The sequence below is a fragment of the Ostrea edulis genome, chromosome 8 (assembly GCF_947568905.1).
Source record: "Ostrea edulis chromosome 8, xbOstEdul1.1, whole genome shotgun sequence".
NCBI classification, from domain to species: domain Eukaryota; kingdom Metazoa; phylum Mollusca; class Bivalvia; order Ostreida; family Ostreidae; genus Ostrea; species Ostrea edulis.
The window spans coordinates 8845648-8908407 of record NC_079171.1 but is presented as its reverse complement, the minus strand read 5'-3'; the positions used below and the strand labels follow the sequence as shown (position 1 = coordinate 8908407).

Genomic DNA, 62760 nt, shown 5'->3' with positions numbered 1-62760 from the left:
AAGGAACAAGAAAGGTTCGTTACAGAAATGGATGATAAAGCAGACCAGATTACAGAGAATACCACGAGAGAATTTCGGGTTGCTATCGATCACTTGCAGCATCTGAAAAATGAGTATCTAACAAAAATGGCTACCGCTGTAAAGAGAAATAAAGAAAAATACGAAAAATGCATAGACACGCTATCAGATGGAATTCAATGCACAGATTACTGTTACAGAAATATTGAGGATTGTAGAAAAAGTCAGGATGACATCGATATGGTTGTGAAGTACTATAAAAGCAGAAAAATATTTGAACAACTCAAAAATTACGAATTTACACAAATACGCATAGGGCTTAAGGAAGGAAAGGATCCTATTTTGGAAGATATCATGGATCTTGAAAGTTTTCCTGATGCAGTATTTTCAGAGTCCCTATTTGATGTCAAGTCTGATCTGAGAAGAGTTGAGTTATCTTTATTAAATGATTTTAGCATTGATGCAGGCTGCGTACGTGATGGTACGTTTTTATCAAATGGAGAGTTCGTTCTATCATGGCTGTCGACAAAAAGGCGGGGTTGTAAAAGGAGCAACAATGGTAAATGCTTCTTTTATAACAAAGTGTTTGCGTGCACAAGATCCATTGACTTGTCTTCAGAACCTTTCGGTCTGTGTGAAAAGGCACGAGAATTATTAGTGGCATGCCACGGTTCAAGATCCATTGAAAGGGTATCACTTTACTCTTATTCCAAATCATCAAATATGAAATTCACCAGTCTTCACAAAAACTTTGGAATAGCAAAGAAGGATGCTTACTTATACTGTGCATGCAATGACAAAATCGTGAAGATAAACGAGTATGAAAGATTAATGAAAGAGTACAGTGTAGAGACTGGCGTGAAGCACATCGTCGCCACGAAAAACCACATTATATACAGTAACAGAAAAAAACACGTCGTAACAGCGATTACAGATGGAGGTCAAACCGCGTGGACATACGACAGTCCACATCTTAAATCTCCGTGTGGCCTTGACACGGACTCTGATGGTAATATCTATGTCGCTGGTAAATCCAGTGACAATGTCCATGTGTTGTCCGGTGAAGGCAAATTAATTCGACTTTTTGAGGACATTCCGAGACCAGACTTTATGAAAATAAACAAAGCGAGAAATACATGTTGCGTGTGTAGCAATCGAAAACACATCAAAGTGTACCAATTCAAATAATCCCATCGCTCCTCTCTCAGTGTTGTGATGACAGTGAAGTTTATGCAGAACATTAGAATAGTATTTTTTTTCTATATCTTCAAATGTTGGATATAAAGAACAAATATGAAACTTTGATTCTCTGTAGTATTGTAGTTGTTAATTAATTGTAGTTGTTAATTAATTGTAGTTGTTAATTAATTGCAGTTGTTAATTAAAAAGAATGAACAAATGGAGATAACGAACATCTGATTTACACTTGTATGGCGTGCGTTTTGTTCTGATGTGATATTTCAACTCTAACACGGTATGAACGGACAAGAGTCATGGGCTTGATGGTATTTTTCACAGCAAGCAGTATCACTTTTCGTCTATATGATTGTTCTATCGTATATTTCCGACTGAGCAAAACTAAGTATATACACGAGTGATAAAACTTGCATTCTTAGTCCGGGCTTAAACATAATGCAGGGACAAATTTCGTAAATGGCTAACTACGAATTGTTAATATTTCGGCGAAAAATAGATACCAAGAAATAGTGACGACTAATTTCATAAAATTACCTTTGAATGTTAAATGACATACAGTCAAGATATACTTTATTCACTTTAATTACATATTTTACAGGTTAGGGAAGGGCCTGATAATCATTCTGAAAAGGTTAAATCGGGAAAAAAGATTAATATCAAATTCACATGTTTTTATTTCTATCAATATCAACTTTGATTCGCTATGTCCTGAGTGTTTTTGATGAGCAACGAATGTTTTAAATAGATTGTTTGACATTTTATATGCTGCAATAATCTAATCCTCTCCTTTTTTATTCAGACGTTTTCAGGATAGGGCTAGAAGTCCACGAGATCTTCGTAATGATGCCAATATTTTTTTAATGAATAACCTTTAATAAAATCCTTGTATTTGTATCCAATGCTGTTGTTTACACACTAAATACTACCGACTTTGTGCTTGGGCATGTTTGAATGATTGATTGATTATTGTTTGAGAAAGGTGTTTTTAATGAAATATATTTACAACATTCAAGATTCTTGGTTTGCTATGCCATTCTTATTATCGCGAGATCTCGTCAGTAAATCTACTGAAAAACCTCAACATTGACAATCAGCGCGAAAATGTAGTTACTTGAGTCATTCCGACAAAAAAGAACAAATCATGTGGTGGCCGAAAAACGTACACTCTGCTGTTGATTTTTAACTTGATATTTTAATACCGACGAAATCGCTTTCACCTCCGTGCTCGTCCATTGATGTAAACACTACCTTATATGGCATATGCAAATAATTTGACAACTCGAAGTTGAAACTTCAGTACATCAAAGATGGCACACAAATATGAATCAATAAATTGGAATACATCGAAAAGTTGCAGGTTGTAAATTCATATATTGACTAAGAAATAGAGAATATAATTTCAATTACGTAAAGGAAGTCAGCAAATGTTTAAAATGATCAAAAATGTTGCGGGAGTGAATCACTCTCGCATTTGCACCATTACGGAAATCCTAAGGAGTTGTAGCCCCCTCAAAAAGAAAGAAAGAAAGAATCGGAGAGGGCTGCATTAGCGCAGCTAACATTTTATAGGAAAGGTGAAGATAACAAACACGATCAATCTCGTAACTCCTATAAGGAATACAATATACAATAGGACTGTTGTTGTTCAGAATCAATGTAATGTCATGTTCCTGGGAAACTTAAACTTTAAACACTCTTATGCGTTTTGATATATCAAAAGCACATATAATGGCCCTCTCTTCAATTAATTTAAAGAAGGTCGGGCTCGGGATGTCTTCGAACACCCTAATAAGTTCCCCGGTTCCAGACAACACGTGGACGTTGTTGCTATCTCTTCCTGTAACGTATATGTTACCGACAGAGTCTTGATCGATTCCAGATGGACATTTCAGGTTACGATTTTTATACTTCCAGACAATGTCTCCCTGATCGGTTATCGCTGTCACTTTTTCTATTTTCCAATCACTGTACACAATAAGTCCAGTGTTTGTTGCAAGTATATTTACATTATTTGCCCCTTCTACATCGTATATTTTCAATATCCTACCCACGCTATCGATTTTAATGATTTTCTTTCCACACGCAACATATATGTCACCCCTCCGGTTTGTTATTCCAAAAACTGATTCAGTCATGGGAATACTTCGAAGTTTCTGTAAATCTGATGAAGAAAATACTTCAATACTTTTTGAGCCGCTGCAAGTCACAAGAACTTCTTCATCGTTTTCTATCAAACCAAATGGTTTCTTAAGACTTTCACCAAATATACTGGGGACCCAATGTTTGTCAAAAAACATGCATTTCCCATCATCTCTGTAATCCGCTATCACAAAAGTGCCATTAGACAGAAATATACCATCGCACACGACATCCCCATCAATGCTAAATTCCTTTATCAAAGACATTTCTACAGTTCGAACATCAAAATAAAGTTGACGAGAGGATTCAGTATGGTGAACGTCAGAAAGAGCTGTCATATCCACGATTTCCGTCAAAATAGGATCTTTTTTTGCGGAAATCATGATGCGCTTTCGTGAAAAATTCACGTGTTTTAAATGTTCGTACGTTATTTTTGACGTATGAAACTTCATCATGAAGTCCGTTTCATTTTCACTGATTCTGGCTTGCTCAAACATTTTGCTGCAATACTCTGCACATTGTATTCCGTCCGTTAAGGTGCCTATGCATGTTTACAATTTTTCCTTGCTTTTCTTCAGAGAACTGGATATTTCTTCTATATGTTCCTGTTGCAATTTCTGCAAGTGGTCAAGGAGAGTTTTAAAATCCTCTTCCGATCTTGCTATCATTTCATCAACCGAATTTTCGTTATATTCTTCTCTTCTTCGTTTTTGGCATTTTCTAATTTACTTTTACACTTGTTTACATCATCCATAATGGAGTCAACCTTGCCGCTTTCCTTAAAAACACGTACAACATTTTCAATAGTATCAAACTGCTCACATTTCCTATGTTCCATGCCACCACACATTGCGCAACAGGGCTGTTCGTTATCAAAGCAATATAACCTAACCTTTTCATCCTTATGCGTGGCACAGCTGTTTGAGATATCAACAATGGATCTTCTGTTCGCCGATTTCAGTTCATTCAATGGAGATACTTTGTGGTCTCGTGACGACAAATTCTTCCTGTGGTACTTCGTACACATTTTGCATAAATGTTCTAAACATGAAAAGCAGTAGTCCGAGGCCTCCTCTTCTTCTTTTTCTCTCAAGCATGGCTCACAAAGCAATTGGTCTGATTTGTCTACAATTTTCCTCAACATTGCATTCACAGGAAAAAGCCCCGCCCACTCGTCTGGCTCATCGAAGGCGCCAGGACTGGGCGTATACTCACGGCATAATGGACAATTAAATCCTAAACGAGTCTCCGTAGATTTACACAAGCTCACGATGTAGGACGATAAACACCCGTGACAGAAAGAATGTGTACACGGTAAAAACCTCGGCGACTTGAACTTTTCGAAACATATAGAACACAATGTAACATCCTCCATCGAAGAGCTGTCTAGTGATGTTGCCATCTTTATATTACAAATCAACTTTCGGTTTCATTTCAAATTCGACGAATTTGTCGTAACCTCGGCGTTCAACTTCTTTTTCGAAACAAATGGAACACATTATGTTTACATCTGTAAATGAAGAGTCGATGGTCGACGTTGTCATGCCAAAAAGCACATAAATCATAAATTTCACTGTCCGTGTAGATATAGAGAATACAATGTCCGCAACATCGACGTGCAGAAAACACACACTGAAAATGTCTTCAGAAACGGGACAAAACTGTGACGTAGGCAGAATATTCAGAGACATGGAAAGCTATGTGGGACATAAATATGCCTAATCCTTTTTTGGGGCGGGGTGCTGGTTAAGGTTTGGTTTCTATTTATATAAAGAATGATTTAACACGGTGATACGTGGGTGACAGTTGATTAATGTATTGATATTCCAAAATTAGAAACACTAGATTTATTCGCAAACTATTCAATTTCAATTATGATTTTTTTTTTAGATGGAGGAGTTCGCTTCCTGAAATTGATTTTTACTAGATCCGTGCCTAAATGCTTTAAGTTTATAAAATTATCTGACTGTGACCCTGTGGTTAAGGAGAAACATACATGTACATAACAGGCACACATAGATTAGATAAGTGTTCGGCTGAATAAGAACTCATCTCGAACCGGAGAACGAAATGACAAATTCCTTCATTTTAAAGACAGAATGTGGGTGTACAAAATTGCATTGAGGTGGAGCTTCCCTATTGCACAAAAACAAATACTTCCACTTCTAACATTAACCCAGGAGCAAATATTCATATTGATTTAAATAGCAAGATCAGTTAGACTGATTGATTGATTAAATATTGTTTAACGTCCTCTCGAGAATATTTCACTCATATGGAGACGTCACCACTGCCGGTGAAGTGTTGCAAAATTTAGGTTTATGCTCGGCGATTACAGTTTTTGCGCAGGGAGGGATCTTTATTGTGCCATACCTGCTGTGACACGGCGCCTCGGTTTTTGCGGTCTCATCCGAAGGACCGCCCCATTTAGTCGCCTCTTACGACAAGCAAGGGATACTGGGGATCTATTCTACAGTTAGAAAGAGCACAATCAAAATTGTTTATTTTTAAAGTATAAATTGAAATTTCAAATCTTTTTCCCCTACATAGGAAATAAAGATGTATTGGGACTGCTACCTCTAGTCTCCAAATTCCATATTTTGATGGCAGTAGTGAATGATAATATGTGCTGGAAAGTTATGAATTTAACCCATGTAGCGAAGTCTGAGTACCCCCAACCCCTTCGCCACTGATTTGAGGATTTGAAGTTTATATAATAGCGTTTATTCTCTTGTTATGATATTTATGAATTTTCTGTATTCTGGGTATTCTTTATAATTAGAGGGTCTTAGGTCAATGGAATTAATACAAGTTCAGTCTCCCTTTATGGATTATAAACTAAATAAATTCCTTTAGCGATGACCACTGAACCAATCTCAATTCGAATGCGAAAAGTCTAACCCGTTAACTTTGATGTATAGCGTCCTCAGCACCTAAAAACAGCAAGACTTCGTCAGAATTTAGCCAAGGAATTCTGACGACTGTTCGCCTTGCGCGCGTTTTTATTCCACCTATTATTATTCTTAAATAACGCTTATCCTAATATGGGAATTCAGCATCCTCATCTCCCTGACTCTATGTGAGAAGCTACTTATTTCTGAACTGACCCCGGTGGTCAGTTAGTGCATCCTTACCCACTGACCACGTACACAAGTTATTTCTAACATCTGTGCATTATCTATCGAGCAACCTGCAAGTGTCCGTAATTACTGTCGACTTGTCGTGTTTACTCAATAATGCTTATCGCTCCATTATTTTTGTTTATCAGCAAAATGCAAAGATAATTAAGCTATATCATTTTCTTTTAGAAAATGTATAATTTCATTTACACTGAAATAGTATGATATTCAGGTAAAATTTTAGCTGTTTTAGTTCATGAAGTCTTCAAATCCCCTTTATTTCCCCATCCCATGCGCCCACAATTTAAGATTTCGAAACTCGGCCATTTTTAATTGTTTATAAGGAATTTTAAGCAGGCAAAGTTTCCGACTTCCCCATTCCCCACTCTCCTTTGAAACACGATTTTATGTGTCTCCAGTTTAAAACAGAAGGTATTATGACTCTTATAATGAATATAATTATATTCTACATGTAGTTGTAAACTTCCAGAGTTTTTCAAAGAGATTGATGTAATTATTAATGGCCTTGAGCTGACCACTCTTATCATTTTTGAAAGAAGAATTTTGGAAAATGGAGATAATTTTATTTGATTCAGCCATATGAAAAAATGATAATGCGAAAGATTGACAAGTTATACAGCACATATTTCATATTTTGAGTCGCGAGTAGGACGAACAATTTTGGTGCAGGACCGGTAACTCTACCTGGTGACCGGTCCTGTTGACCAGGGTCCGAGTTAAAATGCAAAACTGAGAACACTGTAGCCATGTTATAAACAGTATTTCTTATGAAATGTACTGTTTGTGTATATTACAAAAAAGAAATGAATAAATAAATACAACCCACTAATAGCTTTATTACCTGTCCAGGCATCATCAGACATCCACACGTTCATTTAATTGTTTGTGTCAAGTCCTGCTGAAAATATTTAACGTATAATAAGCATAAAGCATAATCAATTAAATTAAATAGGGCCGTGCCATTCTAAATAATGGAGCTGTGGAATTTGAATATAACAGTGACATTTAGATAGAGATGCGGGATTTAGATTGTGAAAATTAAATAGAACTGTGGGATTCAAATAGAAATCCAGAATTTGAATAGAGAAAATTAAATAGAGCTGTGGAGTTTAGATAGAGACACGGAATTTAAATAATGAAAATTAAATAGAGCTGTGGATTTTCCGAAGGTGAAGCAGTTAATTTCTGTTACATTATTAATTCACAGTTATCAGAGGTAAAAAAAAAAAGATTATCACAATACATGAATGACAATACAAACATCCAATAAACTCAGGAGTGAAACAGTTATCTAATGGCAAACCTGATTAACAATAACGCACCTCGGAAAATGGCTGATGCCATGCGATTTAAGAAGGAATTATTATTGTTAAAGTTTTTAAATGAAAAGGTGTAGATAACGAACATTGATCAATCTCATCACTCTTATAAGGAATATAAAATATAGAGTTGGGCAAACACGGACCCCTGGACACGCCAGGGTAGGATCGGGTGTATGGTCAAACACAACAACAGCTTGTTTATTGAATCAATCAATACAAAGTCAACTCTTTAAATTCATTAATCAATGAAATAAAATAATCTCATCACAACAACAAACCATATGTATGTTTCTATATTTCTATACATCCAATATTATGAGTTTTCGCCAACTTAATGTAACTGGTAACTGCCACTTAATTGATCTGGCGGTTGGCACATGGTTTAATTTGCGACCGTCATTTATCTAACCAGTGACCACTTAAATTGTATGGCAGCCGTCCCTTAATTTATACATGCCGGCTGTCTATTAAAAAAACACCTTCGTACTACTGAGTTATTAGTTTTGTAAGAGTTGAAAATAGTCCACAGACTCGTAGCATCAGTTGTTAAAGCTTTGGGACAGCCGGAGGAGAATTTGTCTTCTAGAATTGCTAACAAAGCATAACTAAAATCTCAAAATCTCTCTTTTGTCCAAGCTTTATACTCCTAAATTGATTGGAGGTCAGCTCCCTTCGTCTTTCAATTCATCAGTTCAGTCAAGGTTGAATATTTAATTTTCATTAGTACCATCAAATGAGTGGAGTGGTGGCTAACTCCACCATTTATCTTATTTTGCCTGTAAAAATAACACAATTTGCATGTAAAATAACGAAAAATAAACCTTGTCAAAAGGTTGAGGACAGCCATTTAGTTCCATGTACACAATACGTTAGTCTATAAAGTACTCCGTAAGATTTTTTCGTGCGCGAAAATATTTGTCGACATTTGATATGGGTATTCATATAACGTTGTGAACTAACAACACAATCGGTTTCGGTTACAGTAATTGATCCCCTTTTATTTTTGGAGAGAGAGAGAGAGAGAGAGAGAGAGAAAGAGAGAGAGAGAGAGAGAGAGAGAGAGAGAGAGAGAGAGGAGAGGGGAGGGGAGAGAGAGAGAGAGAGAGAGAGAGAGAGAGAGAGAGAGAGGGAGAGAGGTCATATTATGATTATCAGTATCATAATAACTAAAGAATATTAATTTAATCACCGACACTCGTCTGGTAGATTAAGTAGCGGTCGCTATATGAATTAAGTATTGACCGCAAGATCAATGCATATTAATTATATACCCTGGCACCCACCGGCTTTCACGCATATAAAGACACTGCTAACTTCGGTACATCTTCACAAGTCAAGGGTTATTGATTCAATACCTCGCACTAACCCTTTAACATCAGTGCTTATCAAAAAGTTGGGGTTGTTCTGATTGTTTCCACACAAGAGTGGGAACCAATGAGAATGCGGTTCTATTTATAGCAACGCGAAGCGAGAGATTCAAATAAAAACCTGTGTATTGTGCGTTTTAAGCAATATTGTCTTATGCGAAAAGATTTTAAAACTTGATGTACAATCAATAAACATAATTAGTGGTGTAAATATTACAATCAATACAGCAGTATGAGATTGCGTCATTTGTATCCATGTACACGATAACAAGATGCAATGATTTCATGGGATGTTTTTCTATAGTGGGTTGTGTAATGATCTAAATGAGCCCACCTTTTATATAGCGACTGATGTCAAGGGTTAGTGCGAAGCATAGAAGCTAAGCCCGATTTGGGCCCAAACTCTTCTTTTGGGCCCAAAAAACGCGCAAAGCCCCTGTGGTGCGAGGTAACGAATCGATAACCGTTGACTTGTGAAGATGACTTCGGTAATATAGTTTGACGTGTTTACAATGCCATACAAGGTATCCATGACAGTAGGGGCGAGTCGCCTTCATCTTACTAATGTCTACTGTGACACCTTTGAGGAGGTCATTATCTCTTAAACACTGTCAATAACTTTAGGATGAACAAAAAGTGGTGGTAGAATTCGTTCTTAAACACAGGTGGAAAGGTCCGTAATATACTTCAATATTTACATTGATGTTGATGCAGTAAATTAGTTCAATCCCTTCTCAAAATCGATTCGGACACCTGTAACGGACACACATTTGGCATTGTCTCCCCTATTATTGTTAGCCCCCATCCCCTCATCTTGATTTGGTGTTCAAGTGTGTGTATTATACTTATATTTGTAATACGTTCCCATTGTTGGGATTAGATACGATTACTTGTACAACACCTAGACTTCATATGGCTTCATATCCGATTCTGAATTCTCATTTCGTAGAACCCTCTAAATACACATTGGCAATAAAACATACAATAATTCTGAAAAAATCCTATTGCAAACGTTATCGTACATTCATCGTGATCAATCACATTTGTCACCGAATTTCAGAAACCGGTACCTGTGCACTTCACGTGTCATGGGTGGGTCTACAGTGTTCAAGTCACTGATTCAAACTCATCTTTCTCTGTCATTTCATGTCTTTGCCTACTTCATTTGTTTGGTAGATAGTAACTATTTCCCGAAAGCATGCTTTTTGATAAATACACCTAGTCCTTTATATCACCTTTCACATGTAATTCGTACATAATTTTATCAATTTCAACACTCTAGACCCACTTGTGAAACGCGAAAGAAGTATGAGACGCAAGCACGGGTTTTCTGAATTTCCCGACGAATTTGATTGATCAATATATATCTAAGACATTCTATGTAATATAGTTTTTAAAGCAATATTGTGTATCTTATGAGAAAATCGATTTGATACCGGTCGTAGTAGCTCAGTGGTAGAGCTTTCACTTCGTAACCGGGAAGTCAAGCCCAAGACGTAAACATAGATGATGCCTGCTCTTTCCCAAAACGTTCTGCATTAAGAAGGACCACGGATCTCTCCGACATGACCTTAAAACGGAGGTCCGTATCACGGTAGGCGTTGCACGTTACACATATAAATTTATATATCCGTACGATAGATTCAATACTCTGTGCTACGTTTTACAAATCAACTTACGGCAAAGTCGCAAGTCTTAAATTGTATTACACATTTATTACTTTAAGTGAATGAAGTAAAACTTTTCTGAGGCTTAATTTTCAACATTTAGAAAAAATATTTTGCAGTTGGAGTGAATGACCTGACAATAAACCTGAAAATTCCAGTATGTAAAGTTTTGTCGTAAGTCGTAAGTTCTTTTGTAAAACGCGCCCCTGGTCTTTAAAGCGCGTAGATTGTTTTCTATGAATTCATACATCAAGGCATGTAAAATGTACCAATGTCGTAAATACTGTGTAGCCACAAGATGAGCCAATCAACATGGACACAAGAATGAATATTTCAGACCATGCATGTGAATTATTATAGGACTGCAGTGTATTTCGGCACAACATCCCCTCATTTGTTCTTCATTACATCACCCAAACTGATAGTCCGTGGTCCAAAAATGGATTATTTGATTACCAAATAAAGACATACAAGGACTCCTTTAAAAGTTATATGTTATTAGTTCAATCCGCCGCCTCGTTCCTCGTTCCTGGACGCTTTATAAATAGTTTTCGTCGTATCAACTTGTACACCTACGTATATTCTGATAGCTCTTGATTCAAAGATGTTAAAATTTTGAAAACGAATATTGTATATCACTGCAGATATGGACTCTTTAACATTTTAGTACTGCAAAACGGCACCATGGCGGCGTTTAGTGCTGCCCATAATATTTAGAGACAAGAAAAATGTTCCTGGCGCCTTTTTACAGCTTTGTGATATTGAGAAGTTTGTGAACAGAAAAATGGTATTTTAACACCGCATCGTCAACGTGTAAGCAACGCAATTCAGTGAGATGATAACCAGTTTTTGTATTTCCATTCTTCTTGAATGCTGATTTACTTGCTTGTTTTTGTATCAATCAAAACCCGGCGATTTAACGTAGGCCGCGGATTTAGACCTTTTTTACTCACTCGAAAACCCCACCTGAAAATTTGACCGATGTATCTTGACAATGTATATGCAATTCTGTGAAAATTGTTTTTCATTCAACAGCACAGCTTTTTTTTTTTTTAGTAATTCCGGTTTCAACATACCATTGTTTTAACGGCAGTGACACTGTTTTCCATTGAATTATATAGAACATAAGTGATTGACTTTATTCATTGCATGATTCAACTTAAAATAGACAGAATGTGGGTGCTGTTAATTTTGTTAATATTAGTATCAAAGCGAATTTTTTTTTACCTTGGGGGGGGGGGGGTGTCGAGTTCGTTTTATAAAGAAAGAGATACCAAAGTTTGATTTTAAAAAGAGAAGAAATCCATCAAAACAGCAGTTTTTAACAAACAATGTTACAATTAAATAATCGCAACGTCATTCAACGATGTCATTCATTTACTTTTCATGCATACTTAAAAAAGAACCCCAAAACAACGTTATTGACTCCTGGTTTTTAAGGGGAAATTCTTAACTTATATGAATGTGTACATTTATTGACCTATACATCTTATTCGTTTTGCACGGCTAATGATTGAAATTCTTTTCTTCTTTTGCCATCGCATGATCGTAGTAGCAATGAATTAACCAATGTTATAGTATAATTTAATTTATGAATCCCATTAAGGTTGAATGTTTAGTTTCATATAGTTTAATCAGGTTTTGATATTCTAAGCAGAAATGCAACCAAAGTTGTACCTATCTTACACTATATTTATGTTTATTTGCCCCCCCCCCTCCCCTTACAAACACATGGAAATGCTCACTTTCCCAACCAAACAACGGGTACCTGTAAAGTGCGAAACGAAATCGAAACGAAAGGAAATATACCGAAACTAAACGAAATCCACCGAAACGAAACAAAACAGGTTGCATAACCGAGCTCTTTTAATTGTAATAATAAAAATGGTATCTTAAGCCCCTGTGAAAGTTACCACATATAAATAAAATTAGCATCCCCTTTGATGTAGGCTTTCGGTTTGACTGATACAAAGTTTGAAAAGTTGGAAAGGGGGTGAGTGAGCACAAAGTACATATCCGAAGTTTATTAAATTCATTGTGCAATTAGTTTCAAATCCATAAATTTCAGAACGGAGGGTTATCATCTCAGAGGTCCGGTGAAACACACTTACTGCGGCGTTGGATCCGCCTTTGGGCATAAATACATGTTTCAGTATTTTTTGCTCTAAAGTCAAATACTTGGTATTTACTCCCCCCTTCCAACTTTTAAAACTTTGTATCAGTCAAGCCGAAAGCCTACACCAAAGTGGAGGCGAATTTCACTTATACGTGGCAACTTTCACAGGAGCCCAATATACCATTTTTAATTATTATAATTAAAAGAGTTCGGTTATACTATCTATTCCGTTTCGTTTCGGTGGGTTTCGTTTCGGTAGATTTCGTTTCGTTTCGTTTCGATTTCGTTTCGCACTTTACAGGTAACCACCAAAAAACTCCTCGAAAACATTACCGCATTTTAAAGCTATGCTTATTTTTAACTTGTATTACAGATTCACTTTAAACGTCTGTTACTTTTTCTAATTTTCGAACCAACTTCACTCTCTTGTTCTTATAGAATTTAGAGTTTTCAGCCCGTTGTAGTGTTCGACATAACCATACACACGACCGCCCGAGATGCATGGATTTTACCATGGGCGAATAAATTTATTGGTATAGACAGTCGATCGGACGTGATAAAATTTCCGCTAAATGAAATTATTGTACCTGTAACAAAATGGACAGATCTCATCAATTTAGTATATTTTACTGCATATTCAACTGTATATCAATTTTCAATAAAAATAATGAACTAGAAACGAATTAGGTCCGTCGTACTTCATTAGAAGATATTTACTTGTAGTAATACATGTAAAAGTAAGTTTTAAATATCTAGTTATTTTCTCAGGGTTAGTAGGTCTTTGGCTGGGCTAACAACTTTACAAGCAATCAGCCCTGCATGTCTAGCTAATTTTACAGCGAATTTCAAATACTCCTTGATGTGGGCAGTTGTTAGTTCAGCTTTGCGAGAATACCTGTATTGTATACTTGCTGTTCCCCAATGATACCGGCATTCATTGTGTAAATATGATCGATTCTCTCTCTCTCTCTCTCTCTCTCTCTCTCTCTCTCTCTCTCTCTCTCTCTCTCTCTCACATCACCAACACACCACTCAAATGTTTATTTATTAAATGAATATTTAAAACAATAGGTAGATCTTGCTAAAGGTAAGGTATTTGAACAGATAACGTTGCATCTTCCCCAACTCAATCGAGTCATTTGCATTATGTTTTTTGATATTATGACTTATAAGTATATCATAAACTCATAGTACATGTGATGAATTACAATAGCTACCGTTATGGCCACATAAACAATTAGAATAACCAATAACAACGAGACTATGATGACCAAACAATTTTCAATCGACAAGCATTGCCCGGTTTTAACCAGTATTAACCAACGGCGCGGTCAATACTCATATTGACCACATTTCTGCCAACACTGATTATAATAAAATTCAGCCCGTATGTATTACAATATAAATAATGTGTACATGTAATAAATAGGCATTCATACTTGATATAAGAAATCTTATCGAAGGTAGAGTTAGCAACCGTGAATTCGTTAGTTAGAGCTCCTCTGGTGTCATGGCTAGCACTCAAATACATGTAGGGATTGCTCTTTTGCAAATTGCTCCATGGTTACAAGTGAGAGTCCCGAATCTTTTGGATATGGAGACGACGCGATAGGCATTGCCCGGCGTTAAAGAACCCTCACTGCTACGGTCGTAACCGATAAACATTGATCGAGATGTGTGTTACTTCCCCTACAACTGATGACGTCACAATATACGGGACGTAAAACAAGAATATGAAATGTAGGCAAGTTATAAACTTACACCTATTTCAATGGAAATAAATGTACAATGTACAATACTGGTTAAGACCGGTCAATGCTTGTCGATTGAGAATTGTTTGGTCATTATAGCCAAATACAATTGTACAATGATTTTGACTGCGGATAACTCCGTTTACCTGATCAGGATATAGGGCTCCCGGCGGGTGTGACCGGTCGATAGGGGATGATTACTCCTCCTAGGCACCAGATCCCACTTCTGGTGTGTCCAGGGGCCATGCTTGCCAATCTATCTTTTTTGTATTGCTTGTGGGAGTTATGAGAATGATCACTGTTTGTCATCTTCACCTTTCATACAGTAAATAGAAATTATTACCCTTAGTATATATTTTACATATTGTTGATTGTTTTAGAATAACAAATACATAATCCGTATTTTATATCATTTTTACTTACTGAGACAGACAACTGCAGATTATGTACAGTGACAATTTATTCGCTTCTTCTGACAAACCACCGAATCAACCAAAACAAAAAACAAAAAACAAAAATAGTAGAGTTTCCTACATACATGATATACAGAAATACAAATACATGTAAATGAAATATTGTATGTGACGAAAACATTGTAAATTATTTATAACCTCATTTTAGCTTTTAGGTTATACATATTGATTCACTATCGATGTATTCAGTCTTAGGTTTGACGAGGTACTGGAATAAAAAATAGAGTCAAGGACCTCCCTTGAGTGAAACCATTCAACTACAGCAACCTGCTCCAAGACCAGTGGGTTGACACTGAAGACTTTTATTAAGTTAAAATACGGTGAGTCATCGAACGAAATCATATTTTATATTTGATTTTCAATTAGAATTGAATTTATCAAATCGTCCAACAGCTTGTGTTTCGGTATATTTTATCTCATGGAATATTTTAAAACAAATCTACGAAAATCTACAGTTTATACACTTTCATGATTTTACAACCACTGCACACACAACACATACTCCTCTCCTCCATTAGTTTAATAAACACTGGCTGTGGAATATCCTCGATAATCCTAATGAGACTGCCAGCGCCAGACAACACGTGGATATTGTCACTTCCTCTAGCGGCAACAAAGATATTACCGATATAGCCTACATCAAGTCCATGGGGTTCTATCATTTTCAGATGTGTATACTGCCAGACGGTGTCTCCCTGATCAGTGATTGCGGTTACTCTATTACGGGGATGGTTACTGTACACAAGGTGTCCATGTTGTGTTGTACTTATGTTAATAGTACCCCATTCAACTTTATATTCTTTCAGTTTTTTACCGGACATATCAATTTTTATGATTTTATTTCCACATGCTACATAACACGCTCCATTGTGTTTTGTTATTCCATACACATATTCGTTTATATTGATACTTCGCAGTTTATGTAAATCAGACGCAGAATAAACTTCAATAGATTTCGTTCCATAACACGTCACCAGTAGTTCCTCTCCGGCTTTTATTGCTTTAAAAGGGGTACTCAGTCCATCAATGACTTCCGTGGATTTCCAGTCTTTGTTATAAATAAAACAAGTGCCATTAGATTTGCAATTTGCAACTACAAAGTTACCATTCGACAGAAAATTCCCAGTCCACACATTCGGATTTCCTCCATCAATGCTGAATTCAGAAACTAAAGATAACGCAATGTCATGTACATCGTATGTGATGCGAAAATCAGACTCAGCATATTCAATATCTCCAAAAGATTCCATATTTCTCACTTCTTTCAGAACTTGTGACTTTCTTTCAGATATCGTTATCTGTTTCTTCGTGAATTTAAACTGTTCAAGCTGTAAGAGCCTCTCTTTCACTCTGTAATACGTCATTACCATCTCAGCGTCATTCTCTGTCTCTTTAGCTCTTTCAATATTCCGGCAGCAGTAATTTGTACACTGTATGCCATCAATAAGTACATTTGTACAATCACCCAACTCCCCCCTTCCTTTCTTCAGCGCACCTGCTACTTCATCTAAATGTCTGTTCTTCAGCATTTCTAAGTGATCAACAAGTTCTTTGAATTCCCTTTCTGTTTCCTCTATGATTTCGTCCACTGAGTTCTCTATTTCTGCTACATTCTTCTCTTGCTCGCTCTTTGCTTTTGTCAATTTCTTTTCCAGGTTCTTCACATCACCAAAAAGTACATCCAGTTGGCCATTTTCTTTTATATTTTTGGCCGCATCTTCGACAGTATCAACACTTTCGCATTTTCTGTGACTTGTTCCTATACACACTGAACAACAGGACTGCTGGTGATCGTTACAGAAGAATTTGATTGTTTCTTCAGTTCAGGGCAACCGTGGGTATTTCCTGATGAGGGAATTACGTTACCGGATTTCATCTCGTTCAATTGACATACGATATGGTCTTTTAAGAGCAGTTGTCTTTTGTGATGTTTCGTGCATATTTTACATAGATATTCAGTACATGACAAACATATCCCCGTAGCATTTTCATTTTCGTTATCTCGCAAACAGGGATCACACAGTTTCTCATCAGGCTTATGAACGATTGCCTCTAAAACTTCATTCAACGGAAATAGCCCCGCCCACTCGTCTGACTTATCGAAGGCTCCAGGACAGGGTATGTACTCGCGGCATAATGGACAATTAAATCTCAAACGAGGCTCCGTAGATTAACACACATTAACAATGTAGGAAGATAAACAACCGCGACAGAAGGAATGTGTACACGGTAAAAACCTCGGCGACTTGAACTTTTCGAAACATATAGAACACAATGTAACATCCTCCATCGAAGAACTGTCTAGTGATGTTGCCATCTTTATAAATTACAAATCAACTTTCGGTTTCATTTCAAATTCGGCGAACCCGCTGTAAGCTCGGCGTTCTATTTTTTTAAACCATGGAATATTACACTGTGGTGTTTGTAGATGAAGTGTCGATTGTCCACGTTGTCATTGCCAACAAGCACATAAAGCATACATTTCACTGTCCTCCTTGTAGATCCAGAGTGTAAAATATCCGAAGCCAACCTCGGCGTGTAGAAACGGGACAATTTCTAGGGACATGGAAATCTCAGCGGGACATAAATAAGTGTAATTTGATTTTGTTAAGGTTTGAATTATATCAAATATGTAGCATGTAAACATATATATTTTTCAATGTTTATCTATTACTGGAATATAATATTTCTATCTTATTAAGATTTTTTTTCAAGATTGAGTGCATTTAAGGTCGGGTATAGTCTATCTAAAGGTTTGGATCCTGTTAAATATAAACACTAGAAATAACAATTTTAAAAATAGTGATACTGTACTCCTTGTAGAATCTTTGCAACATCCAGGGACGGATCCAGGAATTCCGGTTATGAGGGCGCAGCTTTTTTATGAGGCTTGGAGCCGCCATGAGGCCACCAGTGGGTCAAGGACACATCCCTGATGGATGTCCAGGGGGCGAAGCCCGCGTGAGGTCCCGGCTGGATTTTGTAAATTTCATAAGGTTTGAAATATGTCTCCTATGTAGTAATTTTTACTATTTTCTGTCATTTTTACAAGTAATAAGGTACAGTTAATAAAATGGCGCTAATTTTAAGGGTTTATGGAAAAATAATAATGTAAGTGCTCCCATTAAAAGTAATTCAGTAAATCGAAAGATTTTGTCATTTATTCCACCGAGAGTGGAAGAAATTACTGGTTCTCTTATCGTTTACATTTTTCTAAATTCGATATACCTCAAATTTGAAAATTTTAAGGGGGGGGGGGGGGAGGTGCGCCGCCCTTAAAGGGACTGGTTCACGGTTTTTGAACAAATTATTTTTATTTTTGTTTATGTTTAATATTAAAAGTATAACTCATTTAATGTTGACAACCAAAATCTTAACCTTCTGAATGCAAGAATAAAAGCTATATTTTAGCCTTAAATATGCGTTAAATGTAAACAAAGACTCGAGTCTTTTTATGTATACAAACAACCAAGTGAAATATCAATGTTGTAATATAAAGCATCTTAATATTGCATAGTTGCACATTTTAACTTTTAAATGAAACATTTTATCCGAAGAATGCTTGAAATATGAAAATTATAATAAACTTAGATCGATATCTATTTCTTTTGAAAATTTCGTAAACAAAACATACCGCAATCTTTGTTTACAAAACAAATAATGAACTCTCTAAAATGGGCTTCTGTGATAATGTATAACTTTAATTTTTATGTGAAATCTTTTAAACATATTAAGAGATTTTGATCATTAAAAGTGAAAGATAAAATTTTGGACAAAATCGTGGATCAGTCCCTTTAAATCCGCCACTGACATCAATGTGCAGAATATAGTCACACTGAAAATGTCTCCAGAAACGGGACAAAACTGTGACGTAGGCAGAGTATTCAGAAGTATGGAAAGCTATGTGGGACATAAATAGACCTAATCCGATTTGTAGGGCTGGTCACGACACCAACTGTAATATATTGGGGAGAGAACATTTGTGGCTGGGCCGGTATAGTAGCATAGACCCCCCCCCCCCCGGAAAAACGGACCCGGGATAGATCTTCCCCCATTGGGGGAAAAAGCGCACCATCATATAATTCCCCCTATGTACAAAGTTAGTATAGAATTTCCCCCTGGGCGGAAAAACCGTCCTGGTATAGAATTTTTCCCCTCCTGTTTCCGGATTTCATCGACCGGAATATTTTTCTTCTTATGTAGAAGTTTTTGAATCAATATAAAATGAAGCAAACCGATGTCACTGAAGAGAATACTCAATGAAATTTATTATTATTGCTATAAAGAGGTACATGTTATCAAAAAAGTTACAAATGGAAACAAATATGTGCTTTACAATTGTTATAGTTTAATGAAATAAATATGCGCTGATTGATATTACGATATTCATAAAATAAAGGCATTTTTTTAGTTGTTGAAGTTGGGTTTACACGCTGAAAACTTTGAATTGCGTATAGTAAATACAATATGCTTCCCAAAAGACTTGTACAATGATCAAAATTATTAGGGTTTTTCGTAAAAAGTCGACTAAAAGATATACATGTACAATTAAAATATCAAAAAATTAAATTAAATGCACTGTATAAATAAAACTAACCGTTTATTTAAATTCGAAATTTTAAATTAAAAAGACATTAACTTCTTCCCAACTTCACTATTTCAGATGTTAGATACTGGTAGATAACAGCAAAGATTTGAAATGTATAAATGCATTTTGATATACCATTACACGATTTGAATAATTTCCTTTAAAAAAAAACCCAAACATAAGATGATGATTGTGATACACAAGACCCTGCTCAAAATAAAAAAAAAAATCCCGTGTCCATATAAGCAAGGGAATTCTAGTAATAGAACTGGAAACTGACACATAGCTAAAATGTAAGAAGGGGGAGAACTTGTACTGTCATTTAGAGGGAAATTCTATACTGGGGCGGTTTTTCCTAGGGGGGGGGGGTTAATTCTTCCTAGGGGCAAATTCTATGCCAGGCCCATCTTTCCAGGGGGAATGTCTATCCCGGGCCCGTTTACCTGGGAGGAAATTCTATGCGGGGGGGGGGTTCTATGCTACAACACCGGGAATCAAACCCGGGGCCCCTGCATTACTAGTCAGGTGCTCTAACCACTTAGTTATATAGGCTATATATGGCACCTACAAGAACATCATGAAAATTATTCATCTTGCATCACTATTTCCTCTTTCCAATGCCTCATGTGAAAAAGGGGTTTTCTACAATGAAGAGAATAAAAATTTATTGGCGTTTTAGTCTAAATCATGAAACCATGAACATTTTGATGCGCATAGACATATGTGGTAAGAAACTGGAAAACTTCGAGCCCAGACCTATTGTCAACAGGTGGTGGATTAGTGGAATGAGGGTCAAGAGACCCAACATTGCACCCTATGGCTCACATCAGTGACTGACTTGTCTAAACACAAGACTAGGTAATCATGGGAAAATCACTTATTGAAATAAAGCACAAAAAAGCATTGTTTGATTTTTTTAAATTTTTGCCTGTAGGTTTTCATTTTAGCCTGTGGATTTTATATCCACAGGCTAAAATTAGCCTGTGGTAAAAAATGTTAATTTCGACCCCTGATAGGCCGATATCCATGGTCCGTATAGTCCTAATTACTACATTCCCCCTCCTTTAATTTGTCAAGTTGTAAAAAAAGATATATCAGGATATGGGGCTCACGGCGGGTGTGACCGGTCAACAGGGGATGCTTACTCCTCCTAGGCACCTGATCCCACCTCTGGTGTGTCCAGGGATCCGTGTTTGCCCAACTATCTATTTTGTATTGCTTGTAGGAGTTATGAGATTGATCACTGTTCGTTATCTTCACCTTGCATATCAGACAAATACATATCAAAGGAAATTAAAATGAAATGATCAAACTTAAGAAATATTGCTATTTTGATTTTTAGATTTCAGTCAAATTAGATAAAAGAAAGGGCTTATGGGCCACATCCTTCGCCCAAGACAAATTGCCTATATTTAAAGATCCCCCTATATATTTGTATGTAAAACTTAAATCATATCACCTATTGTGATCCCACTTAACCTCCGGTGCCATGATTGCAACAAACTTGAATCTACACTATGTCGGAGATTGATTGATTGAATCTTGCTTAACGTCTAGCTGGAGAGTTTTTCACTCATATGTAGACGTCACCAAGACCGGTGAGGGACTTCAAATTTAGACCAATGCTCGGCGCTTAAATTATTGCCATTGAGCAGTGAGGGTTCTTTAGCGTGCCACACCTACTGTGAAACGGGACATCCGTTTTAAAGGTCATCTCCGAGGACCCGTGACATTCACACCTGATGCCGAGCGTTTGGCGATGGAATTATTTTAACGACTTAGATCTGTCGCGCCCGGGATTCGAACCCCGGACTACCGCTTGTGGGGCGAACGCTCTAACCTCTTGACCACCGCGGCGATCTATGTGAGAGAGCTTCCATGTTCTGGCCCAGTGGTTCTAGAGAAGACTTATAAAAGATTTTACCTACATATCAGGATGTAAAAAATTGATCCCCTATTAGGGCCTTACTCTAAGTCCGGGCGTTATGGTTTTAACACACTCAAATATGCACTATGTCAGGAATCCGTTATGTAAATTTGAACTTGCATGAACCAATGGCTCGTGAGAAAACTTTTAAATTACTACATCCAATGTTTTGTGATTATCTCCCCTTTGAAAGGGACAGTGGTGCCTTGTACCAAGTTTGATTGAAATTGGCTCACTAGTTCTGGAGAACATTAAAATTTGAAAGTGCATCTTCATTATCATATCTCCTTGGAAAAGAGTATTTTTCCTCATTTCAACCAACTGGAATCCCCTTCACCCAAGGATGTTTTGTATGAAATTTAGTTGAAATTGACCTGGCGGTTTGGAAAAAGATGAAAATGTGAAAAGTTTACAACAGCAGACAATGAAAAGTTTTGATCAGAAAAGCTCACATATCCCTTTGCCTCAGATGAGTTAAAATACCAATTCCGATCAAAATTGATAGAATATACTAAATCAAATTGTTGTTAATGTCATGCCCTTTTCATGAAGATATTTTGATAAATTCATTTCAATTTTCTTTTTATATCAAGGGCATGTAGTTTTTTGATTACCATATTCTTTATGACAACTTTTAAAATAATTCCTATGGGGATTGGTTTAAATTTGAAAATCGGATTATTTTTAAATTTTGGCTATTTCAAATAAATAATTGACGGTGCAACTTGACACAAACCTTAACCTTGGCCACAACTTCATACCAAATCAAAGTCCATTATATCGATTTTGTATCCATTTGATTTTTCAGTGGTTTGGAAAATGTGTAACCTTGTCGATGTCCCTCCTAATCAGGGGTGGATCCTGGAATTCTGGTTGGGGGGCGTGGAATTTGTTTCCAGAGACAGGGGGTCGAGGGCCGCCCTAAAGCCCCTAGTTGGTCCAAGGCAAAGCTCTGGTGGGGCCCCGGAATCGAATCCCTCGGGAGCTCCTGAATGTTAGTAATTTTAAGAGTAAAATTGAACCATGGAATTAGCCTTCACAGGTAAAGTTACACCCCCTCTTACAAACACACCTTTATCACTACTCAAATGAGGCAAAATTTATCACCCGTTGATTTTTTTGTCTAATCAAACTTATTTGCTCGACATTGAGCTGTGATTTTAGTCCATCTGTTTGTATTTCTTGGAATTCAATCCCCCCTACTCACACCTCATAGGCGGATCCAGGAATTTGTGAAGGTGGTGGGTGGTCTAGCACTTGATCGATCTTTTAGTTATTTTTCACAATCTCCAACCCCACTCATTTACACCTTTTTTGCTTGTGTACATAACATTTTAGGGAGATCTTCGGACAGTTTATACATTTATTTGCTTTCGTTTTACTATTTGTTTCTCGCGTTCTAGTCATTTTTATCCATATATTCAGATTTTATATAAAATCTTTAAAAAAAACGATTCAAAGGTTACTCTCAATAGGCTCTGCTGTAAATGGTGTAAAATCCTGCATTCTGAGGATTTCCTGGACTTCTTTTTCACTTTTCAATTTTCTGCTTCTTAAGGAGGTTCTCTACATCATCACAATGGCTGACGTCCTTTTAAAACATGGATAAAAATATAAATATCAGCAATATTTGTCTATTGATTTAAAACATTCTTGCCTAACTGAGTAGCTCAGTAGGTTCGCACATCGACTGTTGAATGGTAGATTGCGTGTTCGAGTCCAACAGGGTTTTGAATTTTTCTCAGAGTACTTTCAACTAAAGTTGTATTTTTTGACTAAATAAAGTAAATTTGAAAGTTTTCAATTTCAAAATATTGTTGTACATATCCAACACTTTTATCCATATCAAATTTCCATAGTGAAGCATACCTCCTTGAAGGAAACTTTTATGTTGCATATACTGTTTAAGAATTTTATGGGATAGATGTACTTGAATCTAACGAAAATATCATAAATGTAAAACTTATACGTTACCAATTTTGATGCAACAGATGTGCACTCGACAAATAATGTCTCTTCAGTGATGCTCAACCCAAATGTTTGAAATCCGAAATAAAAATGAACTTTTAGAGTTATTTTAGGGGGGAAATATAAATCTAAATATATAGGAGTATTTCGTCTTATTCATCGGGGAATTAAATGATATGCTGGTGTTGATAAATTTGAATGATGTTATTACATGCAAATATCCACCATTCACATCATTTTGACGCGAAGTCTCCTTAAAATTGAATAACTTTACTTTTTTTCCGCAAAGGGGGAGGGGACCCATCGACTGGACCCCTATCTTCTGGATCCACCCTTACATCTTTTCCTAGCATGTTACGTCTCTTGCCTCAAAATATGTTTCTCGTTTTTAAAATAAAAACTAGATTTGGAAAAAAATTAATAATAGCCAATAAAAAAATAATGCATGATTTCGGGGAGGGGGGGGGGGCTGCAAAATATTAAACCATGGTATATATAAACAACTCTCAAGAAACGCATATTAGTATTTCTATTGAAAATATCTATATGATCAACTCGGAATCTTTATACAGTTATTCATTTATGTGTGTACATTTCTTCTACTTATGTAAAATACGGAGTTATAGACTTTGTGTATTTTGACGTTCACCTTTTAGAATCAATTATTATAGATATGATTTGATTTTACTTCTTTTTATAGTATGCAGTGATTTGTAACATACTTTGAAAATTGTAGGGGGGGGTCAATAATTCCGCCGATGCTAATCAGTCCTAGCCTCATGGCAACCTGTGTAACTTTACTTGTGCCCCTTCTGGCCTGCCTTAGCCTTGTGGCAACCTTTTTTGGCTTTTGACCACTTGTCAAACATACAAATTAACCTTCGTAAATGTGAATGTCTTAATATGTACAGGCAAATTTGTCTAGATAAATAAATCTTCTAATCTATTACCGATAAACAGATCACAAACTAGTCCAAATAAGAAATGAAATAAAAAATGAAAACAGCATCACAGGTGTTGATATAGATAAACTAGAATAACCAATAAGATCCAGCATCACACGTGTTGATATAGATACACTAAAATAACCAATAAGAACCAGCATTACATGTGTTAATATAGATACACTAAAACAACCAATAAGATCCAGCATCACATGGGTTGATATATATACACTAAAATAACCATTAAGACAATATATTTATTTTTTAAGACTTAGAATCGACCGGTAATGTTTGCATTTATAATAAATTGGTATATTCGCTTTTTCGCATCTATTCACTTCCGTTCCATGTTAATTGTAATTGTAATTGTAATGAAACGATTTATATAGCGCCCTATCAACATTAGTTCTCTTTACAAATGTGAAAGAGAATTTGCACATACATGTGAATAAAATATTCATAGTGTCAGAATTAAAATGCATAATTATTATATCAATATATAGCGCCTAATGTAATGATATGATTACCCTAATAACATATGAAACAATTTAAAACAAGCCATAGTAATAATTAAATACATAGAAAGTACATAGGTGTAATAAAAAACGACAAAGGATTTTTGTATGTAAGGGCACTAAGTATATCAAAATAATCACAAATTAAAAGCTAATCTAAAATGGATGCGTTTTGAGGTCCACTTTAAAACTAGACAGCGAAGGACATTGTCTGAGTTTAAAAGACATCGAGTTCCAGATACTCGATGCAGCCTTGTCTAACCGTCAATTCCCAAATGTTTTCGTACGTGTCCGAGGTACCTCGAAAAGATGCAGAGATTCGGATCTTAGTGATTTTGTGGGATTGTAAACTGCAAGGATATCCTTTATGTAAACTGGAGAAATTTGAAAGTATGAAGAGGTATCTTATATTCAATTCTGTATTCAACTGGGAACCACTAAAGATCTATTAGAACAGGAGTAATATGGTCGAATTATTTTTGAGCGTGTTATTAATATTACAGCTGTTTTTGTGCCCTCTGAAATGTGCTGGTGTGTTGAGAATGAACATCATAATTCAATGCATTTCCGTAATCTAATCTGGATGTAACTAGCGAGTTTACTAGAGTTTTACATGCTTCATCATTGATAAATAAACCTATTTAAATGAACGAATAATCGACCAGTAATTTTTACATTTATAATCAATAGGTATATTTGCCCTTTCGTATCTATTCACTTCCGTTCCATGTTAATATCCCTACGTAGCTTTCACACAACAAAAACAGTACTACATCAACAATACACAATACAAATAAAGAATATATGGGTGAAATAGCACTGACGACTTCTTCGTTTCATTCATATCAGACAGTGATTGAGATATAAACCTTGTTTCAAACAGTAAACTATTACCATTGCAAAATCCGAACATACAGACTAACAGTTTATGTATGAATTTAATGTTTTATCCTGTCTGGGAGTACGAGGCAGTACAATGACATTATCTCTTGAGTTTTCTCACTTTGTACATATAACTGTCAATAGTATACATACAAACATTGACATGATGTATGTCACGTTAAATCTTATTCGTATGTTCATTTTTAGTTCACTTTTGTTTTGTCAAACCAAACGTAGCTTTATCCTGCTTGGGGCCTCTTTTAAATTGTAAATACCCCTTTATTAAACCCCAATCTACCGGAGCATAAAACCACCAGTCCGTGCTCTCAGTAGGAATCGAACTGTCATGCAAGATTGATGCATTCATCTGAGCACATTTTCACCAGAATGTTATGACAGCAATTACAAAATAACTATTGCAGACACTTTGACTTTGTTGTAAATGTTGCCCGTTTTCAGCTTGTTCGGAGGAGATTTTTATGTAATGATCTTTATATAGTATTTCCTTTGTTAAAAAGGTCCTAAAGCTTCCAACGATCTTTATTTAGTTATGTGTTGTGTGGTTGTTTCGATACCGGTTTTCTTTTTCATAATAATATGAAGTAACTAATATGTATAACGGTATATGCTGGGATTTATCCATGGATAATGTAAAGTAAGGTTTCAACCTGAATACTTGTGTGTATGTGTACGTTTATATGACTTTATTGTCGTAGGTGCTACCTTGTAGTGTGTACTAAGTACACGTGTACCAAGTACAAAAGTATGAAAACCAAACAATGGGGAGCATCGATATACGTGTTGTGTCTACGTATGACAGCAGTCATAAGCATAGTGGATCTGAGTTTAAGCCAGACGCCTTTGAGGAAGCTTATGCTCAACGCCATAAAACGGGATCAGAAACTTAAATTTTAGTTGTATGCCAAATAAATATGTAATTTGTTTCTGTGATTTTATCATTTATCCCATTCTAGTTATCCGTGAAAACGTAATACATGCAACATTAAATTATTCCTAAGACATTAAAACAGAAAGAATGACAAATTGTATTGATTTAGAGTATTATGTAGAATGAAAATGTCAACAGGTTCTGTCCCACATGAAGAAATATTCAAATTATCATCACACATCAGTCCATTCCGGTCAGTATGTTGTCCACGATTAAATACTTACATTTATCAGATGTTTACTCCTGTATCTAATGGATATGCCACTACATAGACTATTATTTCCTACACCGTTTGTGACGTCACAAATAAACGTCAATTTTACATGTCAAGAAGTAAAATTATCAACGCTACAGTAATGTAAATGAATAGCCTTAGGGGTTAACATGTGATAAAAAAAACATCTTATGATTTGTGTCTCAGGGATAGAAAACACACAACTCGTTGAATATAAATCGTATCAAATCACGAACCATGTAAGATGCCATATATCTTGCATTGTATCCATAGTTTAAAGCATTGACACAGGAGCAAATCTTCACATTAACTTCAATAACAGAACTAATTGGACAATTAGATAGACCAGACCAAAAATTGTTTATGCTAAAAAAAAAATCCAAAATCTGTGATCCCCTACATATGAAAATAAAGATGGATTATAATTGGGTGCCTACTGTCGTCTCTACCATTATTTTGGATAGCAGTAGTGAAAGAGAAAAATAAAAGTGTAAAAGTTATGAATTAAACCGATGAGTTCCACCCCTTTAAGAAATCGGAGTTTAGGCAAATTTATTTAGACAATTTTTAGTTTATGAATTTTAAGTCTTAAAATCCCACCTTGACTTCTCCGTACCATTCACGGTATTTATTATGTTGAAAGTTAAGAAGGAATTTTCCATTCCTCATCAAGAATTTTAGGCTAACCTTTGCTTTTATCTGAAAAACGGTGTAATGTGCCTGTAATTTAAGGCAGAAAAAATTACAGCTGATACTCATTAGTATTATTGTGAGACAACAAAGTTTACTAGAATGAAGGTAATACTAGCAATGTATATGGATAAGACAATTTTCATATAAACATTAATGTTGATTTTTTTCTGAATATTTTATTACGACAAAATTAACAAATTCTACAATTTATACACTTTCATGATTCTACGATTGCTACACACACAACATATACTCCTCTCTTCCATTAGTTTAATAAACATTGGCTGTGGAATATCCTCGATAATCCTAACGAGACAGCCAGCGCCAGACAACACGTGGATATTGTCACTTCCTCTAGCGGCAACAAAGATATTACCGACAGAGTCTACATCAAGTCCACGGGGTACTCTCATTTTGATATGTTTATACTGCCACACGGTGTCTCCCTGGTCCGTGATGGCGGTCACTGTATTCAGGGAACTGTTACTGTACACAATATGTCCATCTTTTGTTGTACTTATGTGAATATTGTAATTGTCTTCGACTTTATATTCTCTAAGCTTTTTACCAGACAGATTCAATTTTATAATCTTATTTCCACATGCTACATAACAAATTCCATTGTGTTGTGTTATTCCATACATTGTTTCGTTGATATTGATACTTCGCAGTTAATGTAAATCAGACAAAGAAAAAACTTCTATAGACTTCGTTCCATCACACGTCACCAGTAGTTCTTCTCCAGCTTGTATTGCTTCAAAAGGGTAACTCAGTCCATCAATGACTTCCGTGGATTTCCAGTCTTTGTTATAAATAAAACAACGGCCATCAGGTATGTAGTCTGCAAATACAAAGTTACCATTGGACAGAAAATGCCCAGTCCACACAATCGGATTTTCTCCATCAATGCTGAATTCATTAACTAAAGATAACGCAATGTCATTTACATCGTACGTGATGCGAAAATCAGACTCAGCATATTCAATATCTCCAAAAGATTCCATATTTCTCACTTCTTTCAAAATTTGTGACTTCACTTCAGATATCGTTATCTGTTTCTTCGTGCATTTAAACTGTTTCAGCTGTAAGAGCCTCTCTTTCACTCTGTAATACGTCATCACCATTTCAGCGTCATTCTCAGTCTCTTTAACTCTTTTAATATTCCGGCAGCAGTAATTTGTACACTGTATACCATCAGTAAGTACATTTGTACATTCACTTAACTTCCCCCTTCCTTTCTTCAGCGCACCTGCTACCTCATCTAAATGTTTGTTCTTCAGTATGTCTAGGTGATCAACAAGTTCCTTGAATTCCCTTTCTGTTTTCTCTATGATTTCGTCCACTGAGTTCTCTATTTCTGCTACATTTATCTCTTGTTCGCTCTTTGCTTTTGTCAGTTTCTTTTCCATGTTCTTCATATCACCTAAAAGAACATCCAGTTGGCGATTTTGTTTTATATTTTTTGCTGCATCTTCAACAGTATCAATACTTTCGCATTTTCTGTGACTTGTTCCTATACACACTGAACAACAGGACTGCTGGTGATCATTACAGAAGAATTTGACAGTTTCCCTTTTATGTTTTGGGCAGCTATGGATATTCCCTGATTCGGGAAATATGTTGCTAGATTTCATCTCGTTCAGTTGACATATGGTATGATCTCTTGAGAGCAATTGCCTTTTGTGATATTTGGTACACATCTTGCATAAATATTCAGTACAAGACAAGCAAAACCCGATAGCATTTTCACTTTCGTTTTCTCGTAAACAGGCATCACATAATTTCCCATCAGGTTTCTTAACGATTGTCTCTAAAATTTCATTGAACGGAAATAACCCCGCCCACGCATCTGGCTTATCGAATGCACCAGGACAGGGTATGTACTCGCGGCATAATGGACAATTAAATCCCAAACGAAACTCTGTAGATTTACACACATTAACAATGTAGGAAGATAAACAACCGTGACAGAAGGAATGTGTACACGGTAAAAACCTCGGCGACTTGAACTTTTCGAAACATATAGAACACAATGTAACATCCTCCATCGAAGAACTGTCTAGGGATGTTGCCATCTTTATAAATGACAAATCAACTTTCGTTTTCATTTCAAATCCGGCGAATCGGCGTCTAAATTTTCGAAAACAAATGGAACACACCGTAATGTCTATAAATGAACTATTGTCAAGCACATACCAAACTAATAATTTCACTGTCCTTCCTGTGGAAAGAGATTATGGGAGAAAACTTTCATTCACACTGTACCACGGGTCACGGGACAAGACTGTGGTGTAGACCCTTAATAGAAAGTATAGTGTCATGAACATGGAAGCCTATGTGAGGCAAGAGTAAATGAAATAAAAACAGTCTCTGCTTCAATCTATCGATACGTGAGTGACAGTTAAGGTGTTCTTCTTCTGAGATTAGAAATATTAACGTTTGATCTACATGCAGGTTTCGAAATATCGGCGCTTTTTAATAGTAAACGGTGGCGAATGTAGATATAATTTAAATATCCAGGCCTCAACAGTAATTATTGAAGTTTTGCGAGGAGGACTGACTCGTACATTCAACGGCTGACTTGGACATTTAAATCTCCGTATTGTATTGAAGCAGGAAATCGTTAAACATATTCAATGTCGAATGGTTGGTATAGTATTGTGGTAGGCCCGTTACGTTTTAAACCATTTGAAACTATTTGATTTGCCTGAGTTAAAATAAACCCACAAGGCCATTAATTCAGCTGTTTGTTGTTGTTTTTTTGCATGCATACATATATGGAAAATATATCACGATTAATGTTTTAGTTTTCCAACGTCAATGCATTATTATGAATCGAATATAAGTTTATAGTTTAGGGATTTTTTGACAGTAAATGTTGTTGATCAAAAAAAAAAAAACAAAAAAAAAAAAACAACAGTTGTTGTTTATCTCAAAAAATGAAATGTTGACCATTTCATTTTTTGGTTTGATTACTTATTATTCAAAGTATTTTGTATATTGTTGCAAATGTAAAACGTATTCGTTACCAATTTTAATGCACCAGATACGCATTTCGACAAATAATGTCTTTTTAGTGATACTTAACCGAAATGTTTGAAATCCGAAATAACGATAAATTGCTAGATCTATTTTAGCTATTTTAATGTAGATTCAATCCGCATTTGTTGAAAAACTTTGTTAACACTTGCACAACTGTGTACAACGTAGAAAGGCAGTTAGCATTTAAAAATGATTATGTTGATGTTTTTAAGAAGAAATGGAATGCGTGACATGGATTTATAGTTTTATATGATGTAGGAGATATATGTACTTGTATACATTAGCATTAGTGTATTTAAGGTATTATCAATGCGATAACAGTACATTTGATATACATGTACACTTGACAACCTATCAGATTAACATTAATCTGTACATAACATAAGCCAGAGAAACTTCATTCTTTTCTATCCCTTTTCCTCTTTTTTATCTTTGAATGAATGCACATTAGAGTAGATGTGTGAGTAAATGGTAGATAAAATACCCGTACTGTCGAGTTAGGTGGGTTTGTAAAGGCATGATGATAAACCCTGACTGTCATTATATGAATAAATGTTGTGTGAAGAAATTCTTTGTGGTTTGCTTATTACAAAATGTATAAATTTGTCATACAGCTTTATTCAGTCATCCACACATATACAACACAAAACATTCTAAACGTACAAGAAGTTCGGAAACACATATATATCTATTTAGCTTCAGATATGTAGCTCTCTGGTAAATAACTCTTTATAAAATCCTTCAATTCACAGCGCGATTGAGGGCTTATATCTCTGTATTTTGTCATCGCCATATCATAATATAAAAAAAGATTTCCAACATTTTCCCCACTACACTTGTGTCCAAACATTCGCGTATTTTATGTCCAGTGTTTGTGTTTATTATAAATGAACACCGAATACGTACATATTGGATACAATGGATAGATACAAAGATCAGCAGGGTTCTAATTGACTGCTGACTAGCATGGTAGCGTCTACAAACGAAATGCTTTGAAGGTATGGCGTGTGTTCGGTTGACAAGAGACTTTAATGAATGTTTGGAGGTGAGTTTGGACACAAATTTATCGAGGAAACATATAAGAAGTTTTTGTATTAGTTCTTTGAGACGGCGATCCAAGGATATAGCGATTTTGCCGATTCAACAGTTAGTGTAATTTTCTGTGAAGTGCAGGAACGGTTTTTCTGAAAGGTAGCTCTCGTCCGCCTCCGTGTTTTGTTGAAGAGCTAAAGATAAGAAGCTACACATATATATTCTGAAGAAAAATTAATTATAATATTCGTGTTACCACACTTAACAAAACTGAACATGTCAAAGGCGTAACACAGTGAATCCATGTGCATACACTGAGAACTACCCGTCTACCAATTGGAAAAATCATTTACAAAATTCAAAATGTTAACCTAAATTTGAAAAAGGAAAAATAAAGTTTTATGAAATGACTCAATTTCCCTTTTCCTAAAAACTACAATATCAAAGTTATTTTCTATACATTGAACAACACCAGAAAGACACTCGTAAACAAATATCAACTGTAAACCAGACAACTTACAGAGACTAGACGAATATCACTAAAATGCTGAGGGGAAAAACATTCTCAGGCCTTGAGAGTTCGAGGTTAAGAGACAGCGTAGCTCGAGCAATATCAGAGACCGACCTGAAATCCTGAAATCCACCCATCATTTACTACTTAGATATCCGTCGTTATACATAAAATGACTTTCCTAGTGTAATAATCCCCACATATAGATAACACTTGACACTCATTACACACATTTAGTGCATTTGAAATACCCATCACATTCCGTGTACATTTCAAAAGAGATTATGGAACGCGCTGATTTACAAAATGTTGTTCACAGAAAGATAATTAGTCTGAAGATTCAAAGGCTATCACAGAAAAAGCAGTAGGATATGTAAATACAAATGAATGTGTACGTATATGCATCGATCACATGGGTACAACCCAAGATTCAACGTTTAGATGCACGAAATCAGCGTAGTTAAAGATTGAATGGATACACTCCTACATTCTCCAGCATTTAAAATTGATATTTCATTTGTTCATGATGCATCAGTTACCTAGCTACACTTTATATCTGAGTATGTGCTAAAGGGGCTTTAATTTTGCAGGACTAATTTTTGCAAGTTTTGTCCTTCGATGTTTCACGATGGTTTGAATGTCGCGGATTAACACCTTCGAATAGGTCGTCTTTACTCCCTAATCAATGTTTACTAGGATTACCTCCCCTGTTTTCTATAAAACATGCTGCATACGTTTTTACCTTCGGATAAGTTTTCACTATTGCTGATAATATGAGTTTTCCCTTCAGCTATTAAGATAAAAATTGTCACTTGAAATTTTGAGTTTTGTTCACTAGTATTTTCGAATTCAAGAGGTCATTTACATCTGTTTATTGATGTCGCTTCCACATTTGTTCAGGAAGAACAACCCCCAGGGGTTAGTGCTCCTCCATTGTCAATTCTACCCTGATCCTCGCAAGATAGACGACCCTGAAGATGAAGGAATCACAGACGTGCACAATGATTCTTTGGAGAAAAAGTTCTCAGGATTTTGTCGAGAAAACGTAACTAGGGATTATATGATACACATTCGCCTGAGACAAGTTTAAGAATAACTAAATATACATTGATAATGGACCATCAAAAGCTACATATGGTTTTGCAAATAAATATAAACAAAATTACAGTTAGGAGTATTCTCCCCATCGACGTCCTTTGAATTTGGGGAAATACGATGATTTCAGACATGTGCGTCTAAAAGTGTTGTTAATACACAATTTTGATGACAGATGCAGGGGGTTTTATGTATCAAATATAAGAACATTTTGTCTGAATCACCATTAATAGTGATAGGATAAAATCATCACTCTCCAGAATGAGTTTTAGAGAGCGGAAGGCCACCAAAGGCATGAATACGTTACCAACTGACGTTGAACGAATTTACTCTAAAGCCAAAAACATAACATTTCTGGCTCACTTGTAATTAATTGGAAGCGGACTGGTGTCAGCATCATTCCATGTGGGTAATGGACAATAGAGCGAGCAGGTAAAATCTTGTTTCAACAATAACTCCGCAGTTACCGTTTAGCGGTTTTTTTTTCGCGGGTTTGAAATTTAGCGATTACTGGTTCAAAGATATGCTAATACTAATACTTTTTGTGTAATAAGTTTTGGCGGACAAGGAAGTTATATCGCTCTTGCAAATACTGTAGTCGCAATTGAGTGCATGGTTGGCGAGTGAAATTTTGGTGGAAAGCTATTTAACCGCTAAAATAAACCAAATTTATCACCTCGCGGAAAATCCCCGCTATGCGGTATCTTTTTTTATGATTTTATCATTATGTCATCTACTAATTAAATAATTTACGAAATATTAAATGAGAAATAGTTTTGTACTTTTCTTAAAGTCTTAAATTAGTAAATGACAAATATATTAAAAATTAAAGCATTTTACAGGTTCAAAACAAATCCCAATTAAAGGATATGACGACAAAAGCCAGATATCAACTTCACTATCAGTTCTTTTTTACCAAGGGACTCCTAAAAATACCACCTTCGTCATCATTTCCTGACTGAATGAAATTAATTTGAGAACGTTCTAAACTGATTCGTTATGTGGAAAACATATTTTGCCGAGCCTGACTTCTCCTTGAATAAAGAAGAACTTTGCAATTTTTATCTTTTTAAAGGGCGTTCAAACACTTTTTAAACTTCTTGATGAAAAGGGCATTATAGTTGTTTTGTACCGAAATCTGCACTGACCGCCTCCAATCTCTTGATATACAAATTAATAGTGATTTTAATTATTTGCTCAAAACAGAATTTCAAAACCATTACGCAAGTCAAGTCGAACGAAATCTTAAAGATGGGTCCTATATTGTAGTTCTAGAAATTGACTTGAAATTATCTTTGGTTAAACTCCTGTATGCTAAGTGGTTTGTGCAGGCTGTCGAGTGTCTATCAAAACAAAATTATCTGATCAAAAGTGCATTTGTATGTGTTGGCATTTAAATTTGTCTGTGTGCTGAGGGGTATAACCACCCGTACTAATATTAATTGCTACTTTGTACATGTTTTATACAGTTTTTTGTTTGACAAACAAGTTAACAAACTTGTTTCTAAATGTACTTAATATATAATGAATGCACATACTAAACATTACTTTGTCCTTACCTCGGTCTTTTAAATAATAAACTTCATAGCTCTATATGTTCAATATCAAGTACAGTCCATAGACTAAGTTAGAACCATTACCTTTAGATGGATTCATACCCCTATGAACAACACTTTGTGATGGGCATTTTTTCGCGATCTTTAATACAATCGCGAATATAGTAAATTCAAACCCAATAGAATATACCCCGTTTGATAGTATCACCAAAAAGGTTTCCATTTATCAAGTTCGTTTCCAAGATAACCGTTCATTGTAAAAGTCATCTCTTAGCGCAAATGTCCAGTAAGAATAGGCTCAAGTTTAAATTTCGAATCCAACTAATTTTTGAAATAATATTGATAAACAAATGAAATGTTCAGTGTATGTTTGTATTTGACCTATTTTATTGCATAAGACAGTACTCTTTCTTGTTTAAATGTCTGTGCGAGATAAATCTCCATGTATAAATATTCACGTTTTTCACCCAAGTTCCATTTAAGATATTTACCATTCACTGTGTTGAGGCATGGGTCTTATGGAACAAGGAGTGTTACGAAGAGTGTTATTTTTGACATAAAAAAGAAAAAAAAATATTAAGTTAGATTAGTTGAAAATGAAGGAAAAAAAATCACTGCACTTTTGAACTGCACTTAATGCCATAATGTAAAACTTATACGGTACCAATTTTGATGCACCAGATGGAATTTCGACAAATCTTGTCTCTTCATTGATGCTCAACCGAAATGTTTGAAATTCGAAATAACAATGAAGTTTTAGTGCTATTATAGAGAAAAACAGTGTGCCAAAAAAGTGGAGTCAACTTCGTGTAAAGATAAGAGCTATGCGTGAGGGAGATAATCCTTAATTTTGAAATGAATTTCTACATTTTGAAACAGCAGTTAAATATACATCCGTATTTTCAAGCTGGTAACGAAGTACTTAGCTACTGGGCTGTAGAGACCCTCGGGGACTAACAGTCCACCAGCAGAGGCCTCGACCCAGAGGTCATAATGTAAAACTTATACGGTATCAATTTTGATTCACCAGCTGCGCATTTCGACAAATCATGTCTCTTCAGTGATGCTCAACCGAAATGTTTGAAATCCGAAATAACAATTAAGTTTTAGAGCTATTATATGGAAAAACAGTGTGTCAAAAAAGTGGAGTCAAATTCGTCTAAGGATCAGAGCTTTGCGTGAGGGAGATAATCCTTAATTTTGAAATGAATTTCTACATTTTGAAACAGCAATTAAATATACATCCGTATTTTCAAGCTAGTAACGAAGTACTTAGCTACTGAGCTGTAGAGACCCTCGGGGACTAACATTTCACCAGCAGAGGCCTCGACCCAGGGGTCATAATGTAGAACTTCTACGGTACCAATTTGGATGCACCAGATTCGCATTTCGACAAATCACGTCTCTTCAGTGATGCTCAACCGAAATGTTTGAAATCCGAAATAACAATTAAGTTTTAGAGCTATTATATGGAAACATAGGGATGAAACACCTCATGAACCAAGATATTTCCTAATACTTTTATAACATAAAAGAAAGCTCAGGTCAAAGACGCGTCTCCCTGTCCCTACCCATCTTAATGCAAACCGTTGTTAATTCCATCCATTCTGTTAGATATAGAAAAATAACACTTTCACGTTTAATTTACAACCTCGATAGAAATAGTCTACGTCAGTCTTGATCTAGATATATCCTAATCTAATTTTACAGTCTCCTTAGAAACATTCTACGTCAGTCTTGATCTAGATATCTCTAGATACATCATAATCCGTCTGTGTCCAGTATCTACTTTTTTCATGGGAATCATTGCACCTCAACCAGTTTTCAGCCCAAAAGAGAGAATCGCGATCCTTGTCATAAGACAATGTAACCATTTTGAATTACAATATTCCAAGGAAAAGGAGAGGGGTGTAATCCTTGAAACACCTCAGATCTCCCACTGCACTCTTGAATATTGAAAAATCCGAGATACTTAAAAACCTTTATAGAGAGAAATGATAAATATCACTTGGTGTTGATGTTTCCCATTGGAGTGAGCACACCAGAAGATAGTTTGCATGCAAGGCGAAGATAACGAACAGTGATCAATATCATAACTCCTTTAAGCAATACAAAATAGATAGTTGGGCAAACACGGACCCCTGGACACACCAGAGGTGAGATCAGGTGCGTAGGAAGAGGAATCATCTCATATATCTTTTTAATGATCAATTTTTAAACAGAGGAAGACCAAACAGTGATCAATCTCATGAATGGAAATGTTCCAAAGAAAGGGGAGGAAGTGCAACAACTGGAACACGTCAGATACCCTACTCCACTGAACAAGGATTACAAAACCCGAGCTACATAAGAAGTTTTAAAAGAAGAGGGAAAAGATAAATATCATCTCATGTTTATATACATACGAGTACTTTGTAAACACGAGCAGCCGCTTGTTAATCCCTTTACAGCGGGTTGAGAAAATGGTGGAACTTGCCAATCTGAATATCATCTATGCATGTTTTTTTTTTAAAATATATATTATTTACACACATTTTACGAATTTACATATTTTAACTTTTTACTTAGTATACAGCAATTACAACTACAAGAACGATATAACAATAGGTATAAAGGTTTACTATTTGGCATTTGTGTCCTCAATCAGCTGATCGGCGACCTGACACAGTTTCGTTATGCCGATTTTAGATTAACATGTTTAAATTTTGCTAACCTGTTGAAAAATGATGCCATCATCTTGTAAGATTTGACCTGCATATCTTTTTTATTTTTCCGTTTTCGATTCAAACGCTCAGCAGTCGGCATTTTTCATAACAGTTTAATTTAAGATGGAGAAGGCGTTTTATTTCATGTGCTTTACCGCATCTTCGGCATATCAACAGTTTCACATTTTCTGTGTTTTGTTCCTATACACACTGAACAACAGAACTGCTGGTGATCATTACAGAATAATTTGATTGTTTCCTTTTGATGTTCTAGACAGCTGCAGATATTTGCCGATGCAGTAAATTTGATTCCGGATTTTATCTCGTTTAGTTGACATACGGTATGTTCGCTCGAGAGCAATTGCCCGTTGTGATGTTTGGTGCATATTTTGCATACATATTTAGCACATGACAAACTCCGGTAGCATTTTCATTTTAGCTACCTCGTAAACAAGGATCGCACAGTTTCTTATCAGGTTTCTCAACGATTTTCTCTAAAATAGTATTCAAAGAAAAGAGCCCTGTCCCGTCGCCTGGCTTATCGAACGAGCCAATACTGGAAATATACTCACGGCATAAAAGACAATTAGTTCCCAAACGAGGCTTCGTAGATTTACAAACATTAACAATGTAGGAAGATAAACACCCGTGACAGAAGGAATGTGTACTCGACGAATTGAACTTCCTCCACCGAAGATCTGTTGTCATCTTTATATTACAATTCGTTTTCATTTTAAATTCAGCGTACCCGTTGTAACCTTGGTGTCCTAAATATTACGATACAAAAGTAACACTTCATGATGTCTGTAAATGATGTGTTGATTGTTGACGTTACAATGACGAACAATTACATAAACATATATTCACTGTCATTCTTGTAGATCTAGAGTCTAAATGTCCAAAATATCGAAGTACATGATATGATAAGACAATACTATCGCACTAAAAATCATGGGTCATGGGATAGGAATACGATGTTAATATGTAACAGGAAGTAAACTATTCAGGAACATGGAAACCTGTGTGAAACATGCGTCAATGGGGCTGGTGGGTTGAGAGTTTGAATTCAGATAACAAATCTAATGTAGTGATACTTGTGACAGTTAATTATTGATATTTCAACGTCAATCAAAGTACTGAAAGAACTAAAAACGTTTATTACGACATGCTGCACTGAACAGTCGATATGAATAATAGAAAATGTTACTTCCTCTCCAACTTTTGAGTTTGATAATTCAAAAATAATGTTGAAGCAGGATGTAATGTCTTCTATTGAGATATAGATATGTATGTGTGAAGATTGCATTTGCTAAATTGATATTGCGAATGGTGGAGTGCAACATTGATATTAACTTTCGATTTTGTAAATATCTTCCTATGATTTTGATTTCATAATAATTTAATAACTTCTAAAGTGATGACTTAACAACGATGCTCATTGCATGAAAAATTCATTTGATTTCTTAGTAAAAAAATCGTCCGGAGTTCATCTGCACTGAGCACGCTGGACTATTTTTCTCTGGAATGCGTCTTCCCTGTTAACGGCCTTTCTAATTTTAGCGCTATTTATAGAATGGGAATTTCCACACATGCATTGTTAAGGAAATGTATTCGTTTGATGCTACTAAAAATAAACACAATCAAATATGTGAATAAAATACAAATTAGTTTAAAGAAACAACAAACATGGGCCTAGTAATGACGTGGTAGAATAATCAACTTGATGACGTAGGACACTGACTGGTAGAAGTAGCCCAGACAGATTACGGTTTGTATCAACTGCTTTACGCTTTTGATAACATGACGGAGCAAGCAGCGATTTTTGATTTGGTAAATATTAATGAAATTGAACTGCGTTATATGTATGGGGCTCAGTCAACGAGCGCAATTTATATGTAGAGGTGTTGAGCTTTCTACTTAATATTGAAATGGAGCCGAGTCGCATTCCACCTTTCCTACGATATAACCAGTGTTCAACGTCTCGAATGCAATACAGCATGCATCCAGTCACCACTTGTTCTCCTCCTTTTTATCTATTGCAGCTTTTAGCCGTTACACCTTTAATATTGCGTATAATTTATTTAATTCTGCACAGTAACTCTACCTCACCCGAACGCACAGCCATTTTTTGTTGTTGTTTCATTCTACGCGGCATTTAAAAAACGTTAATTCAAGCTTTTCGATAAGAAATTTTTTTTTGTTCTATCTTAAAAGTATAAGTAAATGATATGAAATAAAACTTATAATTCTTTATTTTATGCATGTATCAAACGAAAAATTGAACGGAACACTTTTTCATCAATGCGCTTCGCGTTTGATGCATGTATCAAATAAAGAATTATAAGTTTCATTTCTTAACATAGCACTGTAAACCCTAAAGGAATTGCTAATGTACAATTTTAATTCCAATTTAACATACAATAAACAACATATATAATCTGTATAACTATAATGTTGGTAAAACAAAGTCACACTCAAATTCTCAAGTCTTCTTCTGCAAACTTCCCCACATAGTTATCTAGCGAAAGTGTTATACAGTGATGACATTCAATTTAAAGACGTTCTTAAAATGAATATTTGATTTACGAGATTATTTTCTTGATTGAATATTGTTTTAACGCCATTTTCGGCCCTATTTCAGCGGTTAACTAATTCCCATGAATAATTCAACACAGTGTTTTGTGCAGAAAACTGTGAAATTAACTGTCAAGTTGGTTCCATTGTAATGCTAGTTGAATATACAATGCAAATTTTACAAGAAATCATCAATAGAACATCTGTTTACATTAATACCTTTATAATATTTTTTCATATTGAGTTCAATTCATTCCATTGGATCAGGTAACTTGTAAATAACTTTTCAAAAGTCGATTAAATATATTAAAAGTATGACACTTTTGTACAGGATAATGCATAAAACCCTCAATGCTAATCACACTAAACCACACTGCATGCACACCAAATAACTTGTACATGCATTCATTATCAACAACGACATAAAGGAAAGAACATGGCAAAATAAGATGCATGATTCACGGCGGGTGTGACCGGTCAACAGTCGATGCCTATTCCCGGGCACCTGATCCCATGCCTGGTGCTTTGAGGGACCCATTTATACCCTGTTCTCAATTGAGTATTCTTTACAGGGTGTATGGGATTAAGATTCGCCATTTTCATGTCAATGTTTATCAAGAACTCCAGTCAAATTCACTGTATTAATTGATTCTTCGTCGCCAGGATCTTCACTCAAGACCATATATTATAAGAACTAGGTTCTTTCAAGTTGAAAGCAATCAACTCTACTTTAATTTATCTTCACTTTGATAACCATTATCTACTATCCCATCGCCGACTCTTAAACATTCATCATTTTTGTAAAAAACTATTATTCAATGTTAAAACCTTTCATGAATTGATGGATCCATGCATGAAATGAACACAACCATAAAGATTTAAAATTCAGACTTTACTTGAATATAAATTACAATATTCAACTTGTTTAATAGCCATATACCACATCGAATTATAAACGCTGGGATATCTGCAATGATACTTTAATTCTAAAAGAATTGGAAACATGGTACACACTTTTTCAACACGACCAACCTCTTGTTAATTTATTTACAGCGGGTTCAGAAAATGGAAGAACCAACCGATATGAATTCCATCCATGATTGTCTTTAAAAAAATGTATATCATCTCGACACATAGTTTGACGTGTTACCATTTAGCAATTACAAGAACAATATAACACTAGCTATAAAGGTTTACTGTGTCCTAAATCAGCTGATCGGTGACCTGACTCAGTTTTGGTATGCGGATTTTAAATGAACACTCAGTTATGGTACGCCAATTTTAGATGAACACGTTTATTGTAAGTCGTGGGTTTACAGAATATGTTTACAGCATATTCTTCACTTTCATGGTAATATAGGTTTTGGATGGTGTTACTTCTGCACATTCTCAAGGAGATCAGGTACAAATCACCACTATAATCAGTTATCTTAGATAAACGTACGAAGGAGCCCGTCAACTGAAGATAAATCCTACTGGCCCAGTACCCCAATGCTTTAAGTTTATCAAATTATTTGACTGTGACCCACTGATTAAGAACAACCAGATCTGAACATACACGGACAAGTTAAGCATCCAACCCGAGAAAGAAACCATTAAATCCTTCATTTTAAAGAAAGAATGTTGGGGGTGGCGAATTTCATTAAGTTTGACTTTTCTTATTGCACACGATTACATACTTACATTTTTCACATGCCTATGTCTTTATCCAGTGTATACAACCCATTGCATAAATTCTAATTATTACAGTGTTTTCATGCGCCGTTTGTGACGTCACAAAAACGTACATTTGATGTCGGATATTAAAATTCCCAACAATACAATGACGTAAATGAATAGCCGTAGGGGGTTAACATGTGATAAAAAGACTATCTCATGGTTTGTGGCTCACGGATAGAAAACACATAACTCGTTGAATATAAATCATATCAAACCACGAAGCATGGGCGATTCTATGTTTCTAGCATTTCATCCATAGTTTAGAGCATTAATAGGGCAACAAATCTTTATATTTAAATCTTAAAACTTATTCACATTAACTTCAATAACAAAACCTATTGGACAATCAAATATACCAAACCTAAAACTGTTTATGTTAAAAATAAATGATTGTTAATAAGTTTGAAAATTCCAAATGTGCGACCTCCTAAACATGCATATAAAGATATATTGGGTGACTACTGCCCCCCCCCCCCCCCCCCACTAGGTTGGATAGCAGTAATTAAGGAGAGAAATGAAGTGTAGAATTAAACCGATAGCTCTGCCAATCCCATCCCCCTTTTAAAAAATCGAAGTTCGGGCAAACCAATTTAGCGATTTTAGTTGAAGTCTCGAAATTCCACCGTCACTTCACCCAACCGCCCACGATGTATTACCTTAAACGTGAAAAAATGTCTATTGCTTGTCAAGAATATTCGGCTAACCTCCGACGGCAACATCTCTTTATTTGAAAACCGATACTATGTGCCTGTAATTAAGACAGAAAAAAACATTTACAGCAGATATACTTGAGTATACTTGTGAAATAATAATGTTTCCTTGAATAAAGGCAATACTTCCAATGTATGTATAAGACAACTTGCGTGAACACTACAGTTGATTTTTCTTATTTTATTTAAAACAAGGTTACAGAAATTTACAGTTTATACACTTTCATGATTTTGTAATTGCTACACACACAACAGGTACTCCTATCCTCCATCAGTTTAATAAACACTGACTGTGGAATATCTTCAATAATTTCAACGAGACAACTTGCATGCACATTAAAGTTTTTTTTTTCTTGGAATTGTTTTTTATAGGACATTAACTATAGAATTCTACAGTTTATATATTTTCAGAACTTTACAACCACTGCACACACAGCACATACTCCTCTCCTCCATTAGTTTAATAAACACTGGCTTCGGAATATCCTCGATAATCCTAACAAGACTGCCAGCGCCAGACAACACGTGGATATTGTCACTTCCTCTAGCGGCAACAAAGATATTACCGACGGAGTCTACATCAAGTCCACGGGGTTCTTTCATTTTGAGATGTTTATACTGCCAGACGGTGTCTCCCTGGTCCGTGATGGCGGTCACTGTATTAAGGAACCAGCTACTGTACACAAGATGTCCATCTTTTGTTGCACTTATATTAATATTCCTACCACCTCCAGCTTTATATTCTTTAAGGTTTTTACCAGATATATCAAATTTTATGATTTTACTTCCACATGCTACATAACACGCTCCATTGTGTTTTGTTATTCCATACACGTGTTCGTTTATATTAATACTTCGCAGTTTATGTAAATCAGACGCAGAAAAAACTTCTATAGATCTCGTCCCACCACAGGTCACAATTAGTTCTTCTCCAACTTGTATTCCTTCAAAAGGGTTACTCAGTCCATCAATGACTCCCGTGGATTGCCAATCTTTGTTATAAATAAGACAACGGCCATTGGAAATGGAATCTCCAACTATAAAGTTACCATTTGACAGAAAATTCCCAGTGTACACATTCGGATTTCCTCCTCCAATGCTGAATTCAGAAACTAAAGATAACGCAATGTCATGTACATCGTACGTGACGTGACGATCAGACTCAGCATATTTAATATCTCCAAAAGATTTCATATTTCTCACTTCTTTCAGAACTTGTGACTTTGTTTCAGATATCGTTATCTGTTTCTTCGTGAATTTAAACTGTTTCAGCTGTAAGAGCCTCTCTTTCACTCTGCAATACATCGCCACCATTTCAGTGTCATTCTCCGTCTCTTTCGCTCTTTCAATATTCCGGCAGCAGTAATTTGTACACTGTATACCATCAGTAAGTACATTTGTATAATCACTTAACTTCCTCCTTCCTTTCTTCAGCGCACCTGCTACTTCATCTAAATGTTTGTTCTTCAGTATTTCTAGGTGGTCAACAAGTTCCTTGAATTCCCTTTCTGTTTTCTCTATGATTTTGTCCACTGAGTTCTCTATTTCTGCTACATTTTTCTCTTGTTCGCTCTTTGCTTCTGTCAGTTTCTTTTCTAGGTTCTTCACATTGCCAAAAAGTAGGTCCAGTTGACCATTTTCTTTGATATGTTTTGCCGCATCTTCAACAGTATCAATACTTTCGCATTTTCTGTGACTTGTTCCAATACACAACGAGCAGCAGGACTGCTGGTGATCGTTACAAAAGAATTTGATAGTTTCTTTTTTATGTTCAGGGCAGCCTTGGGTATTTCTTGATGAAGGAATTACGTTACCGGATTTCATCTCGTTCAATTGACATACGATATGGTCTTTTAAGAGGAGTTGTCTTTTGTGATGTTTCGTACATATTTTACATAGATATTCTGTACATGACAAACATATCCCTGTAGCATGTTCATTTTCGTTATCTCGCAAACAAGGACCACACAGTTTCTCATCAGGCTTATGAACGATTGCCTCTAAAACTTCATTCAACGGAAATAGCCCCGCCCACTCGTCTGACTTATCGAAGGCTCCAGGACAGGGTATGTACTCGCGGCATAATGGACAATTAAATCCCAAACGAGGCTCCGTAGATTTACACACATTAACGATGTAGGAAGATAAACAACCGTGACAGAAGGAATGTGTACACGGTAAAAACCTCGGTGACTTGAACTTTTCGAAACATATAGAACACAATGTAACATCCTCCATCGAAGAGCTCTCTAGTGATGTTGCCATCTTTATATATTACAAATCAACTTTCGGTTTCATTTCAAATTCGGCGAACCCGCTGTAGCCTCGGCGTTCTATTTGTTTGAAACAATGGAGTATTAAACTGTGATGTCTGTAGATGAAGTGTTGATTGTCCACGTTGTCATTGCCAACAAGCACATAAAGGAAACATTTCACTGTCCTCCTTCTTGATATAGAGTGTAAAATATCCGCAGCTAACCTCGGGGTGTAGAAACGGGACAAGATTATGACGTAGTTTGTAAGGACATGGAAACCTATGCGGGACATAAATAAGTGCAATTTGATTTTGTTAAGGTTTGAATTCTATCAAATATTGAGCATGTAAACATATATATTTTTCAATGTTTATCTATTACTCGGATATATTTCTATCTTATAAAGGATTTTTTTCAAGATTGAGTCCATTTAAGGCGGAGTATAGTCTATCTAAAGGTTTGGATCCTGTTAAATATAAACACTAGAAATAACAATTAAATAGTGATATTGTCCTCCTTGTAGAATCTTCGCAACATTTAGTGGCGGATCCAGGAATTCCGGTTAGGAGGGCGCAACTTTTTTATGAGGCTTCGGGCCGCCATGAGGCCATCAGTGGGTCAAGGACAAAGCCCTGATGGAAGTCCAGGGGGCGAAGCCCGCGTGAGGTCCCGGCTTGATTTTACAAATTTTATAAGGTTTGAAATATATCTCCTATGTAGTAATTTCTACTATTTTCTGTCATTTTTACATCTAATAAGGTAAAGTTAATAAAATTGCGCTAATTTTAAAGCTGTATGACCCGATGTTCATGTATTATTTTTGTACATAATTGCTTTAAAGCAGATTAATTCTTTTATAAAGTTATTAACTTTCCCTTAATTACATGCTTGAAAACATCTGCATGTAAAAAAAACCAGTGCGAATATTATTTAGAAAGTAAATTTAGTGGGTACATATATAAATCATCCCATAATAGACGTCTATAAATAGATGCACGTGCGTCAGGGGAATCCCAACATGATGTATTAACTCATACGCAACTGTCTAGTTTTAAGGCTGAAAGAGCGTAAAACAACGAATTACTAAGAGGTATTTGATGTTTTTATTTTTATTATACTTATGGTACGGTACTGTTGCACAGCTTTGCACAGATAAGACCACCGATGATCTGAAAGTTTGAACTGGTCACGTGACTGTCACTTGAAATGGCAGAGTGACACGGTTATTTGTAAAGATCGATTTAAAATCAAATAATTTGGGTTAAAACAGGTGAAATAATTTATGACATGTCATACAGCCTCATAACTACATGTGTGGGATGATTTAATAGCGTTTTTACGAGATGGAAAAAATATTGTAATTTGGACCATACAGCTTTAAGGGTTTGTGGCAGAAAAATAACGTAAATTCTCCCATTGAAAGTAATTCAGTGAATCAAAAGATTTTGTCATTTATTCCCCCAAGAGTGGAAGAAACTACTACTTCTTTTATCGTTTACATTTTTCTAAATACGATTTACCTTAAATTTGAAAAAAAAATAAGAGGGGGGAGGGGGTCCGCCCTTAAAGGGACTGGTTCACGACTTTTGAACAAATTATTTTTTTTTTATTTTTGATGTTTAATATTAAAAGTATAACTCATTTAATGTTGACAACCAAAATTTTAACCTTCGGATTGCAAGAATAAAAGCTATATTTTAGCCTTAAATATGCGTTATATAAACAAAGACTCGAGTCTTTTTATGTATACAAACAAACATGTGAAATATCAATGTTGTAATATAAAGCATCTTGATATTGCATAGTCGCACATTTTAACTTTTAGATGAAACATTTCATCCGAAGAATGCTTGAAATGTGAAAGTTATAATAAACTTAGATCGATATCTATTTCTTTTGAAAATTTCGTAAACAGTAACATACCGATATCTTTGTTTACAAAACAAATAATGAACTCTCTAAAATGGGCTTCTGTGATGATGTATAACTTTACTTTTTATGTAAAATCTTTTAAACATATTATACAGTAGATTTTGATCATTAAAAGTGAAAAATGAAATTTTGGAGAAAATCGTGAATCAGTCCCTTTAAATCCGCCACTGACATCAATGTGCAGAATATAGTCACACTGAAAATGTCTCCAGAAACGGGACAAAACTATGACATTAGCCTAGGTAACGCAAGGCGTTTGACTTCCTAATCAAACGCCTTGGAGCGTTCTATTTGAAAATATTACAACGCGAGGGGGCGCTATCGAAAAACGGAAATGGTGACACCGAAGAAAACAAACACCACAGCTGTTGTTCCAAATGTCAGTTTATGAGTCGCTTGTTCTCAAGAAAGCAAACGTTGTGTTTTTGCAAGTTCGAAACTTGGTTCTTCATTAGAGAAACCAGTGGCGATATGACCGGAATTATGTTGACTTCACGAGAACTTGTATTACTATGCAGGTCTTCTTCAAGCATTAATTGCGGTAGAATCGTATACAATAGCGATTTCCCATAGCCTGTTGGTAATACTGCCAACACGTCTGACCTATTTGCTAATTTAAGTAAACACACTTTCTGTAAAGGTTTCAGCGAGAATTCGATAAAACTTTGTTTATCTTCTGTTCGACTGCGTCCGTCATCGTTATGCATCAACCAATCAGCTGCTTTATCAGAATTTGGATAAGCCTTGTTATGGAGTGTAAATGTTTATCGTAGAATGCTCCTAGGCGTTTGTCTCGTAGAACACTGGATTGACAAACGTGTAGGGGACCTAAACTAGAGATGTATAAACACCATATGCAGGTGATAATGGAATATTGCTACATAAATGTGGGAAGTTGACGATGGAGAAGTTGAAATCATCCCGTTTGTCATACAGTTGAGTTGTTAGTTATGTGTACGATCTGTTTATTGTTTTGTGTAACTCTCGAGTACAGGAGATAATAAAATACTGAGACAAGCATGGCACGGCTTTGACAGAGTACATTACATGGTGCTAGAAGTGCGGATATCGTGTGTATCTGTCGCCATCCGCTCACGAGGAAGTGGCGAATAACTTTTGAAACTCTTGGGACATTTTCTATCGAAAGACAAGGACGCCATGTCAACACATTTGCTCAGAATTTTGCCTGAATTTAACCCCAGTGACCCAAACACGACAGCTCAGGAATGGGATGCCTACCAACGGTCATTCTTGATTCATCTCGACGCGCTTGGTCTTGATGACAAACCTGGAAAACGCAGGGTAGGAGTATTACTTGCTAACATGGGACGTGAGGCTATAAAGATTTATGATTCGTTTACATGGGCACCGGAAGTTGAAGCTGATCCGGGAGAAGGCATCGAAGCAGTTCCGGTCGAGGACAGACACGATTTGACAACTGTATTTCGCAAGTTTGATAGACATTATGGTGTGCACAATTAGAGAAACATTAAACGGCAAGAATTCTTGAACAGAAAGCGTGGAAATAAAACCATAATGGACTTCATTTCTGAACTGAAGAAGAAGGCTGAATTCTGTGAGTATGGCGATCAACGCGAAGGCTTTATTTGTGACATGATCATTAATGGGGTTAATGACCGTAAGTGTACAGAAAAACTTATGGAAATTCCTGCTATTGATTTGACACTAGCCAAGGTCATACAAACATGTAGGCAAGTAGAGCTAACCAAAGCACATGTTGACACTCTTACTGAAAGTCCGACAGTGAATAATGCTGGTTCATCCAAGTCGAAGCAGAAACCCGGACCTGGATATCAAGGGAAACACCCGTACTGTAAGAAATGCACTAAGCATCATGCTTTTCGTCAATGCCCAGCCTTCAACAAAACATGCAACGAGTGTGGCATACAAGGACATTACAAAGCCTCACCACTGTGTAAAGGTCACTCGCAATATTCTCAACAACACAGAGGACAATCACGTCGTGGACGCGGAACTAACAAACATTCAAAGCGCCATGTTCATTATTCAGACTGTCAAGAACAAGGGGAGGATGTATGTGACATTTTTGATCAGAGCATGGTTCAGCAGTGTTATACAGCATTCATGGAGAACTCATATGAAACAGTACATGTTGCCTCGAGTGATGACAGTGAATGGACTGTTACTGTTGATGTACAAGGATTACCACTGTAATTAGAAATTGACAGTGGACCCAGATGCAACATTATTTCAAAATCGATAGCTCAATGACTCACTTCAGTTTTTTTGTAATTCGTGTGAGCAGTACTGTTATCCATGATGTGTGTGGCAACCCTACAAAAGTGCACGGTGAAATAACATTGCCCTGTAGGTACAAAACTCTGTTTCGCAACTTAACATTCAAGATTATGGACACACCCAAACACATCAGTCTACTAGGGAGACCAGATTGTTTGCATTTTGGTCTCATTACACGAGTGAAAATAGTGAACAGTGTTAGTTTGTCTGTCAGCGAACTCCTTCAAGAATTCTCAGACGTAGTGGGAGACGGTGTTGGTTGTTTACCAGGAGAATATGATATCAAGGTAGACAACTCTGTGGAACCTGTTGTTCATGCACCAAGATCATTACCAGTTGCAATGCGAGACGATGTGAAAAAAGAACTTGACCACTTAGTTAAATGTAACATCATTGCAACAGTGACAGAACCAACCAGTTGGGTTGGCAGCATGGTATGTGTGCGCAAGAAGAATGGACGCGTAAGGATCTGTTTAAACCCTACTGACTTGAACAGAGCTCTGCTGCGTGAGCATTTCCCTATGAACACTATAGACGATATAGTCACCCGAGTTCATGGAAGCCAGATATTTTCAACTTTGGACGCAAACATGGGCTACTTCCAGATTAAGCTATCTTTTCAGACGTTACCGTTATTTTCGCATGCCGATGGGACTGAAATGTGCAGCAGAAGTATTTCAGCGTGAAATGATCAATCACTTTGGAAACATAGATGGTGTTGAAGTTGTTATGGACGGTATTCTGGTACATGGTCGTGATGAAGGGGAACACAACAGTCGGTTGCGAACTGTACTTGAACGGGTTAAGGCCATTAACTTGAAACTTAACAAAAGCAAGTGTGTTCTAGCTAAAAGTGAAGTGAACTATGTAGGCCATTTATTGACAGGTGAAGGACTAAAACCTACTCCGGAACGTATTAGAGCAATCACCGAGATGAGAGCGCCAGAAAATCATGCAGAATTGGAAACAGTACTTGGAATGCTAGCGTATGTTGCTAAGTTCATTCCTAATCTGAGTGAGTTGAACGCACCTCTCAGAGTTCTGAAGACCAGTGATGATTGGAATTGGACTTCGGAAGCAGAACAATCATTCGAGAATGTGAAAACAGCACTTACTTCAACTAAAGTTCTTAGATACTTTGACATCAGCCAACCAGTAATTCTCAGTGTGGATGCATCTATGAAGGGACTAGGTGCCGCTGTTCTTCAGCAGAAGGGAGTTGTTGCGTATGCCTCTAGAGCCCTGACCCCTGCAGAGCAGCGTTACGTCCAGATCGAAAAGGAATTACTTGCAGTCGTTTGTGGATGTGAGAAATTCCATAAACTTTGGTACGGTAAAACCAATATTACAATTGAATCTGATCATAAACCGCTAGAAACTATCATGCCCAAACCAATGACATCTGCACCAATGCGTATTCAGAAGATGATGTTGAAACTACAACCGTATGAGTTTCGTCTTGTTTATGTCAAAGGAAAAGATCTAGGATGCTCCTCAAAACCAAGGAATAAAGTACTGAGACAAACATGGCACGGCTTTGACAAAGTACATTACATATACCATAACAAGATGCAATGAATTCATTGGATGTTTTATCTATAGTGGGTTGTGTAATGATCTAAATGAGCCCAACTTTTATATAGCGACTGATGTCAAGGGTTAGTGCGAAGCATAGAGGCTAAGCCCGATTTGGGCCTAAACTCTTGTGATACCGTTTATTGTATTCGGGCCCAGAAACGCGCTAAGCCCCTGTTATGCGAGGTAACGAATCAATAACCGTTGACTTGTGAAGATGACTTCGGTAATATAGTTTGACGTCTTTACAATGCCAAACAAGATATCCATGACAGTAGGGGCGAGTCGCCTTCATCTTACTAATGTCTACTGTGACACCCTTGAGGAGGTCATTATGTCTGAAACACTGGCAATCGATTCGGACACCTGTAACGGAAAACACATTAGGCATTGTCTCCCCTATTATTGTTAGCCCCCCTCCCCTCACCTTGATTTGGTGTTCAAGTGTGAGTAATGTACTGAGATTTGTAATACATTCCCCTTGTTGGGATTAGATATGATTACTTGTACAACACTTAGACTTCACATGCTTCATATCCGATTCTGAATTCTCATTCCGTAGATCCCTCTAAATACACATTGGCAATGAGATATAAAATAATTCTGCAAAAATCATATTGCAAACATTATCGTACATACATCTTGATCAATCAAATTTGTCACCGAATTTCAGAAACCGGTACCCGTACACTTCACGTGTCACGGGTGGGTCTACAGTGTTGAAGTCGCTGATTCAAACTCGTCTTCTCTGTCATTTCATGTCTTTGCCTACTTCATTTGTTTGAAAGATAGTACCTATATCCCGATAGCATGATTTTTGATAAATACATAGCCCTTTATATCACCTTTCACATGTAATTCGTACACAATTTTATCAATTTCAACACTCTAGACCCATTTGTGAAACGCGAAGGAAGTATGAGACGCAAGCACGGGTTTTCTGAATTTCCTGATGAATTTGATTGATCAATATATATCTAAGACATTCTATGTAATATAGTTTTTAAAGTAATATTGTGTATCTTATGAGAAAATCGATTTGATACCGGTCGCAGTAGCTCAGTGGTAGAGCTTTCACTTCGTAACCGGGAAGTCAAGCCCAAGACGTAAACATAGATGATGCCTGCTCTTTCCCAAAACGTTCTGCATTTAGAAGGACCACGGATCTCTCCGACATGACCTTAAAACGGAGGTCCGTGTCACGGGAGACCTTGCACGTTACAAATATAGATTTGTATATCCGTACGATAGATCCACTATTCTGTGCTACGTTTTACAAATCAACTTACGGCAAAGTCGCAAGTCTTAAATTGTATTACACATTTATTACTTTAAGTGAATGAAGTAAAACTTTTCTGAGGCTTAATTTTCAACATTTAGAAAAAAAAATTTTTCAGTTGGAGTGAATGACCTGACAATAAACCTGAAAATTCCAGTATGTAAAGTTTTGTCGTAAGTCGTAATTTCTATTGTAAAACGCGCCCCTGGTCTTTAAAGCGCGTAGATTGTTTTCTATGAATTCATACATCAAGGCATGTAAAATGTACCAATGTCGTAAATACTGTGTAGCCACAAGATGAGCCAATCAACATGGACACAAGAATGAATATTTCAGACCATACATGTGAATTATTATAGGACTGCACTGTATTTCAGCACAACATCCCCTCATTTGTTCTTCATTACATCACCCAAACTGATAGTCCTTGGTCCAAAAATGGATTATTTGATTACCAAATAAAGACATACAAGGACTCCTTTAAAAGTTATATGTTATTAGTTCAATCCGCCGCCTCGTTCCTGGACGCTTTATCAATAGTTTTCGTCGTATCAACTTGTACACCTACGTATATTATGATAGCTCTTGTTTCAAAGATGTTAAAATTTTGAAAACGAATATTGTATATCACTGCAGATATTGACTCTTTAACATGTTACTACTCCAATACGGCACCATAGCGGCGTTTAGTGCCGCCCATAATATTTGGAGACAAGAAAAATGTTCCTGACGCCTTTTTACAGCTTTGTGATATTGAGAAGTTTGTGAACAGAAAAATCCTATTTTAACACCGCATCGTCAACGTGCAAGCAACGCAATACAGTGAGATGATAACCAGTTTTTGTATTTCCATTCTCCTTGAATGCTGATTTACTTACTTGTTTTTGTATCAATCAAAACCTGGCGATTTAACGTAGGTCGTGGGTTTAGACCTTTTTTACTCACTCGAAAACCCCACCTGAAAATTGGACCGATGTATCTTGACAATGTATATGCAATTCTGTGAAAATTGTTTTTCATTCAACAGCACAGCTTTTTTTTTTTTAGTAATTCCGGTTTCAACATACCATTGTTTTAACGGCAATGGCACTGTTTTCCATTGAATTATATAGAACATAAGTGATTGATAATTCATTGATAATTCATTGCATGATTCAACTTAAAATAGGCAGAATTTGGGTGCTGTTAATTTTGTTAATATTAGTATCAAAGCGATTTTTTTTTTGCCTTGGGGGGGGGGGGGGGGTGTCGAGTTCGTTTTATAAAAAAAATGATACCAAAGTTTGATTTTAAAAAGAGAAGAAATCCATCAAAGCAGCAGTTTTTAACAAACAATGTTACAATTAAATAATCGCGACGTCATTCAACGATGTCATTCATTTACTTTCCATGCATACTTCAAAAAGAACCCCAAAACAACGTTATTGACTCCTGGTTTTTGAGGGGAAATCAAATATTTATGGACAGAATAATTAATTATTTACAAAATACATATCGCGAAATTTTTTAACTTTTATGAATGTGTACATTTATTGACCTATATATCTTATTCGTTTTGCACGGCTAATGATTGAAATTCTTATCTTCTTTTGCCATCGCATGATCGCAGTAGCAATGAATTAACTAATGTTATAATATAATTTAATTTATGAATCCCATTAAGGTTGAATGTTTAGTTTCATATAGTTTAATCAGGTTTTGATATTCTAAGCAGAAATGCAACCAAAGTTGTACCTATCTTACACTATATTCATGTTTATTTGCCCCCCCCCCCCCCTACAAACACATGGAAATGCTCACTTTCCCAACCAAACAACAGGTACCTGTAAAGTGCGAAATGAAATCGAAACGAAAGAAAATCTACCGAAACTAAACGAAATCCACCGAAACGAAACGAAACAGGTTGCATGACCGAGCTCTTTTAATTGTAATAATAAAAATGGTATATTAGGCCCCTGTGAAAGTTACCACATATAAATAAAATTAGCCTCCCCTTTGATTTAGGCTTTCGGCTTGACTGATACAAAGTTTTAAAAGTTGGAAAGGGGTTGAGTAAGCACAAAGTACATATCCGAAGTTGATTAAATTCCATGTGCAATTAGTTTCAAATCCATAAATTTCAGAACGGAGGGTTATAATCTCAGAGGTCCGGGGAAACACACTTACCGCGTCGTTGGATCCGCTTTTGGGCATAAATACATGTTTCAGTATTTTTTGCTCTACAGACAAATGTATGTATACATGTGGACATTGTGTATTTGTATATAGTATATCAAACGGTGGATTCTGAGTATGTCCTCCCGTTCTTTTTGTAATTTCTGCTTCTCTTGTTCATAAGCCTTTTGATTTTACAAAGTGCTGACCTCCTTATGATATTATTGCATAAAAAAAATTCCTTTTTCCGTCCCGTTTTCAATTCCACGTCTTAGCAACAACCCAAATGAATAGAGTTTTTAGACTCTTTACATATCAATAATAATTTTTTAATAATACATGTGTATATATCTTACCGAATTGCATTAATATAATATGGTATACTATTTAATTTTTTTCCATTATTGTAAGTATTCGCACCTCAGCAATTAGAAAAAAAATAAGAGGTTAAGAGCTCTTCCTGTTTTCAATTTTATCATACACCAGCTTCTCCAAACAATGAATCTATACCAAAAGGCGGATCCAATGTCGGCTACCCCACCCCTCGTCTAGTGTGTTTCCCCAGACTGTAACCCTCCATTCTGAAATTTATGGATCCGAAACTAATTGCACATGATATTTAATCAACTTCGGATATGTACTTAGTATTTACTCCCCACTTCCAACTTTTAATACTTTGAATCAGTCAAGCGGAAAGCCTACACCAAAGGGGAGGCGAATTTCATTTATACGTAGCAAATTTCACAGGAGTCCAAGATACCATTTTTAATTATTATAATTAAAAGAGTTCGGTTATACTCTCTATTCCGTTTCGTTTCGTTTCGATTTCGTTTCGCACTTTACAGGTAACCACCAAACAACTCCTCGAAAACATTACTGCATTTTAAAGCTATGCTTATCTTTAACTTGTATTACAGATTCACTTTAAACGTCTGTTACTTTTTCTAATTTTCGAACCAACTTCACTCTCTTGTTATTATAGAATTTAGAGTTTTCAGCCCGTTGTAGTGTTTGAAATATACACACCGCCCGAGATGTATGAATTTTACCACGGGCGATTAAATTTATTGGTATAGACACCCGATCGGACGTGATAAAATTTCCGCTAAATGAAATTATTGTACCTGTAACAAAATGGACAGATCTCATCAATTTAGTATAATTTACTGCATATTCAACTGTATATCAAATTTAAAAAAAAAAAATAATGAACTAGAAACGAATTAGGTCCGTCGTACTTCATTAGAAGATATATACGTATAGTAATACATGTAAAAGTAAGTTTTAAATATGCAGTTATTTTCTCAGGGTTAATAGGTCTTTGGCTGGGCGAATAACTTTACAAGCAATCAGCCCGGCATGTCTAGCTAATTTTACAGCGAATGTCAAATACTCCTTGATGTGGGCAGTTGTTAGTTCAGCTTTGCGAGAATACCTGTATTGTATACTCGCTGTTCCCCAATGATATCGGCATTCATTGTGTAAATATGATCGATTATCTCTCTCTCTCTCTCTCTCTCTCTCTCTCTCTCTCTCACATCACCAACCCACCACTCAAATAATGTTTATTTATTAAATGAATATTTAAAACAATAGGTAGATCTTGTTAAAGGTCAAGTATTTGAACAGGGAACTTTGCATCTTCCCCAACTCAATCGAGTCATTTACATTATGTTTTTTTAATATTATGACTTATAAGTATATCATAAACTCATAGTACATGTGATGAATTACAATAGCTACCGTTATGGCCACATAAACAATTAGAATAACCAATAAGAACGAGACTATAATGACCAAACAATTTTCAATCGACAAGCATTGCCCGGTCTTAACCAGTATTGACCACCGGCCCGGTCAATACGCATATTGACCACATTTCTGCCAACACTGATTATAATAAAATTCAGCCCGTATGTATTACAATATAAATAATGTGTACATGTAATAAATAGGCATTCATACTTGATATAAGAAATCTTATCGAAGGTAAAGTTAGCAACCGTGAATTCGTTAGTTAGAGCTCCTCTGGTGTCATGGCTAGCACTCAAATACATGTAGGGATTGCTCTTTTGCAAATTGCTCCATGGTTACAAGTGAGAGTCCCGAATCTTTTGGATATGGAGACGACGCGATAGGCATTGCCCGGCGTTAAAGAACCCTCACTGCTACGGTCGTAACCGATAAACATTGATCGAGATGTGTGTTACTTCCCCTACAACTGATGACGTCACAATATACGGGACGTAAAACAAGAATATGAAATGTAGGCAAGTTATAAACTTACACCTATTTCAATGGAAATAAATGTACAATGTACAATACTGGTTAAGACCGGTCAATGCTTGTCGATTGAGAATTGTTTGGTCATTATAGCCAAATACAATTGTACAATGATTTTGACTGCGGATAACTCCGTTTACCTGATCAGGATATAGGGCTCCCGGCGGGTGTGACCGGTCGATAGGGGATGATTACTCCTCCTAGGCACCAGATCCCACTTCTGGTGTGTCCAGGGGCCATGCTTGCCAATCTATCTTTTTTGTATTGCTTGTGGGAGTTATGAGAATGATCACTGTTTGTCATATTCACCTTTCATACAGTAAATAGAAATTATTACCCTTAGTATATATTTTACATATTGTTGATTGTTTTAGAATAACAAATACATAATCCGTATTTTATATCATTTTTACTTACTGAGACAGACAACTGCAGATTATGTACAGTGACAATTTATTCGCTTCTTCTGACAAACCACCGAATCAACCAAAACAAAAAACAAAAAACAAAAATAGTAGAGTTTCCTACATACATGATGTACAGAAATACAAATACATGTAAATGAAATATTGTATGTGACGAAAACATTGTAAATTATTTATAACCTCATTTTAGCTTTAAGGTTATACATATTGATTCACTATCGATGTATTCAGTCTTAGGTTTGACGAGGTACTGGAATCAAAAATAGAGTCAAGGACCTCCCTTGAGTGAAACCATTCAACTACAGCAACCTGCTCCAAGACCAGTGGGTTGACACTGAAGACTTTTATTAAGTTAAAATACGGTGAGTCATCGAACGAAATCATATTTTATATTTGATTTTCAATTAGAATTGAATTTATCAAATCGTCCAACAGCTTGTGTTTCGGTATATTTTATCTCATGGAATATTTCAAAACAAATCTACGAAAAGCTACAGTTTATACACTTTCATGATTTTACAACCACTGCACACACAACACATACTCCTCTCCTCCATTAGTTTAATAAACACTGGCTGTGGAATATCCTCGATAATCCTAATGAGACTGCCAGCGCCAGACAACACGTGGATATTGTCACTTCCTCTAGCGGCAACAAAGATATTACCGATATAGCCTACATCAAGTCCATGGGGTTCTATCATTTTCAGATGTGTATACTGCCAGACGGTGTCTCCCTGATCAGTGATTGCGGTTACTCTATTACGGGGATGGTTACTGTACACAAGGTGTCCATGTTGTGTTGTACTTATGTTAATAGTACCCCATTCAACTTTATATTCTTTCAGTTTTTTACCGGACATATCAATTTTTATGATTTTATTTCCACATGCTACATAACACGCTCCATTGTGTTTTGTTATTCCATACACATATTCGTTTATATTGATACTTCGCAGTTTATGTAAATCAGACGCAGAATAAACTTCAATAGATTTCGTTCCAGAACACGTCACCAGTAGTTCCTCTCCGGCTTTTATTGCTTTAAAAGGGGTACTCAGTCCATCAATGACTTCCGTGGATTTCCAGTCTTTGTTATAAATAAAACAAGTGTCATTAGATTTGCAATTTGCAACTACAAAGTTACCATTCGACAGAAAATTCCCAGTCCACACATTCGGATTTCCTCCATCAATGCTGAATTCAGAAACTAAAGATAACGCAATGTCATGTACATCGTATGTGATGCGAAAATCAGACTCAGCATATTCAATATCTCCAAAAGATTCCATATTTCTCACTTCTTTCAGAACTTGTGACTTTCTTTCAGATATCGTTATCTGTTTCTTCGTGAATTTAAACTGTTGAAGCTGTAAGAGCCTCTCTTTCACTCTGTAATAAGTAGTTAACATTTCAGCGTCATTCTCTGGCTCTTTAGCTCTTTCAATATTCCGGCAGCAGTATTTTGTACACTGTATACCATCAGTAAGTACATTTGTACAATCACCCAACTCCCCCCCTTCCTTTCTTCAGCGCACCTGCTACTTCATCTAAATGTCTGTTCTTCAGCATTTCTAAGTGATCAACAAGTTCTTTGAATTCCTTTTCTGTTTCCTCTATGATTTCGTCCACTGAGTTCTCTATTTCTGCTACATTCTTCTCTTGCTCGCTCTTTGCTTTTGTCAGTTTCTTTTCCAGGTTCTTCACATCACCAAAAAGTACATCCGGTTGGCCATTTTCTTTTAAATGTTTTGCCGCAACTTCGACAGTATCAATACTTTCCCATTTTCTGTGACTTGTTCCAATACACAACGAACAGCAGGACTGCTGGTGATCGTTACAGAAGAATTTGATTGTTTCTTTTTTAAGTTCAGGGCAACCGTGGGTATTTCCTGATGAGGGAATTACGTTACCGGATTTCATCTCGTTCAATTGACATACGATATGGTCTTTTAAGAGCAGTTGTCTTTTGTGATGTTTCGTGCATATTTTACATAGATATTCAGTACATGACAAACATATCCCCGTAGCATTTTCATTTTCGTTATCTCGCAAACAGGGATCACACAGTTTCTCATCAGGCTTATGAACGATTGCCTCTAAAACTTCATTCAACGGAAATAGCCCCGCCCACTCGTCTGACTTATCGAAGGCTCCAGGACAGGGTATGTACTCGCGGCATAATGGACAATTAAATCCCAAACGAGGCTCCGTAGATTTACACACATTAACAATGTAGGAAGATAAACAACCTTGACAGAAGGAATGTGTACACGGTAAAAACCTCGGCGACTTGAACTTTTCGAAACATATAGAACACAATGTAACATCCTCCATCGAAGAACTATCTAGTGATGTTGCCATCTTTATATTACAAATCAACTTTCGGTTTCATTTCAAATTCGGCGAACCCGCTTTAACCTCGGCGTTCTATTTTTTTAAACCATGGAATATTACACTGTGGTGTTTGTAGATGAAGTGTCGATTGTACACATTGTCATTGCCAACAAGCACATAAAGCATATATTTCACTGTCCTCCTTGTAGATCCAGAGTGTAAAATATCCGAAGCCAACCTCGGCGTGTAGAAACGGGACAATTTCTAGGGACATGGAAACCTATGCGGGACATAAATAAGTGTAATTTGAATTTGTTAAGGTTTGAATTCTATCAAATATGTAAACATCTATATTTTTCAATGTTTATCTATTACTGGAATATAATATGTCTATCTTATAAAGGGATTTTTTTTTAAGATTGAGACAATTTAAGGCCGAGTATAGATCTATCTAAATGTTTGAATTCTAGATAATTAAATAGTGATACTGTCCTCCCTGTACGTTGGGGTCTATAATGTTCGCAACACTCGAGGGCGGATCCAGTAATTCCGGTGAGGGGGCGCAACGTTTCTGTGAGGCTTGGGGCCGCGATGAGGCCACCAGTGGGTCATGGACAAAGCCCTGATGGGAGTCCAGGGGGCGAAGCCCGCGTGAGGTCCCGGCTGAATTTTACAAATTTTATAAGGTTTGAAATATGTCTCCTATGTAGTAATTTTTACTATTTTCTGTCATTTTTACATGTAATAAGGTAAAATTATTAAATGGCGCTAACATTAAGGGTTTTTGGAAGAAAAAATGTAAGTTCTCCCATTAAAAGTAATTCACTAAATCAAAATATTTTGTCATTAAGGCCTATCTCTCCGGGAGTGGAAGAAATTACTGCTTTTATGGGTTACATTTTTCTAAACAGGAGACCACGATTTACCTTAAATTTGAAAACTTTAGGGGGGGGGGGGGCTGCGCCGCCCTTAAATCCGCCATTGACATCAATGTGCAGAATATATTCACACTGAAAATGTGTCCAGAAACGGATCAAAACTGTGACGTAGGCAGAGTATTCAGAAACATGGAATCCTATGTGGGACATAAATAGACCTAATCCAATTTGGTGGCGGGGTGGTGGTTAAGGTTTAGATTCAATTTATATATAGACTAATTGAACACAGTGATACGTGGGTGGCAGTTACTGTATTGATATTTCAAGATTCGAAATACTAAATTTGGACGCATATATATAGTTTTCAAAATGTCGGAACTTCCTTTTGAAAATGTATATCTGGGCGGATCCGAGAATTGCACTTATTGGAGCGCAACTTTATGAAAGAGGAGGTTGAATTGATAAAGTGGCATAGATTTTAAGGGTTTGGGGTAAAAGGTGTTAGTTCTCCCAATCATAGTAATTCAATAAGTCAAAAGATTTTGTCATTAATTTGTCCTTACTTTTGTTGTTTACATTTTTACAAAGAAGAAACCACAATTGACCCCAAATTTGAAAAACAAAAATAAGAGGCCGGCGGCTGCACCCCCTTAAATCCACCACTGTATACATACATTTCAGATTAAAAAAGATTTAAAGTGGCTCATTAACTAATATTTAATCTTAAATGCTTCGTATAGACACCTAAAATAAAGCATGATTTCTCCATCGGAAAAGTAAAACAAGCTCTTGATTATATTACAGGAATGGAGAAAATGAAAACGGAGCAGACAGGGATTCGAACCCGGATTCTCTGAATTATCTTAAAGACACCAGCCCAGGATCTTTATCTCCTAGCAGACATTTTCACCTGACAGTTTCAGGGGACTGATCTATGAAACGGAATCGAATAATATGCAACGGACCACACCGAAATTCGAACCTGGCCCTCTGAATCTCTAATCGGGTGTTGTATCAACTAAGCTATCGGACCACCGGTGTTCGAACTCGGCTGACCGCTACATTTTTCCCTCCCTAAATTGCCTTCATCCTGAAAGACACATAACCCAGATTATTTTCTCCCCTCTCGGGACAGCATGCTTTGCAGGGGTGGTCACGGCACCAACTGTAGTGTATAGGAGAGAGAATATTTGTGGCTGGGCCGGTATTGTAGCATAGACACCCCCCACCCGGAAAAACGATAGATCTTCCCCATAGAAAGAAAAAGCGCCCAAACATATAATATCACCTATGTACAAAGTCAGTATATAATTTCCCTCCGGGCGGAAAAACCGTCCTGTATAGAATTTCCCCCTCCTGTTTCCGGATTCCATACACGGGAATAGTTTTCTTCTCATGTAGAAGCTTTTGAATAAATATAGAATGAAGCAAACCCATCCAACTGAAGATAAAAATCAATGCAATTTGTTATTATTGCTATAAAGAGGTACATGTTATAAAAAAAAAAGTCACAACAAGAACCAAATATGTGCTGTTAAATTGTTATAGTTTAATGAAATAGATATGCGTTCATTAATATTACGATATTCATAAAATAAAGAAACTTTTTTGAGTTGTTGAAGTTGGGTTTACACGCTGAAAACACGATATCCATGGTCCGTATAGTCATAATTACTACATCCCCCTCCTTTAACTTGTCAAGTTGTAAAAAAAGATATATCGGACAAATACATATAAAAAGAAATTGAAATAAAATGACCAAAGTTAAGAAATATTGCTATTTTGTTTTTAGATTTCAGTCAAACTAGATAAAAGAAAGGCCTTATGGGCCACATCCCTCGCCCGAAACAAATTCCCTATATTTAAAGATCCCCCTATGTATTTGTAGATAAAACTTAAATCATATCACCTATTGTGATCCCACTTAACCTCCGGTGCCATGATTGCAACAAACTTGAATCTACACTATGTCGGAGATTGATTGATTGAATCTTGCTTAACGTCTAGCTGGAGATTTTTTCACTCATATGGAGACGTCACCAAGACCGGTGAGGGACTTCAAATTTTAGCCAATGCTCAGCGCTTAAATTATTGCCATTGAGCAGTGAGGGTTCTTTAGCGTGCCACACCTACTTTGAGACGGGACATCCGTTTTAAAGGTCATCTCCGAGGACCCGTGACATTCACATCTGATGCCGAGCGTTTGGCGATGGAATTATTTTAACGAGTTAGGTCTGTCGCGCCCGGGATTCGAACCCCGGACTACCGCTTGCGGGGCGAACGCTCTAACTTCTTGACCACCGCGGCGATATTTGTGAGAGAGCTTCCATGTTCTGGCGCAGTGGTTCTAGAGAAGACTTATACAAGATTTTACCTACATATCAGGATGTAAAAAATTGATCCCCTATTAGGGCTTTACTCTACGTCCGGGGATTATGGTTTTAACACACTCAAATATGCATTATGTCAGGAATCCGTTATGTAAATTTGAACTTGCATGAACCAATGGCTCGTGAGTAAACTTTTA

At 36.2% G+C, this 62760-nt stretch overlaps 6 protein-coding genes and 1 pseudogene across 6 annotated transcripts in view; 1 reads left to right on the top strand and 6 right to left on the bottom strand.

Moving 5' to 3' along the window:
* The window catches only part of LOC130049597 (uncharacterized), a 1353-nt gene extending 147 nt beyond the window's left edge, over positions 1-1206 (top strand). Inside the window, exon 1 of the mRNA XM_056147434.1 lies at positions 1-1206. This exon is cut by the window's left edge and continues 147 nt beyond it. Within this exon, the coding sequence (XP_056003409.1) occupies positions 1-1206 (1206 nt within the window).
* Positions 1207-2894: 1688 nt separating this feature from the next.
* LOC125661058 (uncharacterized) lies at positions 2895-3851 on the bottom strand. Its single transcript, XM_048892939.2, has one exon. The coding sequence runs from the start codon at positions 3849-3851 to the stop codon at positions 2895-2897; it is 957 nt and encodes a 318-aa protein (XP_048748896.2).
* Positions 3852-4018: 167 nt separating this feature from the next.
* On the bottom strand, positions 4019-4756 carry LOC125672842 (tripartite motif-containing protein 45-like). Its single transcript, XM_056147433.1, has one exon. It carries the CDS (start codon positions 4754-4756, stop codon positions 4019-4021), a length of 738 nt encoding a protein of 245 aa, XP_056003408.1.
* A 10883-nt stretch (positions 4757-15639) lies between these two features.
* On the bottom strand, positions 15640-28535 carry LOC130049596 (uncharacterized). The gene is made up of 2 exons (XM_056147432.1): positions 28145-28535; positions 15640-16958 (listed from the first exon to the last, which is right to left on the bottom strand). Exons 1-2 carry the CDS (start codon positions 28533-28535, stop codon positions 15640-15642), a joined length of 1710 nt encoding a protein of 569 aa, XP_056003407.1.
* Positions 28050-30315, bottom strand: LOC130049897 (tripartite motif-containing protein 45-like). The gene has a single exon (XM_056148116.1). The coding sequence runs from the start codon at positions 29997-29999 to the stop codon at positions 28563-28565; it is 1437 nt and encodes a 478-aa protein (XP_056004091.1). The 5' UTR covers positions 30000-30315; the 3' UTR covers positions 28050-28562.
* A 12910-nt stretch (positions 30316-43225) lies between these two features.
* LOC130049595 (uncharacterized) lies at positions 43226-44659 on the bottom strand. The gene has a single exon (XM_056147431.1). It carries the CDS (start codon positions 44657-44659, stop codon positions 43226-43228), a length of 1434 nt encoding a protein of 477 aa, XP_056003406.1.
* Positions 44660-57509: 12850 nt separating this feature from the next.
* On the bottom strand, positions 57510-60105 carry LOC125661056 (tripartite motif-containing protein 45-like; annotated as a pseudogene).
* Between the last annotated feature and the right edge of the window lie 2655 nt (positions 60106-62760).

Coding starts and splice junctions, on each gene's coding strand:
- LOC130049897 (XM_056148116.1), bottom strand. CDS start 29,999: ATGAAAACGAAAGTTGATTTGTCATTTATAAAGATGGCAACATCCCTA.
- LOC125661058 (XM_048892939.2), bottom strand. CDS start 3,851: ATGTTTGAGCAAGCCAGAATCAGTGAAAATGAAACGGACTTCATGATG.
- LOC130049595 (XM_056147431.1), bottom strand. CDS start 44,659: ATGAAATCCGGTAACGTAATTCCTTCATCAAGAAATACCCAAGGCTGC.
- LOC125672842 (XM_056147433.1), bottom strand. CDS start 4,756: ATGGCAACATCACTAGACAGCTCTTCGATGGAGGATGTTACATTGTGT.
- LOC130049596 (XM_056147432.1), bottom strand. CDS start 28,535: ATGTATGGAATAACACAACACAATGGAATTTGTTATGTAGCATGTGGA. Junction 16,959..28,144: donor TAAACTAATGGAAGAGAGGA/GTATATGTTGTG, acceptor CCTGTTGTTCAG/TGTGTATAGGAACAAGTCAC.